At 37.8% G+C, this 72089-nt stretch overlaps 2 protein-coding genes and 1 non-coding gene across 3 annotated transcripts; 2 read left to right on the plus strand and 1 right to left on the minus strand.

Moving 5' to 3' along the window:
• Window positions 1-3579: 3579 nt before the first annotated feature.
• On the plus strand, window positions 3580-56687 carry LOC139717232 (uncharacterized). The gene is made up of 3 exons (XM_071628731.1): window positions 3580-3941; window positions 10748-10818; window positions 56254-56687. Exons 1-3 carry the CDS (start codon window positions 3580-3582, stop codon window positions 56685-56687), a joined length of 867 nt encoding a protein of 288 aa, XP_071484832.1.
• LOC139717255 (uncharacterized) lies at window positions 21127-22188 on the minus strand. Its single transcript, XM_071628753.1, has one exon. The coding sequence runs from the start codon at window positions 22186-22188 to the stop codon at window positions 21127-21129; it is 1062 nt and encodes a 353-aa protein (XP_071484854.1).
• Window positions 56688-66951: 10264 nt separating the features above from the next.
• On the plus strand, window positions 66952-67027 carry Trnat-agu (transfer RNA threonine (anticodon AGU)). Its single transcript has one exon. It is a non-coding gene; the product is annotated as a tRNA-Thr (tRNA).
• Window positions 67028-72089: the final 5062 nt, after the last annotated feature.

Below are 72089 nucleotides of genomic sequence, written 5' to 3' on the forward strand. Positions count from 1 at the left end.
CGGTGGCCATGTTTTGAAATGGCAGCCAAAGCATAGGACGTGATGGTTGTATGCACGAAAAGATGTATCCATTTAAATAATTGAACTTCAAAAACATATTTTTTTTTTTTGTACCAGAATCATGAAGATGCATCCATTGGTTTTATGAATAGAATGTTTCAAGTTTCAGGTTTATTTCATATTTCCACTTTGTCAGTGATGGGACTTCAAAATGATTGACAATAAAACAAAAGTACAAAATATATACAACCATATCTTATGTTTCAAAAAAAAAGACAAACAAACATTAAATACAAATATAAATGGTAATTATCACCTGAGGATATCACAAATCAATGTCAGAAATATGATTGGGCCTACAAAAAAGTAATGATGCTTGTAAAAACTGTAGGTTCCCGAATTAATAGGCGTGAAATTACACGGAGAACGGACATGTTTATCTTGACAAACTTAAATTGTACCAGTGCAAAAATCAGTATTGCAAACGAACTATCGAACCACATGAATACTTTAGTATCGCTTAAACGAGACTGTACATATTTCGCCGCGTTTACCAAAAACGTGCTTTAACGGTATCATTAAATAACTTGAAGCTGCGGACAAAGACAAAAGACTGGGGTGTTGAATAAAAGGTTGCTAAGAGCCGGGTAGTGTGTATCCGCTAAGTAATAGGCGTTTTAATTTGCGTTTGAAGGTGAATAAAGAGAAGGAAGAAGTAATATCTTGAGGGAGGTCATTCCAGTATCTGGGTCCAGTAAACATAATCGCTTTCTTTGCAAAAATAATGCGAGTACGGGGAAGGTGATAAGCGTCACTCTGACGAGTGGGGTAGCAATGAATGGAGCGATTTCTTTTGAACATGTGGATAAAAACAGATGGTAATTCATTAGTTATTAATTTACACATGAAAATTCCAAGATTATAATAAAATAGGTCTGGAATTTTCAGAATTCTGTTTTGATGAAAAAAAAAATGGTATGAGCAAAATATCCGGCGTGGTTTATAGTTCTTATTGTACGCTTTTGAATACGAAGAAGAGAATCTAATAATAAATTAATTGCATTTCCCCACGCAAAAATTCCATAGTTAAAGTGAAGAGATATTAAAGAAGAATATATACTCTGCAAAATATAAACAGGGAACACATGTTTAAGCTTATTTAAAATTCCAATATTTCTAGACAAAATGTTAGTTACAAAATTAATATGAGTTTTCCAGGAAAATTCTCGGTCAATCCAAAGCCCTAAAAACTTTGCGTTATTAACCTGCGTTAAACATAATTATATCATATATGTTCATCTCATGGGGAACAACATTCAAAGAATTACTGAATACCATATAATAAGCTTTTTTTTTTCTGTTTTCAGGGATAATTAAATTGTTCGCATAAATCCAGGATTGCCCAGACCTAAGCTCAGTATTCATCATATCAATTAATGTATTAGGCGAGAACAAAACAAACTTGTGTCATCAGCAAAACAAATAAATGATAAAACTGGCGATGATTTTTGAAGATCGTTTCTGTATAAGATAAATAAAAGTTGGCCCAAAAGGGAGCCCTGTGGGACTCCACATGAAATAAGTTTTAACTGCGAATCATAGCCGTTAATGTAACAAATTGCTTTCTATCGGCTGGTTTGCGGGGGTGTTGGGTGAGAGTATAGACCGGTCTTTGCTGGTAGCTCGAGTAAGGCGGGTCGCCATTTGAACTGATGATGCGCGTTCACAAATTTCAAACAAATTCCGAATTTAATGAATTTCACTGCTTAAGTTCCAACAAGTTCCTTATAGCAGGTTGAAAGCAGAGTTATTCTTGAGCTGGAGCTGAAAAGTTATGCAGGAAGAGTCAGAAAATAATCCACGAAGTGGTGGGGAGGGATTGGGGCGGTGGCTGCAGAACCAAGAGAGCTATGGCGACATGTCCGTCTCCATCGAGCGCTGGCTTATTCATTGAGCGGCAGCCATGTTTTTGTTTTTGTTGTTTTTTGTTTTGTTTTGTTTTTTTTTTCAAAATGGCCGCTAATAATTAGGTTGATATGGTTTTATCCTCTCAAAAATTATTTTATTGGAATCCTTGACCCTCAAAACCTATTTGGTACAAGAATCACGACAATTGGATTTATAGTTTCCAAAATACACAGCATTGCCATATCACAGGGCCGCCACAGGCAGAATCAGAGTGGCTTCCATATCAGAAATGACTTGTATTGCCATCATGTACATGTGTACCAAGTATGGTGCTTTTACCATAATGTGCATGATTCACCCTATATGTGTTCTATATCCGCTGGACTAAATAGGCCTACTCACTTTCCTCATTATGCGATCCAAATCTCGTATATCGGGGTGCGCCAGCTACGTCGGCTCGTGGGAAGTCCTTCCCACAACGCTCGATCTGTAGAAGCCTGCAGAGCCAGCAGGCGAAAGTCTTATCAAGTTGATTGTGATAGAACGAACGTTCATCTAGTTGATTTTCCAATCAGATGAATCTTTTCAGCGAGTTGAGGAATACGTTCCGTTCCGTATTTTTATTTCATATGAAATAAAAGAAACATATACAAATATGATTGAATAAACAGTGATTCACGCCATAATCATTTCTAGAATACCAATAGATTCAATCTACCAGGTTCCCGAACAAAACATGTTGAAAAAAAAATGAAATAATAAATGCAGTATGGACTATATATCAGAGCTTGATGGGTTAGAACTTGAAATTGAATGCCAACTTTAGGTCTTTATTGAAAGAGATTCTCTGAATGAACAAATTTCACTTAACCAAAAATAGTAGAATAAATTCTGAGACCAGAGTGTTGACGACAAGTGTTAGAATGTGAACGCATTCTGATTAAATCGAATGCATATCTATATAGTTCGTGTATATATGTTTGCAGAAATGAAGGTCCTGTGTAACATGGAACAAGATACTGGCCTTAGGCTGAGGGTTATAAGCTTGTGAAGATTAAGTGGTCATAGGTTTTTACTCTTACTCAAAATATCGTAACAAGGGGAGTGTTGCATTTTATTTAGAACATTTGTAATTTACACTGTTTGAAATAATGACATCACTGAGTATCCGCTAACTTTGGGTGATCGAAAATACGCATCTGGTATTTTTATGCACATCCCGAGAGTAACCTGGGAAGACTGCAAACAAGCCAACTAAAAACAACACCACCACCACCAACAACAACACCAACAACAGCAACTAAATCGATTGCCTCTGGGACTTTGGACATTACAAAGTACATGATTCACACAATTGCGTCAGTATCGATACCGAGTGATTACTAACGGTTCGAAATTTCCCTCTGATTTAGCTGTTACAGGTCTTTCAAGGAAGTCAAGTAAAAACTGCCGATGCCGCTACAAAAGTGTCCAACTTCACCATAAATACGATGGCAGCTCTGCTGTTCACGTCACAGATGTGAAGAAGCCGATGGGTGATCAGAAACCGAATAGGCATTAAGTTGTCACTGTAGAGGCTTACTTTCTTGAATCAACTGTTAGACACAGTAACATTGCCTGCTCTTCCGAAAACGATTTGTTTTTGTTAAGGGGCAATTAGCGGTAGATAATATGGCTGCGAGTGACATGGAAGCTGAGATTAAAGAACTCCGTAACGATGTGCAAAATTACCAACCCGGCAGCGGTGTCGTATGCCCAGACCCTATCGAGTTTCCTGGTAAGATCTTCATCGGGCTATTTGGACGGACTGGATGCGGGAAGACTTCCCTGATAAATTCCCTGAAAAGTGCCACGATAGGCAAACTTCGGCAAGGCAAGTGGCTGCAGGCTGCAGGCCAAGAAAAAACTGGTGGCCACACCATGTATCGTAAGATGGCGGACCTGACAAAATCAATCTTTGTCATAGACAACCGCGGGCTAGACAACCCGAGGACCAAACAAGCAATGAGTGAAATCGAAGAGCAACTTGGTAAGTAAAAAAAAAAAATGGCCTGTTGGCGAGGTTAAGTGACACCTTTCTCTCCTTATCTATCTGCCTTCTTTCATTCTGTTTTTCTTTCTCTCTTTCTTTCTCTCTTTCTCTCCCTCTCTCTCTCTCTCTCTTGGTCCTCTTTGGGGAAAATAAAAAATTGCTTTACAACGACATTGTTTGACAAACAATTATACTAGTACTACTAGGATGTGATGTTCACCGTATGATAGCCCCGAAGAGACATTCAAATTACTCTCTTTGTCACAAATTTTGAATCGAAATTCAACATTATTTCGAATATTGTTTATTGCTAAATATTTCTGAAATTCAGGAAAATACACAAATGATTAAAAGAAAGAATTGATATCTTATTCAAAGCTAATCTTGAATGCATTGACGTAGATAAGCAGACATTAACAAATCAATTTGTTTTCACAAATCCTTAACGTATACTTTACAGACGTTTGTAACCAAACTCATATTTTATAGGGAACTTCATGGTGAATTTCGTGGCGATTATTATTATTATTATAATTATCATTTTTGAGCAGAAACATCGGCGTATGGCAAGAATTCGTTCTTAGTTGTTATTCTACTTTCAGTTAGGGATGATGTTGTGTGCAGTATACTCTCTACACCCAGATGGGTGCCATGATGGATTTCCTCATTGTTGTTTAAGAGGAATCCCATTATTGTTGTACATCAAAAGATGTTATATTGTTTATTATTTCGAATATTTTTATGTTTGATTTTGCCAATACTGCAAGTTCATAGTCATTACTATCACTGCGATTTTACGACCATTATTCATTGATATTTTGGGATGACATACTTTAATACCAGATATTTTCACGAACATAAAACTTTCACGAATTCTGCAAGGAGACAAGATTCGCGAAAAGAAAATGGTAGTTGTTATAATTACAGTGTTCCCTGACTTGCTTGATGGAACATTTTAGCGACAAGAAGTACTGCTTCATCAGATGTAGTACGTCAGAGAGATTTCACATACGTTTGTACGTTTATCTACGAGAGATGGATTTTTTCTAAACTCAGCATGAAAAGATGAACAAGATTTTATAAATGAGAATTGGTAATAACTATCCATGACTTTGCAGAGGAGTTTGCTCTCGTCATGGAATCGTTGTTTGTTCTGATAAGAATGTGTTTCCAACTCAAGAGAGTTGCATTGCTCAATATCTTGTTTGTTCCGAACGTCCGTGAGCTATATGCGAACCTCAGTGATGAAAACTATGTTATGCTTGTTGGGTGATATGGACTGCCTAGATCGGATAAATCTAAAAAAAAAAAAATTTTTTTTTTTTTTTTTTTTTTTTTTTTTTTTTTTTTTTTTAGTAAGGATTAAAGTGTGGGTTATAGTGGAATAAGAGGTCGAAATATTGTGTTTTTTGAAAAATGCGCGTAAATTGGAGAAACTGTTAGGGAAAGAGTGGTATTTTACCAGAAAAAAAAACGAATTAAGTTAAATCATCAGTTGTCAACCACTACTTACAGGTTAAGAATACAAACTTAACATTCTGCCAACACATACATCCCAATATGATAGTGCGTTAAGATTCTGAACTGAATCAAATCGTTTCATATTATATTAAAATGTTTTCAAATCTGGGAGATCTGGGAGGATCCTGTTTTAATTTGGTTCATATTAAAGCTTTATTTTTATTCATTCAGGTAAGATAGATGATTTTGAGTAATTCAAACTTTGCAAATTTGGTGTTTTCTTTTTTTTTTTTGTTTTTTGTTTGCTCAATTGCACATTGTTCAAAATGCTGACCCATGTATGTGACACTGCACTACAAATCAAACAAATAGTCGCCAGACGTGAATTTCCAGTTAAGACCATATTCTAAATGAGCAGACTTTAAGCTTTGAAATGATGTATATCTCGAATCAATTAGACTCTCCTAATCGATCTAAACATTGGAAAGAAAGCAAAAACTCAGGAAAAGTGTGAACTGAGAAAAGAGGCTCTGAGGTACAGTGACTATTCAAGCGTTTATTTTTAACCAAGCCGTGCCGTCTTTGCGATGAATGGGACAAAGAACAGGAAGTAAACCACTAGAGTAACGACAATGAAGAGATTATAAGATTGAAATGATATTGAGCATGCCTTATTATCGCATTCTGTCCAGAATCAATGCCAACTTTCAAAGTAGTAGCATTATCCTTTCAAAAGTTCTTAGAGTTGGAAGTAAAGAGAGTGTACAAGGGTGTTTATTTTTTTTTCAAAAATGGAAAGGGGATTCTAAAAACACTCCTATTCACACTATTTTACCAAAAATAAGATAAACTGCTGAAAACACACTTTTCTGCCCGTTTCATGATCCCAAATTTTAGTGTGATATAAATTAAGACTTGCTCTTTCAGAAAATATGAAAAGTTAAGATTGGCTAGGTTGACCCATTTCACCTATTTTCAGTCCTCACGCAAAATAAGTGTGTCGACTTTTTGTTCGTTTTGTGGTGCACGGTCATATATATATATATATATATATATATATACATACAATAATACATGTATGGTTTCTTTTGCAGCTGGAAGAAGAGGATACCACGAAAAAGTGAAGTGGGACGTTAATGAGCCCGGTGAAAGATTTGGTCCTTCTGGAGGAGACACAACAAGTGAAGGCCACGTGATCAGCTGCATAATATTTGTATTTAGGTACATGATAAAAAAAAATAGAAACCAGAAACACACGTAAAGTGTAAATATGTATGAATGTATTTTGTGTGTATATGTGTGTATGGGTGTGTGCGTGCTTGTGTACGTGTGTGATCATGCTTAAAAAAACCCGACAAAAGTCGGTCGATGTTTTCTGTTTTGATTAGGTTACATTTTGTCCATGCATTTCTTCATCTCAAATACGTTTATTGTTTCATTGTAAACAAACTGCGTGCATTTCAATCTCCTTTGGTTATGCCCACTTAACATAGTACTTGACTTGTTTATAATTATGCCATTGTAATAAAGTGCCCTTTCGTCGGAAATGAAGCGAAATAAAATGAATTGATGTATAACTCATTACAAATGGACTTTCCTTACCAATGTAAATCATGGAGAGAAAGTACACACTTTGGAAAAATGTTTACTTAGAAAAAAAAAACATCAACAACAAATCACACTTTGAAGTTTAGGGTCTATGCAAGCACTTAATCCCACCAAGCTGTAGCTTTCTGATCTTACTTGCCATCAGCATTGAAGCTGCTTTTCAAAAAAGGCTTTGCATACGGATTTATTAACTTCAATTAACAAAACATGGAGTAACAGGTACAATTAAAATTAACTGATTGGATACAACGAAAATAAGATACAAATGAATAAAATTGAAATTGAACCAGATATCAATATAAACATGAAATCATTTTGAATGTCATAGAGTACATTCCGTAATTAAACAACGAACAGTCCAAGCAAGTACCCTGTGAGGGATAAACCTGAAATACCCTCTCAGGGCTATTCAGCGGGTCAACGAAGCGTTGCGATCGTAATCTCTATTCTCATTGCCGGTCGTTCCGATTTATGACTGGAAATTCTGCGGAGTTTCCTGGCTCGTCTAAGCACTGCACGCTCGCCGTGCTGGGTGGGCTTGTACACCCACATGTAGGCCGGACAAGTCGCAGCGTCACATACCAGCCGGGGAGATACTACACAGTCTTCACATCCACTAAGTATTGTAGTAACCCGCGCTAAGATGGTTTCAACAATTTGCACAAATCGAAAACTACACTTAGTGCACATAGTCGTTGCAGGATGATAACACGAACAATAAACAAAATACACAGTTCCCCACACTCACGTACGCACACAAGCACAATCACCCACAGCAAAAACAACAAGGGTGTCAACAACATCAGAACCAAAAAAAAAAACCGAAAACTGGCATTATTCAGAACGTGTTGAATTCCAGTATCAACATACAGTTGTGACTTGTATCTTGAGAAGAACGTATAACCATTTTTTCTCCTTTTCAAATCATGTTCTTGATGTAGCAATTATTAAATCTGTATTTAGGCCTATAAGTCACATCCAGTATCAAACCGTATCACTCTGTGACTGAGAAAACAGCCATCTGCAGTGTGTACATATTGATATATACGCATCTATAATATAAGAGTAAGAACATCTTCTATAGACGATCAAACGCAATTTCAAAACCCAGTTTTGGCAACTGAATGGATTTCCTTCTCCTTCCTGCCCGTGGCCGGTACACTTGCCGAACTGTAAAGACGATGGTATCACACATCTCCTCAACTGGAACTACAGCTGTATTTTTATTTATGATTCTATCACAGTCCCAAGTAGATATAACACTAAACGCCATCTTAGTCTTCAAAATATGCTATCGATGCAGTCATGGCAGCGTATATTCCATACCATCAGGGAGGGGGAAAGATGATTGAATAATTATGCCTAGTTAGTGCACAGGGATAAACTGTACCATGCTGTAATGGTCTCAGTGGCAGCTCAGCTGACTGGTATCGAGGAAACCCAACTAAGGAATTAAGATAAAAACACAAAAAACAATATCACTCCCCCACCCCCACCGAAAAACCCTGGATGGTATGTGTATGTGTTTCACAGTGATTTTCCACAGCAGACACTCTGCCGAGCGAGACTGCCTTTTCAATGTCACAGCACTTTCCCAAGATCGACGCAGGGACGTGATCAATGCATATTTGATTTTTCTGATAAACTGCGTTGATACCATCTTTTAATGTCCCCTGAAGATCATACTATAACGATGTAAGCATTGATTTCATCTTACATAATGTATTACCAAAATTTACAGTTGTGATTACATGTTCATTATATCAAATGTGAGATGAGTGAGGTTCCTTGGTACAACATCGAACGTTAGCCCACGAAAGCGGCAACCAAGTAAGCAAGGCGAGCAAGAGAGCAATACGATCACCATTCCATGTGGGCTAACTGCACGGAGGCACGCGGTGTGTGCGCGTTTATCTCTGTTTCAGTAGCGATAGCCTGACAAATTCAGGCCGGATTGAATGAGGCTAAGTGGACAAACATGTTGTGCTGTGACAGAGAGCGTGTGAATTTTGCTCACCGCGGATTATCCTGCAAACGAGTCTATGAAAGGAAAGACTAATAATCTTCACTCTGAGGGAAAACGAGCGCAAGCCGTGGTGAGCAAAATACACCGTGTGTGTTTAAACACACGCATGTCGATGCGGTTTTGTCAGTTCCCATAGACTTTACACGTGAAGGTGATTCGCTTGGCACTGAGCCAAGCTCGGCGAGCTCGCTCGGTCCTCCCGTCTTATCATCTATAGGGTATTTCGGCGTTATCCTTCACAGGGTATTTGCTTGGACTGACGAAGTGACATGATAACTTGTTACGAAATAAAGTGGAGATGGAAAATTAATGTTGCAACTGATTGACAAATTGCCCTACATCGACGTAAATAAGCACTGAATTGATCAGTGTTTTAGTAGTAGCCATGATAAAAAATCATGGGCGTACATACTCGAGCAGGATTCCAACCCACGACCTCCTGATCACCGGACAGGCGTCATCTCCACTAGACCACCGAGCTTTCGCCCGACAGCTAGTGGAGATGACGCCTGTCCGGTGATCAGGAGGTCGTGGGTTCGAATCCTGCTCGAGTATGTACGCCCATGATTTGTTATCATGGCTACTACTAAAACACTGATCAATTCAGTGCTTATTTACGTCGATGTAGGGCAATTTGTCAATCAGTTGCAATGAAAACATCTCGACGGAAGAACTTCATAAATTTGAATAACAAAAGCAGTACCCGCTGCATGCTATAAGGATTAGAACCAACACTTGCTGTCGGGCGAAAGCTCGGTGGTCTAGTGGAGATGACGCCTGTCCGGTGATCAGGAGGTCGTGGGTTCGAATCCTGCTCGAGTATGTACGCCCATGATTTGTTATCATGGCTACTACTAAAACACTGATCAATTCAGTGCTTATTTACGTCGATGTAGGGCAATTTGTCAATCAGTTGCAATGAAAACATCTCGACGGAAGAACTTCATAAATTTGAATAACAAAAGCAGTACCCGCTGCATGCTATAAGGATTAGAACCAACACTTGCTGTCGGGCGAAAGCTCGGTGGTCTAGTGGAGATGACGCCTGTCCGGTGATCAGGAGGTCGTGGGTTCGAATCCTGCTCGAGTATGTACGCCCATGATTTTTTATCATGGCTACTACTAAAACACTGATCAATTCAGTGCTTATTTACGTCGATGTAGGGCAATTTGTCAATCAGTTGCAATGAAAACATCTCGACGGAAGAACTTCATAAATTTGAATAAAATTAATGTTGTTTTTAGAAATTTACTTCCTGGCTTGGTTTTATAAATGAACTTACGTTCAGAAAAAAAGATCCTCAAGTCGCTGACGGCTGAGCTGAGTTTGAAGTCATAATGATCAAAATTGGTCATAATTTTGTAGTCTTACATTTTGTTTGTAATCTCCAAAAAATTCAAAAATAAATGATCGAAATAAAAGCAAGAAATCAGCGCTTTTCTGTGTTTTTTCTCATTCTGTCATCACTCTCTTGGGAAAATTATCCAATAGGTTAAACATTGTTAGAAGGGATTGTTGCCCAGGGTACCTATACTCGGTATATTTATGTTGCTGATTTTGTTGTTGTTGTTGAGATTAGGTCTATTTCCTTGACTTTTGTTTTGTTTTGGTTTGATTTGGGTTTGTATATTTGTTTGTTTGTTTGTTTGATTGTTTGTTTTCTTCCAACGTGACCCTCATGAAATTTCATTGTGTTCCTATTTATTTCTAGTGCGGCCCATGACATCCAAGTGAATGCGACAGCTCTGATGGGAATCGTGGACTTTCTCCACAACCTGCAAGGTAAAATGTCATTGTATCAGGACGGAGGGAGAAAGAGAATATATTTGCCCCATTATCTTTGCAATAGAATGTCCCTCTTCTTCAATGGGACGGAGCCATTTCTCTGACTTGTGGGAATGACTTGGCACAGTGTACTCCTATTGTAACGAATACGGTTTTAACGAAATTCTAGTTACAGAGAAGTAACCAGTAAAAATTCAGGATCCGAAACTATATTTCTATCTGGTACCGTTCAGTTATAGGAAAATTCTGATATAACGAAAAGAAAACACAAAAACGAAACAAATAAACAGACAAACTCTCTGGAACGAGAAGTTTCTTTCAGTTCATTTGTCTCGTTTGTGTCAAAACGGCATTGTTTTGGTTTGCTGGTGGTTTTTTTATGTGCCTGTTTTGCTTAAAAGTTTATATTCATTTACAAATAAAACAAACAATGATGAATGTTCTTTATTCAAAATTTGAAAATCACCAATAAATAAGAACCTTCTCTTTATTGGAATATTCGCATATATATATATATATAGTGATATAACTGGATTTCTCCAGTTTCTGTGTGGGATTTTTTATTTATTTATTTTTTTTTTGGAGGGGGGGGGGGTTTAGGGAATTCGCGGACACCTCACTCAGACTCACAACGATCACATCACATCGCATATACCACGCCAAGTCTACATCAAATATTCACCGAGATGACCGCATTCGCCAATCCATCTATCCTGTTACGGCACATTTTGGTAAACTGCATTCTTTTGGTAAATTATCAAAATGTGCTGGACAATGACGGTACATTTTGGTAAATTTTCTCATCCTCCACAATCACCACAAAAATAAATTGTAATTAGAGTTTGTTTCCGTTTCCACCGAACGACTTCTGTAGCCTGAGTGGACTATGAAACGACGTGATTGTGTGTGTGTGTGTGTGTTTGTGTGTGTGCATGTGCATGTGTACGTGTTGTCGAAAAAATACTGTCACTGTCAGCTCAAGTGACCGCTATCATGCTCAACGGACCAAACTGAATCGAGGTTCCTGCATCCATATGAGAAGTAAAAATGGCTGGTGGAAAACGAAAGAGTGTTTCGAATCCTCTACATGCCCATGGATGGACATAAGATGTCAGATGATAGCGATGGCGAGGGCATTATTCGTTCTGCCCGAGGTAATTTGAATACGTTGTTACCGATTTGTAAATAAGTGTATCAAGAAATATTATGTCTCTATAAAAAAAAAAAAAATTGTATGCATAGAATCATGCAAGTACTTTCATTGCATTGCCATTTGAATATAAATGTTCAATTCTGTGAAATGGATGAAAACTAATACTCGTTATTGTATTGATATTGCAGTTTCTAATAATTATAATGGAGATTGTTAGCTTTTCACGTCCTTTCTTCAAAAGTCTGATGGTGATTATTACTTATGATGTCAATGTCTCTTCTCAGTCCCAAACCAAAATCAATTACTGACAATTTGCTTTATGTGCATGTAATGCACTGTAGATTCTAGTGTTCATGATGGATGTTTGCTAATAGATCTAGTATAAATCTCGTTGATTCTACTCTCAGGATGCTTACGTGATCAATTGTATTGCTTAAAACTTCCCCAACAGTATCGTTACTTGCGACGTTGCAGTAGCAGAACCTCAACATCAAGTTTTAACAGCTGAATCCTCAGGAACATCAGCAGCACCACTTGAAGCAGCAGCAGCGGTAGCAGAGCCTATACAGCCCTTTCTAGCAGCAGAGCCTCTACGACTGTAGCAGCAGAGTCTCTATTTTCAACTGTAGCAGCTGAGTTTCTACTTTCAACTGTAGCGGCAGAGCCTCTACTTACAACTGTAGTAGCTGAGCCACTACACTGTATGTACCACTGTAGCAGCAGAGCCTGGCTACTTACAACTTTAGCAGATGCACTTCCAGGAACATCAGCAAGGCTGCTAGAAGCAGCAGCAGCAACAGAAGCACAGCCTCTACAAACAACTGTAGTGTCCACATTTTCAGAACCAAAGCAACATTGTTACCCTTGGCAACTGAAGGTGATTCAATTGGAGTTGCCAACTTCTGGGCTCTACATAACTGTTGTTTGTATTTCTTGCATTTTCGGTGTTTGTTAATGCAAATCTTAAAAAAGTAATTATGAGCCAAAACTTAATTGCCTATGACAAATGTAAAATAACTGAAGGTGTCATAAATTCTTTATCATATGTTTTTGTTTTCATTCTTTACTCTTGTACAAAAAAAAAAAAAAAAAATCTGTGGCAGGCAATTTGTAAAATCTAAATAAATTAGTTTGTCTTTTGCAAACAATAGTTTAAAAAGATTCCAATAAATGACAATTATTCTACGAGACATGGCAGCTTTATTGATTATGTATTTGCTCTGCTCGCATTATTTGTATGTGCTTTCAATATGAAAGCAGACTAAGTCCTCCATCTTTAATTTTCTTCTTTCAGATTACAAAGTATACCAAGCTCGCTGGATGATGGAGAACTGTCAGATCTCAAGACGCAATATCCTTGTCAGATATCGAAAAACCAATTTTGATGGCAACCGGACACAGGAAAGCAATGGAAAATATTCATGAACAGTAACAGAGGTACAGGATAGAGTGTATGCACATGCAATGTATATTCAATATTGCCTTCCTGTCTTGTGGGTATACATCTGGTTGTATTTACATTATTTCATCTATTGCAGTCACTGTTGACCAACTTCCCCCCCCCCAAAAAAAAAAAAAAAAAAAAATCACCATTTAGGCAAACTACATGTTTTTTTTTTGTTTTAAGAAAAGAAAAGGAATTATCATGTATGTTACAGTATATATTATTTGCTGATGATACAAATGTGTTTTACTCACATACTGACCTAAACCACCTAGTTGCTACTTTGAACAATGAATTACCGAAATTATCTTCATGGTTCAAAAGTAATATACTGGCACTTAATTTAAGCAAAACTAATTTCATTCATTTTAAATGTAAAAAAGCTGATCTACCACAATATGAAGTGTTTATTGATGGTATATCTCATGGAAGGAAAATATTTGATAAATTTCTCGGTGTGTATATAAATGAAAACCTAAAATGGGATGATCATGTAAAACACATTATTTTGCCTGTATCCCGAAACGTTGGCCTGTTATTCTAAGCTTCAGTATTTTCTACCAACTCGTGTATTGCTTAACCTGTATAATGCCTTAATCTTACCATATATATCGTATTGCAACATTATTTGGGCAACCCACAAATGTAACACAGACCGTGAAAAAGAAGCAATTCGAGTGTGCAGTCGAGCACGCTCACGAGATCACACCCACCCATTGTTTTTCCAGCTGAAATCCCTTAAGATAGATGACATAAACTTTCCCCCAAAAGATATATTTATGTTTTGTCTCAAGTCAAACCTCTTGCCTCCAATATTTAACAGAATATTTTGGTCAAATTCAGAGATTCACTCTTATCCAACCAGACAATCCAAACATTTACATTTATTCAACCCACAAACCGCACTCGCGCATCATTTTATCAGATACTCCGGCCCTGACACTTGGAATTCCCTTCCCACCTAAATTAAAAAAACATGACCACTATGTATTCATTTAAGAAGGCTGTAAAACTTCACCTCCTTAAGCAGTGTTCCCCAGGATAACATTCTGATTTCTTTATTATATTATAATCAAATGTATATGAATATGTACGTGATACATGAAGCATGTATGGGTACATACATTATATTGATTTATTTATCTATCCATATTATGAATATGAGTATGTATATGGGTCAGAATTTTGAACGATGTACAATTGAGGCAAACCACGCAAAATTTAAAAAGTAGGAAATTCTCATCTTACTTGAAGGAGTATAACTCAAGCTTTAACTCTTTATGTGCCATGGTGGAAACCCCCTGTGTGCTACGTTATTCTGAGACAAGAAGGTAGTCATGCTTTGAGAAAGAATTCTGTTTTCCAATTCGTATAACTTCTACAAATTTCTGTAAAGCTGGACATAGTAGTGAGCAAAGTTAAAGAGGAATGCCAAATTTTGCTTCCATGTAGAATATATGACAATTCTATTTTCAAGTTTTCTTTTGAATTACCAGTTGCTACATTTCTATAAAGGCATGACTTTTGCACATAAAATAGTGACAGAAACTTAGAATGTACACGCACATGATTAGTTGGGAACACTGCTTGATAGTTAATCACCACATAGAATGCAAGCCGTATGTGAGTGGAACAAAAGCGCGAGAAACGCTTTGATTGTACCAGGGGATTAGCGATTTATCGATCGGTTTTGGCGGATTTGTTTGTTGAGCAGAATATGCGAAGTTGACACGCCGTCGACTGAGTCGGACGTGCGAACGTGGCACATAAAGAGTTAATATGAACCCAATTATACTAGGATTTTCACAGAGGAACAAGTTTTTACTTACCGCGGAAGTTTACCATGTCCAGAGCAGCGAACGTTCGTGAGGAATAGTACTGCACATACATTTGAATACCATTTATCATAGTTTGCAACGATCTGATTCAGTACATAATCGTAACGAAATATCTTAAGGGACATGTGTATGTGTTGGCAGAATATTAAGCTTGTACCCTTAACCTGTACGCAATTGTAAACAACTGATTATTTAACCAAATTCGTCATTTCTGTTGAAATATTGCTCTTCCGCTAAACACTTTCTCCACTTTACGCCCATTTTATAGAAACTCAATATTTTGAAATCTTATTTCACTACCCCATACTTTAACCCTTACTCCCCAATAATAACATACCTTTTTAAGATGTATCTGACCTAGGCAGTCTCTATAAGCCAACAAACATAGCATATTTTTCATCACGGATGTTCGCATATAGCTCACAGACGTTCGGAACAAACAAGATATTGAACAATGCAACTCTCTTGAGTTGGAAACGCATTCTATTCACAACAAACAGCGATTTTATGTCGACAGCAGACTCCTCTGCAAAATCCTGAATTGATATAACCAATTCTCAATTATAAAAACTTCTTTATCTTCTCATGCTGAGGAATCAAAGACACATTTTTTCCATCTCTCGTAAATGAACGTACAAACGTACGTGTAATCTCAGTGACGTAGTTCATCCTTGAGAACGAATATATATATTATCAAAATTTCGTTATCACGAAGTAAAGATTCATGTCCTAAATTTGTCATCTAAAGTCTACAATGCAAAATGTGCTTGTAACGAACAAGGTCACAGGTAAATATGAGAAAGAATTGACATAGAAAAACAAAAGAAATGTCCTCCGTTATAGAACGAAATCCCTCTGCGTTTGCTCCTTGTGTTACACACTGTTACCGAGGAGAATTTGTGTTTATATGTTCGTCAGAAATGATATTAAGTTCGATACTACGAATTTTCGTCATAACAAGACAGAATAAGTCCATATAACTTGGATGGATGTTTGTGACCTCGATATTATACAATATGATTTGTTATAACAAACATTTTGTAGCGCGTCTTTTCGGAGGTTCGTTATTCATACAGTTTGTCAATCCGAAAATTGATAGAGTTCGTATAATCATGAAGTTTTTTTTTTTTATTCGGTACATGATAAGAATCTCCGAAGGCTTAAAATAATCGAAAGGTTTATCAATTGGAACATGAGAAATCAGGTTGTTTATTCAAATGTGGAGAAGCAAATTAACAACCAAATCCTCCAGATTTCAAAACCTCATGATAATCGTTTTCACCAAAACGAATATTACTCCTTGCTACGACACAATAAAAAGACATGGAAAACCAAATCTGCGGTTATGGTGGTTTAATCGTGGAAGCCATGATTTATATAATCCATACAATCGAATGACAACGAGCTTATCCATGGTAACGAGTTCGATCTTGCATATACATTTTGATATAGTGAGAACTTCTTACACCATTCCAAACACGTACAATAGTAATACACTTCACAGCATTATGCATCCCGAGATGAAGGGGGTTTATAGCCTCTGTGACAAGGGCCCTTAATTCATATAGTAAACCAATGTTACTCAACTGGTATATCAAGCGAAAGCAAAGCCACCCGTAAAAGTCCATCTGCCCCGCCGCACCGATAGCGAAATTGGCAGGAAATAAAACCCAAACACCTGTTCTGGTCGCATTAACAAGTGCTTCACGAGGGCACATATACCAACTCCGATCCCTTGCGTCCGCGCCTTGAAGCAGTCACCGACCAGCGCGACTGCCCCAAGACTCGCATATTTACGGAGGGCTTAGATAACAATCCATCCTCGTGGTACTAAGGTCAGCCTGCTTCGCTACTCGCCGGTAAATAGAATTGCATCCAAAAGTATGTTACCAGAACAAAGCCCCCTTTACCTCGAGAGGAATATAATTATGAACGATTCAAACTGTACTTTAAAGCAGATGTTATCCTATAGCGGCTTAATTTTATCAAAATACGGCCAAACGGACCCCCAGGGTCCGCCGCCATAGGATAACAGAGTCACCGAGAAGTACGGACATCATTATCTCCAATCACCCAAGGAGCTCAACGGAGCAGCTCCTTTATAATCCCCTAAATTCATACGCAACCAATCAAGACCCTACTAGAGCATGCCCGCTACCCCCAGACTAGCATATAACATATATACAACCTATAATAGTGAAACATGAATGTACACGGCCGAACAATAATCCAGATGGCACAACACTGACGGGCCGCTACTTTACGAGTTCGTATTATATTTCTAATTTATTTACTTACTAATGTATTCATTTATCTACGTGTTTAGTTGTAATCCATGCCAATAGAGTTAACATTATTATATGAGAACGGTTGGCCACAATATCAAACAGTGTCTTGAAGGGCCCAAACAAGGGAATGTATGATACAATGTAAAACAGTCAAGTATGTAAACCCGAATAACGCGGAAAAGAGGAAGCAGAACCTACAATCCTGCGGGGAACCGGCTTCTGTCGAAAGTCAATGCCATGGCCTGTTTGGGTCCATTTAAGAATACTGCTCCCTGCCGCTAAATACACCTGTGCTCCAGCCCATGGCAGACATTATAATGACGCGAGAATATTGCTTTATTTTTTAATTATTTTTTTTTGAGTTTTTTTATTTTTTTTTTTGGCTTGTCTGTTTGTTAGTTCGTATGTATCGTGCTTTAATCCATTCGGAACAATGTATAACACAAAGACCAGGCAGTTCGAGATCGGTAGTGGGATGATATCATGGTTGCCTGACAGCGACTACAAAGGAATGATAGGATAAAGTTGCCCCGGGTTGAAACGCACACTGTAAAAGTCGATGATTCTGACCTCCTGTGTAAACGGAGCCGACCAGGCAGCAACGCGAAGGTGGAGATGCTATTAATGACCTTATTACTATGCATGTCCGAAGAGCGAGTCCCAGCAGGATAGCCCGAGCCCGCTTCGTCGCTCCCCTGAATCCCCGTCTGCGATCACTCTTACGCCTGTATTGTGATAAGAGAGAAAGAGAGAAAAAGAGACGAGAAGCGCGGTATCCGAAATGGAAATGGGTGGGGGGGGGGGGAGGGTGCTAACTTTGGCATGAAAACAAACTTTGTTGCCCTATCTGTACTTTGACTAATGTAAGACAGCGTTCGGCAACTGTAATGCAACTGTAATGCACTGGCATATTGATAACTCTCAGTTTACAACTCTCAGTATACGATAATAAAGATTGGGTAGCCCTTACCACAACTTGAAACATATAATTAAAGCTAAGAGTGAAGAACATTTGGCTTTCAAAAGATTGATAAAAACTTATTTTCGCTTTCAAACCAAAACTTTACTTGGGTTGTAAACCCCGAAACGCTCAATAAGCGCCAAAATAATGTGCGCTATTATGAGAAAATCTTATCAATTCGGATGTAGCGTCTAAATGTATTAGACGACCACCGGCCCATGCCTTTAATCCTTGCATCCGGAATGCCTGCCGTGGCAGCTGACGTGGCCGCTCCAATACGGAACGAATGAGAAGAAAATAGTGCGACTGGGAGGCGTACGAACTCCACGCAGCGCTTTAAAATAGTATTGAAATCCTTCCTAACTAGGGGGGCCCCGTCATAACGCACGAAGAAAGCTTCGCTACCACGTGGACGCACAGCCACGTAGGCACTAGCGGCTGCTACTGGACATAAGCTCTTGGATTCGTTGCTAGGCAAGATTATATAACAACCGGCACCCTCCTGGTCAGTCTTGGAAGAACGGAGGTGTAGCTCCAAAGCTGCCTTGCCGCTGTGCAGGCGAACGTCAATCAATCTGAGAGTGGGGGTGTGGTTTCGGGCGCGGACGGTAAATTCCCCAACCCGGAGAAACGCAAAGAAAGCTACTAGGAAAGCAGTTCGAAACAGCAACGCGTCGAATGACGAAGCGCACACGTGTGGGAGAGCCACAAGCATGCGGCTTAATATGGGTAAGGTGATCGGGCAGCGCACGTCCCTGGAGATGCGACCACGTTTGCTGCCGTCCAGCATGCGCCTAACGATAAAGCACTGTGTGACGTCACGTAGCCCGCGTGACTGCAAATGAAAGGAGAGCCCCGCGATATAGGTGGCCAACGTGGCAGCTGCGTAACCGTTAAGGGACAGGTAGGCTATAAATTGCACAATCTGCTCGAGCGTGGGGTTAGCGCTGAGGCTGAAATGATAAGCCGATCGAAAAGATTGAAAAGATTCCCATGCCTGTGTATACGTGCTGTGCGTGCTAGCAGCCCGGGATTGGGATAGGAGTCTCTCTCGTTCTAGCACAAGCTCTCCCACAGCTGGCGTGGCAGGGGGGTCTCGTGGGGATCTGCTTGTGGTGCCAACAAACGGAATCTCTCCATCTGAAAACGAGACAAAGAATCAGCTATGTCATTACGGCAACCGGGGACGTAACGTGCTCTGAACCAAATGTTGCGCTCGAGGCAGCACACTACGAAAATTCTGACCAGGGCCATAATGCGTGGGCATTTAGAGCTCTGCTTGTTTATGACATGCACTACCGTCTGATTATCTGAGCAAAACAGCACCTTTTGATTAGCAATGCGCTTTCCCCAAACTTGCACTCCGATGACAATGGGAAGAAACTCCAAATATGCGATGGAATGTTTTTCCCGCAGCACCCCGGCGGGCCATTTGCCCTGCGCCCACTCCCCATCGAAGTAGATGCCAAACCCAATGCTACGCGAAGCGTCTGTATAAAAAACTGAACGCGCTATTCGAAGTCCATTCGCTTGCCGATCTAATCACGGTGCCATTGAACTGCATTAAGAAGGTGAGCCACGCACGCAAATCCTCTCGGGCGCCGCGGGTCAGTCTAACCTTATGAAATGGTTGCTTTATCCCAATTGTAAGGTCAATTAGTCTCCGCAAGAACGCTCGCCCACGTGCGACCGCGCGACAGACGAAATTAAGCTTGCCTATTAGCGACTGCAAACGCCGGAGTGTAAGCTTTTGGCAACAGGTGGCTTCCTCTAGATCAGCGCGCAAAGCCACCACCTTCTCTGCTGGGACCTGTACAGTAAGCGAAACAGAGTCGATTGTGAGCCCCAAATACTCGATAACGGTGACAGGACCCGTAGTCTTGTCATTAGCCACTGGCACCCCAAACCGCTCACACATTGCAAGGAAAGAACGCATTAGACTGGCGCATTCACGTCGAGAGCTAGCTGCGAAGAAAAAATCGTCCAAATAATGCAATACGCCATCCGACTCAGCGATATTTCTACAACAATACTCAAGAAAGGTACTGAAACGCTCGAAAATCGCGCACGACGCCGAGCAGCTCATCGGAAGACAACGATCGTAATAATATAGACCATCTATGCGCATGCCCAGTAGCTCAAAATCATCAGGATGCACGGGGATAAGACGAAAGGCAGACTGTATGTCCGCTTTTCCCGTGACTGCCCCCTGTCCCAAACGCGTTACGAGGTCAACGGCGTCATCGAAAGTAGAATACCTGACCTGACAATCGCGCGGGTCAATGCAATCATTTACGGATGCACCGCGAGGGGCTGACAGGTGTTGGATCATGCGAAATTCCCCAGGCACCTTCTTTGGCACCACCCCAACTGGGGAGCAGCGAAATCTTGGAAAAGGAGGTGAGACATATGGACCGACTATTCTCCCCAGGCTAACCTCTTTGAACAATTTACGATGTAGAACTTGCGCGTGTGCTGTCGCTGAGACCAGGTTTCGTGACTCGTGAGCGACCCGCTCCCCCGTATAACCCAAACGGAAACCAAAACGAAAGCCCTCAATAATGTTAACTGCAGCTGTCTTATCCGGATAATTGCGCAGAAAGGGGATCACGCGCTTAATGTTAATTGGGGATGGGCCGAGAGTCTTTCTGGGTGCCATTGACAGCGCCCCGCGTGCAGGCTTGAGCTGTGTGGGTAGAGGAGCCGCAATTTGCGCAGACATGTGCGAATCTGCAGATCGCCCGCTTGCAAGAGCCCGCGTTGAATGCGAAGCAGTGATTGGCTCGTCCGCGTGCAAAATCTGCCCCCGCTCTCCTATCTCTCGCGGGTGAGGAAGGCCCCCCGCGACGACCTCGCTGGTATGACGTGGCGGCTCCTGACCCAGCTCCCGCCCGAAAGGGCTGCAACGGAGTATACGAACGAAACGCTGCTCTGGGCTGGGCTGTGGCTACGGTTAGCCACAGCTCCGTGTCAATAGTCGCCCACGAACGGAGCGGCTGTCGCGCTTGCCGCAGCCTGAATTGCACATCATAGGTGCGCCAATTATAGCCTCCGAAGCGCACGATTGATCGAACTGTGTCCATATATTTGAACAACTCGCGCGCTCGATTTCCATGCTTTTCTACATACACCGAAGCGTATGTCAGAAAGGACGACGTCCATATATCGATATTTGCAATTTGCGGGGTGCGACTCGCGCTCCTGACTTGCAGAGATCCTCCAGCCTGCACGAGGCTGAATGACGCCTCCTCACTCAGGGAACCTACGTCGGATTTGAGGAGGACGCCCAAATGAAGAAACTCCCCCTTCCAAATTTTCTCTTTAACCGACATGGGGACGACGCTCCCCAGCTCATCCCCTACGCACGACAAGGCTTGGGGAAGGGCATCAAAAGTGTCAGGTGGGTCAATCAACTGACCAACCGGACTAAGATCTACCGATTTGCTTGCCACGTGGTGCTCACGCACCACCGCGTCGACCACGGTGGGCCAAGAGGCGTCACCATGCCCACACGCAGACACACTATACTCACCGGATGCTGCAGGCGATCCGCTTTGACCAGCTGCCGGGTCCTCCTCCCCACTCTTGGTTGTCTTTCGACCACGACGACGCGTCGGCGAGGGCGGCGCTGGCGGCTCCTTCCCCATCACCTTCTTCATGATCTTACTCTGCGACTTCGGCATAGTGAAAGTCCAGAACCGGCGTTGTGATATGCAGAACTAAGATGATATTAACTTAGGTCCAAACGTCCCGATGCGAAAATGCAAAGACAGTGCCCCAAAATCGACGATGTAAGTTCACGTATGATATCCAATATTTCAAAGGCAAGAAGGTATACCCCAAAAAGTTCCAAGGGAGGGAAAGTAGCACGAAGATGATAGAAAACTACAAAGTTTCGAGGTTTAATGTGTAAGACAATGCACGAAATCCAATATTAGGAGCCGCCTCAATTACTTCCTGCTTCCACGACAAACCACCAACGAATGACGCTACCTAAGCAATTTCTTCACCGCGTGCGCTTACCCCCGCAAACGAGAGTGGCAGCAAGAGCAGGGGTCACCTGTTGTGTAATCCCCCCTGCCCTATATCTGCCCGGCAACATCGCTACTGTGTCCTTCAAGAGTAAATTGTTTTAACTTCCTTGCAGTCCGTTAAAACCCATCAGGCCATTCCACTTTTACAAGAACGGACCAAAAAATGGTGAACCTTAATATTTAATTTTCGGTTTAACAAACTTTCAGAATAAGAACATTTTTGATAAGAAACCTACTGAATATTTGTTGTTTTTTTTTCATTTTCGGAATAACAAACCTATGGACATTTGGAGTAACGAATCTTTGGGAGAGCGAACGTATCAAAGTGCAACCTTAAACATTATTCTAAATAATTACTTTATCTAACATGTGTTTTCAAATTTAACACAAAAACACAAACAGCTTGACAATCTATCTGTCTCTTAAACGTACAATGAAAAAAAAAACTATCTGGGACAGAATTACAAATCAACATTGCTTCTCATTGATGAGTATACAAAACACCATGTCATGATAAGCGGAGGATTTGCGTGTTTTCATCAGACAATCATTGTATACTGCATTATCTTTGTTCACTTGTAACGACATTTCGATGAATTAAAAAGAAATTAAGAAACAAAAAAAAACATCTCCAAGGGAATTCGGTATAACGGGAGTGCACTGGCAATTCTTTTCTCTGTGTGTTGGAGCTCGATCCTTTCTCTGTTTCTTCTCATTTTCATTCAACTGCTTCCACGTCCTTTTGAAACTTTTCCGTTTCTTCTTCAACACATGCCCATTACAGACTTCTTCCGTCATTTCATCCCTCTTGTTTCAATGTATCCTGAATGTGACTGCGTAGCACTTTTCGGATTTCTTTTGTTTTGTTTTGTTTTTTGTGTTTGGTCGCAGCATGTTCAGTCTAATTTAGGAATGAGAGGAAAATCGTCGTGAAGAGAAAAATAAGAATGTATTAAGGCATTAAATATCATGACAATTACAGCGAACGTCCGTGATGGAGACCAAAGCTGGATGTGTTCTATTTGAGATGGCAGCTACCATACTCAAAAGATAAACACTTGGAGCATCTGTCACTAAAAAGTGCCACTGTTCCTCTTTCTCCTACTATGTAATCTCTGGACTTATTCTACCAACGAAGATCCGTGACCAACACATTTACGTTTTGTTATTACAGGTAAATTGAGTGCTGAACGTTATTCACTTTTGGGTATGAACCACTCAGTGATTTGGTAATATTTTCAAGTAACATTCACTTAATATACAGTGATACATTTGTAATTATCAAAAATGTCCTTTCTCGGACCGAACGTCCTTGAGCGAAACTTTCAGAACCTGTAATAGTGCAAATTGTCTCCAAAACCTCATAGAACAAAATTTAAATGCACATAAATTAGAGATTACGCAAAATTCAATTTTTCTATAACTTGGTTTTCAGTGTTAAGCTGTTTTTGTATAATTGTGACCGTGCACCTCAAAACGAACATAAAGTCGCACACACTGATTTTGCGTGAGGACTTAAAATAAATGAAATGGGTCAACCTAGCCGAACTTGACTTTTTCATATTTTCTGAAAGAGCGGGTCTTCTTTCACATTATACAAAAATTTGGTATCATAAAACGGGAAGGAAAGTGTGTTTTTTAGCAGTTTATCTCGAACATTTTTGGTAGAATAGTGTGATTAGGTGTGTCTTTAGAATCCTTTTTTCATTTCTGAAAAACCTTGTCCACACTCTTCACTTTCAACTCTAATAACTTTTGAAAGGATAGTGCTACTGCTTTGAAAGTTGGCATTAATTATGGACAGAATGTGTTAATGAGGCATGCTTAATTTCAGTTTAATCTGATAATCTCTTCATTGCTGTTACTCTGGTGGTTTACTTCCTGTTTTTTGTCCCATTCATCGCACAGCTAGCACGGTTTGGTAAAGATTAAGCGCTTGAATAGACACTGTGCTTCAGAGTCTCTTTTCTCAGTTCACACTTTTCCTGGGTTTGTGCTTTCTTTCCCATATTTAGATAGGTTAGGAGAGTCCATTTGATTTGAGTTATACATCATTTCAAAGCATAAAGTCTGCTCTTTCAGAATGTGGTCTTAACTAAAAATTCATGTCTGGCGACTTTTTGTTTGGTTTGAGGTGCAGGGTCACAATTAGAGTGAAAACAAGCGTAAAATTTTGAATGAATTTTCAACTGTTTGTTCATCATGATCACATACCGCCTTAAAAAAATCTGAAACTACTGCTCTAAACTCATTGTTTACTATGTAAAACTTTATTTGTCGCTATTGGAGCCAAAAGTTTTAAAGAATACAGGACACTTTCGGGACAAGTTATCCCTATCGGTGGGAATGCATACGTCACTGACGTTCGCTGGGATTGTCACGGACGTTCGTTCTACTACTAGGGTCATGTTCCAAGACGGGTAACTAATCGGCAGAGAGTACCTAGCCTTCCTGACTCTTTCAAAAATTTGAAAAGGTATTGCCAATGCAAATTATAAGAATTTTGACATCCTTACAACATATATATTGTTCAGAGGGGGATAAGGAGGTGAATTTTCAGAGAAACTATCAATTATTTGCTTGGTTTTCGGTGAATTGCATGGTCAAAAAACTGCGGATGAGCCTCAATCCGCTCCAAACATGACATGCAGCTCCTCGGCTAAAAGGCAAAGGTAAAATGTACCTTCGCCATCAAAGCAAGATGGTGTCCAACTCGATAACGTTTTAATCATCACGGACGTTCTTTTTTTCTCGGAGGTTCGTCTAAAAATGTAATTTCCGTTCTCATTTGACAAGAGATGGACAAAAAATCAAAACAAACATATCGCAGGTGTTTTCACGAACCGGCACAGCCGGCCCCGGAGCCGTGAAAGTAACTTTCGAGATAATCGCGTTTGAAGTTTTTGCCTTTGCAAAATCCATGATTGCGGCTATATTTCACGTTCAGTTACCTAAATATCACACTGCACGACAGATTAGGAGTTGTTTGTGTGTTTCATGTTCTTGGTTCATCACGAAAAACAAAGTTTCGTTGAAATATCGGGCAAAGTCCGTCGTGCCGGTTCGTGAAAACACAAAAAGACGTAAACAACGCTTCCAATATTTTCACGAACCGGCACCGTCCGCCTTCTTCGCGCATGGTGCGGATTTCATTTTTCACGAAGTGACACCATCGGCGCGCACGCGCTGCGCGTTAGGTTATCTTCATCATTTCTCGTAGCCGCGCGCGCACATAATCGAGCGCGCGCATTAGCGATGATCCTTTGTATACTAGTGATATGAATTGGGTATCAACATTTTGTTTGATACTTTTTTTTTCTTTCCCCTTCTAAATCTCTCATCCATTCGCAGAAAAGCATTATTATTGAGTTGTTCTTCATATATTACACATTGATCATTGCTCTCAGCTCATTGCATCGGTCTTTATGCACATTATTTCGGATCATAATTTTCAAGATTCACTCTCTTCCTCGGAGCATTACTGTATCTCGTGCTATAACCACGAAGCATGTTGTTTTCGAATATGAAATGTAATCAATTTGCTCTATTGCTTTGTGAATGTGTCGTTCTTGTAAAGAAAATAATTCTGCGCTGGAGATATCACTCACTTTTCCACCCTTTCTTTCGTTTTCTTTCTCTCTCTCTCTCCCTCTCACACACACGCAAACACACACATACACACAAACACACAATTTCGCTCTCTATTTATTTCCTGCACGTGACACCCTACAAAACTTTTTAAATTACATAAAAACTAACTGAGCTTTATTTTGGTATCTTTTCTCATTCACAGATTTATTACTACGCGTGTACACGAGTTTTAATTATGGCTTTTCAATAAACTACACGTGGATCATACCACTCATATAATACAAATTCCAACGTGAATGAAGTTAAGGTACAGTACATTACCTTTCATATATTTTTTTCAGATGTAACGAAGGTTTCTGTTATGTTCTGACATTTATACCAAGCTCTGTATGTATCACCCACCTTGATGATATCTATATTTCATGGCATTCAGGGTAATACAATATGTGACCCGCTACAACAAAATGATCCTAAAGTCGGGCGAGGTCAATTATTTGAAAATTGCATGATATAATCCCCTAATCTTTCTGCTTTAAATTGATATATAACACATTTTATAAAAATAATCGGCTGCGGAGATATCGATGTTTAAAAGAGAGCATGTCGAGACGTCTGGAAAATCACTGTTTCGAGAAAAGCGCCCTAAAAGTCTTCCTTTCGACGCAATCGCAATCAAGGGACACGCAAGTCAGTTTTCACCTCTGGACAATAGAAGGTAAGCCCTAGCAACCCCCGAAAAGTTCATTCAAGCACATCAGCGTCGGCGGTCTCCTCACCAACCAATCAGTGACCAGGATGTGAGAAGCGGCTGATCATAGCGCACCCTGCCCGCACGCACCAGTCGACTGGGCAGTGTGCAAGTTTCACGCTTCGGTTAGCAGCAAGCAGCAAACTGACCAATGATATCACTCTGGTCGTTGTTAGGGGCGGAACCTATCTGTGGCGCTCAATCCAAATTTTCGAACCAGTTTCTGCTTCGTTGAAACGCCAAAAAAACATGGCTCAGAAAAATGCTATTTTTTGGTCTTTCCTTTGATCATTTTACTTCAAAATTTCGACAGATGATAGAAGATATGTTAGACTCCAATAGTATATCGACATCAGAAAATCGTAAGTTTTGACAAATTTTAATGCTCTGACTCCAAACACGATTTTCACGGCTTCGACCGTGCGCGACTTTAGGACCTTTTTGTTGTAGCGGGTCACATATTTCCTTTTTTTTTTTTTGCAGATTCAAAAATGTTAGATGTATGAGACTAGACTGAATTTTGCCTTTAAAGCTCAAAAATCTTACAAAATAGTAATCAAAATGTTCCACCTCCTTCCATATCCAATCACCTAACTTCAACCTGGTCAAATGCTGTTTACCAAACATTAACTTTATAATCAATCTAGAATTTGATGATATGAATACAAACTACAAGTACATAATTACAAAGACACTAGCTAATTGTGTATGGATAACCTTCTTCATATTAAAGGCAATACAATCTTGTAGACAGTGACTGAACTAATTGCTGTTAAAATTGCTGTGACAGTTCACAAAGTGTATTATAAATCTTCTGCAAACAGTCTTGATCTTCCCTAATTTTGTAAAAAGTTTGTAAGCACTCATATTATGCACAGTATGTGCCTGAAATTCAATTTATTACCATTCCATGTTATTTTGCAAGATATAAAAATCCTCATGTTTCCCTTTCTTTTCTCTCACTGCTAGAGTATACCATATACAAAGTTTCTTATCTAAGCTCAGTAAGAAGTGGCTATCAGATCTGCATTTACTCATTATTGTTTCAAAAATAAAATCCACAACAATATACAATATAAAAAGACATAGATAATGATGTCTAGGCCATAATGTCTGATTTGGACACAGACTGCAATAATATGGCTGTGTACTGCAGTACATATATCATCCAAGAAAACATTGTCTGTCAAAGTTTATTAGTCATTTTTGAGTTGCAGAGAGAGAGAGAGAGCAAGCAGAGGAAATGTAAGAATCCAATTGCTTATATCCCTCTTGCAGTCTACTAATACCTTTCTAACTTGCACAACTGGACTTGACTTGGTCCTGACTTTAGTTTACGTCTGCTGTGGGTGTCACAGGTGCTGGGGCAGGCATAATTCAAAAATACTGAAAATTGTTCATGGGTTTGGCCTAATGGTGGCTGGGCTAAAGGAGACAAAATGAATAGTTTGATGGGAGAGCTGGTTCATAAACAAAGTAAAAGAAGAGACATCTATATGGTATTTAACATTGGTATGGTTTTGTTGTGAAAAGCACTGTTTAAAGTCAGAGAGGGAAAGCATAATACAGTGGAAATTGAGGATGGCATCATTGTGACAAAGCTTTATGGAGAGACCCATGGATTGATGGTTATCAAGAGTAATGTCAGTAAATAAGGTGACAGTGAGAGATACAGTATGTAGGATTAATCTCCCTTAATGTCTCCTTGATTTTTTCACATAGAATATTTGGAAAATTTGAGACTTTACTGATAAATGCACAGCAGTACATTCAGTTCATGGTTTCTTAATGTGACATGTTGATCTTGTCATTAATTACTTTGTGGATTGTCAGTCAAAAAGATACAGAGATTACAAGCTATTCCAAACTCTGCTGCAAGAGTAGTGTCCAAACTAAAAAAAAAAAAAAAAAAAAAAAACATGAACAAAAATTTCACCGGTTCTAAGAAGCTTGCACTACCTTCCAGTCAAAATTCATATACAGACCAAAATGTTGATATTAACTTATGAATCCACACTATTTGAAGGAACTACTTTAAATAGGAAACACACCAGAGAGAAACCTTCGTTCCAAAGGAAGTAACTTATTTGTTATTCTGAATAAAAAAGCAATGGCACACATTCGCTTGTAATGTCTCTACCATATGTGACCGTGCACCTCAAAACGAAGATAAAGTCGCATACACTGATTTTGCGTGAGGACTGAAATTAAGTGAAATGGGTCAACCTAGCAGAACTTGACTTTTTCATATTTTCTGAAAGAGCGGGTCTTCTTTTACATTATGCTAAAATTTGGTATCATAAAACGGGCAGGAAGGTGTGTTTTTTTAGCAGTTTGTCTCGAACATTTTTGGTAGAATAGTGTGATTACGTGTGTCTTTAGAATCCCCTTTTCATTTCTGAAAAACCTTGTCCACACTCTTCACTTTCAACTCTAATAACTTTGGAAAGAATAGTGCTACTGCTTTGAAAGTTGGCGTTAATTATGGACAGAATGTGTTAATGAGGCATGCTAAATTTCAGTTTAATCTGATAATCCCTTCATTGTTGTTACTCTGGTGGTTTACTTCCTTTTTTTTGTCCCTCTCATCGCACAGCCAGCACGGTTTGGTAAAGATTAAGCGCTTGAATAGACACTGTACTTCAGAGCCTCCTTTCTCAGTTCACACTTTTCCTGAGTTTGGGCTTTCTTTCAAATATTTAGATAGGTTAGGAGAGTCCATTTGTTTTGAGTTATACATCATTTTAAAGCTTTAAGTCTGCTTTTTCAGAATATGGTCTTAACTAAAAATTCATGTCTGGCGACTTTTTGTTTGTTTTGAGGTGCAGTGTCACATATATGGAATACTCTTACCCAGAAATTGAAATTAATTGCAAATGTTGACAAATCTAAGTCTGCCTTGCGAACACCTGTCATTACAGTCTAAACGTGAAACAAGGTATCATTGTAATTGAAATTGTATGTTTTTGTTCGATCATTTCTATCCTTGAGCACAAAAGGCATAATACAGAACGTTCCCATATGCTATATAAGCACTGTTGATTATTATAATTATTACCATTTTTATTGTTATGATGATGATGATTATTATCATTATTATTGTTATCATTATCATTATTAAAAATGATGTCCTACTTCATGACACCACTATCCCCCCCCCATTTCTGCACACATACATACCCAAAGTCATTAGATAGAAAATCAAAAAGAACATCGAAATAATCTTCTGCCAGAACCTGCCTGTCCATTCATAAAGCACACACTCTTGTGAAAAGTTTGCTGCTGCTGCTGCTGTGTGGAGCAACTCTGTGATTGTGGTGAAATATTGCTCTGATTCTCCTTCCATAATGATCCCATGGCTTGGATTTTAGTGCAGATGTTCAGCTCAGCCACCCTAGTCATTTGTAGCTGTTTCGGGTTTCTCTTGGCTTTCTCCAGTAGACAGTTGTTATCTGCTTCTCTCCCTATGCAAAGAGGAACAATTGTTTTTCACAGACAATGTTACTTCTCCATTGCAGAGGGGAATGATGACATTTGATACAACAGTCATAACATACTTCTTAATTAATTTTCCACATTTTTAAAACTACACCGATTTCCCTAAGAAAATAATTATATGATAATGTTCCTTTCATATCAACACTGTTTTAATGTTTTACTCAAAAGTGCTAATGCATTTTTTTTTTAATCATAAAGTTTAAATCAATGGGATAATGTGCAAAACAAGACTGTACTAGGATTACACATAATTGTCCATTGACACTGGATTTTCTTAGTACACTTAATTGTCTATGACAAAATAAAATATATATATTACATTAAAAGGTGTTGCATGGATTGCTGTTTATATCTTGCTCACCTTTAGCATGGTGCACAATGTAACCTTTGAGTGCAGTAAGAAGAGGATACTAAGCCAGACGAAATGGTGAAAGAACACATTGATGATTACAATCAGGAGCAGAACTAAAGTAAAGAATAAAGAAAGCAGGACATCACAAGTGAAAATCAGTGATATACAGGTGTGTAGTCAATTCCATGTAAGTAATGTCTCAGACATTTGACTTCTGAGTGTACAAAGAAAAGGACACATTGATATGAGTAAAACTATAAATGTATATTGAGACGGTTCATTTTCATCGTCTCTGCCAAGAATTTGTCATACAGTATGTGCCATTACAGTATGTGCCATTGACTTTTGCAAAGTTGATGGTATCTCATATCAGTACAGAGTGTAGAACTGTTCTTCCTCATCTCCCTTGCCCCCCCTTGAAAAAAATAGAAACACAACAATAATCAAACTAACAATCACAAAACTACAGTTACAACAGTCCTGAAAGATACATGACACTGAAGAAATGCATACTGCTACCATATCAAAATCAGACTGAGGGAGAGCATTGCCTTTATACCAAAATGCAACATGACTACAGGTAATTAGATGTCAAAATGTTGGATTCCATGTTATGTCAGTGCTTCACATTCATAAAACTACAAATACAGTTGTAATTAAAGAAAAAGTAAGACAAAACAATTATTTCAGTATATGGCAAATCATATTAGTAATATTATTATTACTAGTAGTGTGCCTGCACTGTCTATTACACACTGGTTTGTCTAAATCCTTGACAGATAGCAATGTAGCTTACAGTTCTTGTTCAAGCTTGAGATGATAGGAGAAATCTACAGGAATGTGGTATGGAGTACAATACTGTAAAGTAGCCCATCATCGAAGGACAGCACTCATTTCATTCCAGTCTGCAAGTTGTTGGGTTGTCCACACAAATGCCTCAATATCTGTTTGTAATGGAAGATGAATGAAAGATGTAAGTCACATGAAACTCCAACACTACCAATTCTGTAAGATCATAAAATTGATGCACAGATTTGCAAAACATCACACTGCCCCTCCCCCCTCCCTTTCAGGTCTATATTCTACGGCTTACCAGAATCTGAAGTTTATGAACATCATTCTGATTTAATTTTACAATTTGCCCAGCTCCGAATCCCCAGCCTCCATCCCCCCCAAAAAACCCTCTGTGTTTCAAAGAACCATAGATGGTAGAAAATCAAAACAAACAAAACGAACAATCGCAAACTAAGGCAAAGGTACTTGCCACGTATAGGCCAATTACGTCTACATTGAGGCTTTTAGGCTCATAATATAGCATGATAGAACAATTTATGAATTCAGGTGCTGAGCATAAACGTTGCACATCTTTGATGAAGGCTACCTGGTCCGAATGAATGATATCAGGTAAAACCTTCTTTAACCTCATCACTAACACCTTCGAACATATCTTGTAATCAACGTTTAATAAAGTAATCGGACGGTAATTCTCAATAAATAATTTATCTTTACCTTTCTTAGCTATCAACGTTATCATTCCTTGTCGTTGCGACGAACATAATTTACCAGACATAAAACTGGAATTCATAATTCCTACGAAAAAAGCCCCAAGTTTATCCCAAAATTTGATATAAAATTCTACCGTCAGACCATCATTTCCGGGGGATTTATTTTTAGCCATCATTTTCAGAGCCGCAGTAAATTCTCTCAAAGTCAGATCTGCATCACATATATCTCGTTCTGCTGATGACAGTGATGGACTATCATCAGACTTTAAAAAGGGACAGTCTGTGAAAGTATTCCTTTCGGGCTCCTTATACAACTCAGAATAATAATATCTAATATATTTACTGATAGCATCACTATCATCCAAAAAATCTTCTCCTTTCTTCAACACGTTAATACATGTATACATCTTATTCACCTTTTCCAAATTGAGAAAATAAATACTAGTTTTTTTTTTTCCATATTCAACCCAATTTGCTCTAGACCTCACTATAATACCATGTGTAATGTGATCCAAATGCGCCTCGTAATCACATTTAACTTTTTCATATTCTTGAAGAAATTGATAGATATTGATAGATATTGAAGAAATTGATAGATATTGAAGAAATTGATAGATAGCTATATAGGTGAAGCGGTTCGCACCGTTTCAGAGACACTCTTTTATTCTAGAATGAAAAAATATTCGTGGTTTTATTGTTAGCCTTGATTTTAAAAAAGCTTTTGATTCCCTCAATCATCAATATTTATTTGAAGTGTTAAAATTCTTTAAATTTGGAGAACGATTTTGTAGATTTGTGTTTTATAATGATATAGAAAGTTGTGTTTTGAATAATAATAGGTCAACTGGGTATTTTAGGATTGGGTGGGGCGTCCGCCAAGGTGATCCTTTGTCACCTTATATGTTCATTTTAGCCATAGAGACACTTGCACTTCATATTAGGTCTAGCCCAGAAATTATGGGAATAAAGCTAAGTGTACCGGAGAAAATAAAACTTTCTATGTATGCTGATGATATCACAGTTTTTTAACAAATGATCAATGTTTTCCTAATCTTGCAAAGATTTTAGATGATTTTGTTATCTGTTCGTCTTTATCAATTAATTATGATAAGACAAAAGTGATGCGAATCGCTCCATCGGTGTTTACTACTGCACCTAAGACGGACGTGCAACAATTTAGGAATGTTGAATTTGTATCTGTTCTCACTGTTTTAGGAATAGATATTTCGTATTCTTTTCACGACCGGAAGGCACAATTACAAAGAATTTTGATGAATATTAAATCACAACTGCATAGGTGGAGATTTACAGATTTATCCCGCTACGGGAAAATTCAGATTGTTAAGACTTATGCTTTATCTCAGTTGCTATATATCGCAAGTATAGTTTCAGTGCCAAATTCTTTTATACATGACGTGAATAAAGTTATTTATGAATTTAATTGGAGAGGCCCAGATAGAATAAGGCACGATATTTTAGTAAAAGATTATGAGGAGGGAGGTTTGAAAATGTGCTGTTTAAAGTCAATGATGCAAGCTCAAACAATAAAATGGGTGCAGAGGTTATTTGGGTCATGTTCAAAAGAATGAAAATCCATTTGTTTGAATTTGTTAGCATCTGTAGGAGGAGAATTTTTGTTCTTCTGCAACGTTGATGTTTCAAAGTTAAAGATTAATGTTTCACTGTGGTTTTTAGAGGTATTAGAAACGTGGTCCCTCCTTAAGAACAGAGAATCAAGCATACCCAATCAAATAATCTGGAATAATAAATACATTTTGTTTTATGTTTATGTTTATGTTTAATAAACATATAGTAGAGAAAGGCTTTTTGAAGGTAACTGATATGTTAGATGAGTACGGCCGACCTCTGCGTTGGAAGGATTGTAAGGGTAAAGGTTTACAGTTTACTCAGTATTTCACTCTTCTTGATTGTTTCAAGAAGATGCCAAGTGAATGGAAGCTTTTTTTTCTTCGTCAAAACTATCACCCCTTTATTAAACCCCTGAGTATTATTCCTTTAATCTGGGTTCAGGGTAGATGGTTGGAATTACATAACGTAACAACAAAGCATTTATATAATATATATTTGCATTTGAATAACCCTGGAAAATCTAGTGTGTTTGATCGTTTTGACGTTATGTATGACATTGGATTTGAAGATGTTCAATCTCTTTTCAAATTACCTGCCAGTTTGACAATTGATACAAAATTAAGAATAACGCAATATAAGATACTGAATAATTTGATCCCCGTTAATTCGTGGCTTGTTCGAATAGGGAAAAAAGATGACTCAAGATGTTCCTTTTGTAAAAGTGAACCGGAGACAAAAGAACATTTGTTTTTTTGATTGTCGGAAGGTGTCAGTATTCTGGGAATCAATGTTTAAAGAGGAAAAAAGTAAAATTGATTCCTTGCAATTGTTTTCATGTCAAAAGGTGTTATATGGTGTTATACATCCGAGGAACGATTTTATTTTTTCATACAATTTCATATATTATTAGGTAAACAATTTATTTTAAGTTGTAAGTATCAAAGTTTATGTCCTCAAAGGCAACATTTTGTGCAATATGTAAAAAAATATAGTTTGATTGAAGAGGAAATAGCTAAAAGCCTAAAATTTTTTAAAAAGCAAAAATAAATTTGATTTGCATGGGGCAAAGTGGAGGAAAATAGAACAAATTATATCTTTATAGAAAGTCAAATGCCCTTCCCACTTTCTTCTTCCTTTCCCTTGCTCTGATGGTCTTTTCTTCCTCACCGCGGTTTATACTCCTTTTTCTAATTCCTTCCCTCCCTCCCCCCCCCTCTCTCTCTCTCTCTTGGCATGGCATTCACTGTAGTTTATGTTTATGAAACAATTATTCTGTCCTGCATCATCACCTCAAAGATTGCAGCGTCGAATCCCCCCCCCCCCCCCCCCCCGCCGGGAGAAGGGACAGGGGACTTCGCATCTTCAGCCCAGGGCTGGGTGTATAATTATGTTATCGGAGAAAGGAAGTTACGGAGAGTGCATAAATGAGCCAGGTGAATAGTACCTTTGATTTGGTTTTTCTTGTTTTTTGTTTTCGTTTTTTTTTAAGATTGTAGTGTGTGTTCTTGCGCCTTTGGTTTGTTTTGTCTGGTCTTTGGTAATATTTAGTGTTTCCATTGAAGGCTATTTTTTTTTCTTTTTCTTTTTTTCCCCTCGTTGTCTGTGTATACGATTCTAGAATTATTGGTGTTAACGTGTGTTAGAGACTATAGTCCAAAAAAGGATCAGACGCCTGGTAGTTTTACTATCATTGTATGCTGTCAAACTTTTGTTTTGTGATGTCAAAAATGTTTTTGTCACATGACCTGTGAAAAAGCACGATGTTTTTCGATCTGATCAATAAAATCCAGAAATACAAACAAAATAAACGTTGCACAACAGTTTTTTGGTTTATTTTGCTTGTTGTCTATCCAAATAAAATTTGCTGGTACGGTATTCACGACAACATTATCAAACTCTTCATTGTTGTTGATAACGCCTCAATTTAGACAGGGAGGTATTCAAGAACACTATTAACACTGTAACACAGTTAATTATCTTAATAAGATCTAGAAGTTGTAGGCCTAGATATAGACTCCCTAACAGTTATTGATCTAAATCTTGGAAGATTCAGACATAATCACGTAAGACTGAGAGTTAAATTACCTGCCACGTGGGAAGAAATAGGTCGCAGCATTACATATTTGAGCTCGTAATACAGGTAACAATAAAACTTCACAATATATCACCAGTTAGTGCGTTTAAGATTCGATGCAAATGTGAGACGTGTTCATTTGACTTTAGTTCGAATCACTTTCCCTGCCTATTCTCCACTTACACCGAATAATAGATGTGAGACTACAAACGTAGATCACGAAGCTAGGACAGCGCCAAACGAAGTCAATGTGATCTGCAACAGTACATATTTACGCTGTTTTGATGTTCTAATTCCTCATTCATAAATCTACATTTAAGAATGTGAAAAATTCAAACAATTAAAGTGTCAATACAGAGCGAAATGTAACTTTACCGATTTCATCTGTCTATCCGTTGCTCTGGGCGCAGCCATTTTAAACGCGCGCGTACGAGGACGTTTGGCAGATAAATGATTTATGATGACGTCCGGCGTATACGCACCATCAACCCGCGATCGTGCCACTTCGTGAACATCGTAGACCGACCAGTCGAAGTTTTCACGAAGTGACACGGTCGTTATTATTACGTAATTATTTGAGATTCAGGTTCAAAAATTTGTCAGGTTGTAGATCTCGGTATTTACTATCATAATATGCGAAAATCGTAAAATCAAAAATTTACTCGATTTTGGCCGGTCGTGCCACTTCGTGAAAACACCGACGATATTATAGTGTGGCTAGAACTCAGTTGGTTTGGACTCAAAGCAATACCGCCAATAACGTTTATAGGCCTGCAGACGAAAAAAAAAGGCTCAACTGGCAACTGTCGTATAAAATAACAAGCAAATTGTAACTTTTGTTAAAAGTATACTTCCTGACAATATTCCAAATGAAATTTACCAAAAAAAAAAAAAAATCTAATCGGAGCATGCTCAAATGACGTCATCTAAATGACTTCTTACGAACTGTAATTTTGCTAGAGTGATTTGTCACTTCGACATTTCTAATAATAAAAATTAAATATTTCGGAAAGGAAGTGGTTCTAGCTACATTAATGCTATTTCTCATGTACCTCAGGTCATCAGCCATCAATTATGATCAATTTCAGTTGAGCTGGTGAGTTGTACGCATACCAATAGCGTTTCTATAGCAACCTTACACTGACGTAATAGAAATAAACAAAATGTTCGTAATAATTTTCTAATTTTCATTTAGTTTGTTGAAATATAATAACAATGTCTAAATATATGTTTTTTGATGTGTCTTGTTGGTTTCAGCGAAGTGCCAAACCAATTTCCGTCTTAATCATGTGTTAACATGGGGAAAATATAGTCATTGCCATGGTAACGCTTTCATGAAAAAACCCTAAATGATAAAATGTAATTCTTTCTACGCAAATAGTTATAAATCAAGCTTAATAACTTTCAAATAAGTAGGTGCCCAGTAAAAGTATCCAGTCACTTGATGACTCAACTCATTGTAAAGCTAACCATGGTCACCACAATTGTTTCCATGGCAACGAGAAAGAGCTTCGGAAACTGGTTCAGGCAATGGAATGAGAGTGCAATTTCAACGTATCTGTCAAGTGTCATTTTGCTTGTGTATTTTATTTATTAGAATATATCAATATGGATGTCACACTTTAGGTAAAGAACTATGTGACAATCTGTATTGATTACATTGCTTTTCTTGGAAACAAACGTGCCCTTGCACAGCACGACAGCATGTGCGTTTGAAACATATATATTCGCGTTATAAGATAGTATTTGTTTTCTATATTGCCAAGAGGATAAAGGGCATTTTGGGGGCACACGGCACTGGGTCGCCCTTCAGTAAGCACCCTCTTTATCATGTAGATCTTGTAAGGTAAATCTTCTTCTATCATTTCGATGACTTTTTATTGATGTAAGAGTGTATTTGCTGCATTGGCGGTCCTAATTTTAAAACCATTCACGTTAGAACAACTGCATTTGCGTTGCTAATATCCATATTTTTTTAATAAAGGCCGTGAGCGTGGGTGTAAATTTAGACACCTTCCGAAAGATTAACTGTGAATGTTCACCTTTTTGACAATGTAGTTATTGTAGAGCAATGCTTCCTTTAGTAATTAGTTGCATTTTTGGATACAAAAGTGTCTTTGCTATACGGCACGATGGAATTTCGAAAACATGTACGTTTGGAACATATATATTTGCGTTATATGATATTATAATGTTTCTATATTGCGATGAGGGTGGAGTATTTTTGGCACATCCCACAGGGTTGCCGTTTAATGCGCACCCACTTCACCTTATAGATCTTGTTAAGTTAAGTCTCTTCTATCATTTCCATTTCTTCCCATCGATGAAAATTGTATTTGCTGTATTGCCGGGACTACTTTTACAATCACTCACGCTAGAACAACGGTATTTGCGTTGCTAATATATGTGTTCTGTAACAAGAGGGCGTAAGCTTAGGTGAAAATTTGGACACTGTTCCCAAGGGATTAATTTTGAATGTTCACCCTTTTGACAATATAGTTTTTTGTAGAGAAATGTCTCCTCTATTAATACGTTGTATTTCCTGGCTTTAAAATGATGTATAACTCAAATCAAATGGACTCTCCTAACCTATCTAAATATTGGAAAGAAAACACAAACTCAGGAAAAGTGTGAACTGAGAAAAGAGGCTCTGAAGTACAGTGTCTATTCAAGCGCTTAATCTTTACCAAACCGTGCTGACTGTGCGATGAATGGGACAAAAAACAGGAAGTAAACCACCAGAGTAACAACAATAAAGGGATTATTAGATTAAACTGAAATTAGGCATGCCTCATTAACACATTTTGTCCATAATTAATGCCAACTTTCAAAGCAGTAGCGCTATCCTTTCCAAAGTTATTAGAGTTGAAAGTGAAGAGTGTGGACAAGGTTTTTCAGAAATGAAAAAGGGATTCTAAAGACACACCTAATCACACTATTCTACCAAAAATGTTTGAGATAAACTGCTAAAAATCACACCAAAGGGGGCGTGATCGTAGGTGTACCTTTGGACAATTCCCATGGGGTTGTCTTTTAATGTTCACCCTCTTGACGATATGGATATTGTAGAGCAATGTCTCCTCTATTAACTACAACGTATTTTTGAAAACAAAAGTGCCCTTGATTTAGGGCACGATCGAAGTTTGAAAACATGTACGTTTGGAACATAATAGTGTATTCGCGTTAACAATATTCAATGTATTCTATATTGCCATGAGGGTTGTAAACTTTTGGGGTACATCCCACAGGATTGGCATTTAATATGCATCCTCCCACTAAATAGATATTTTGAAGCAATGCTTCTCCTATCATTTCCACGACATTCATTGATCAGCAGAGAAATATATCGTCTGTTGACTCCATTGAATTTCATTAAATAAAAGTTTCTTTGCTAGAGGACCAGAACGACTGTTTAAAGGCATGTACCCATAGAACATAATTATGTAATTGCGTTGGTACATGATTATTGCATGTGTTAGACTGCCTTTGGGTGGGGTAATTTTGGGCACCCTCCAAGTGGTTGTCTTCGTATGTGAACCATTTTTATCCTATATATATTGTAGAACTTCCACTGAATTTTAACGGAAATGAAAAGAAAAGGACGTTATGCACAGAGTTTTTTTCGCTTCAAAGAGCTGTATTCACGTGTGTATAATTATGTTTTGTACCGGGCCATGAGGGCATAGGGATGAATTCGGGTACCTCCCTACGAGTCACTTTGACTGTGCACGACTTTTAAAAGATACTTATACACATTGTAGGAAAATGTCTCTGTCAATGTCAATTCTATTTCATGGAAATAAAAGAGTCTTTGCCTGACGGCCAAACGACTTAAAAATAAAATCTCGTGCGCTCAAAATAACGGAAATCGCGCTGGTTGATGCATGTTGTGTAAATGGTCGTGGGGATATGATCGATTGGGGTGACTTTAGGCACTACCTACAGGGTTTCCTCTGACTGTGCCATCTTCAATATCTCAAAACCCTCAAGGATGCAAGAGATGAATTATCAAGATTCGAGCAAACCACTTTCCAAATAGAGTTCATTCATTACGTAATTAGACAAATTATAGATATTGACATTTGTTTAATTTCGTACTTTGATTTTATGTAATTTTGAAATGGATAAGCTATCAGTATCTGTCTGATAAGAAACTCTAATTTTATAATATTAATTATGCATGCTAGTTGACTAAGGCTGTAAAGTTTGTTTTTGATGAGGAGAAAATTAAATATCATATTTGAACACTCTTGATATGCTCATTTCGGGCACTTTGATGCATTAGAATATTCCGTTGGCTCGGAACCCTTTGGATATTATGCAAGAGGCCCAGATTATATACGTGGAAATGTTTGCATCGCACTAACTCATATTGCAAACATAGGTTTCAACATTTTCGGTGTTCCAATCTGAAACCTAGAAGCATTGTTTTCATGGAAACACTGTATTTTTATCATTAAGAGAGCTAATTTGCATACTATGCAAATGAGTCCCAGATTATGTACATGGAAATGTTTGCATCGCACTTACTGACATCGTAAACATAGATTTCAGAACTTTCGGTGTTCCAGTCTCAATCCTAGAAGCATTGTTTTCATGGAAACACTGTATTTCCATCATTAGGCCTATGGGAGTTAATTTGGATATTATGCAAATGAGGCCCAGACTATGTACATGGTGAATGTTTGCATCGCATTAACTGACATTGTAAACATAGGTTTCAACACTTTCGGTGTTCCAATCTAAAATCTAGTAGTATAGTTTTCATGGAAACACTGGATTTTTATCATGATGGGAGCTAATTTACATATTATGGAAATTTGGCCACTTTGCCCCACTGGATTTCTTGGGACTTTGAGTGAGGTGTTTAGGAGCCCATAACAAGTAGCACTGCAGTGGAATTTCCTACTGCAATTAGTAATGGGTGAAACCCTACTTTGACTGGACTAATGTGATCTATGACAAAATGTGTATCCAGTTTCTGTTAACCGTGCTTCATTTCTTTCAGAAGTACAGTATTTGTTGTAGTAGTCCATCGAGTATAATGAGCTTGCTTTGGTATTGTACAGAAGTCCATGCAAGACCCGTTTCACCAACATTGATTTCATTGAGATCAGTGTCAATTAGTGTTTTCACTTTCACTTAGCAAATCCTCGTGACTGAAACATACCAATCAGAAAAGTGAGATAGCGAGACTGAAACCAGTGAAGTGAAACTGAAACCAATGAGAAGTTTGTTGAAACACCCTACAGGACTGCAAGAAAGGAACAGCCATGGACTAACCATTTTTATTGGGAGTGGGGGCTGAGGTGGAGGAGGGTCTCATCTTATGAGAAATTGACTTAATCTATGTTCTATGCCTTATTGGCCTGAACGAAATGTCAGCTTGTCTTATGATTGTGCCAAATGCAAAACGAAAAACAACAAAAAATGCAGCTACTGAGATGGAATATACATAATACACCACTAATAATGAAAATTGTGATATCTGGACAGCTGTGTTATATACAGGCAAGTTTAAGTGTAACCATGGTAGCTATGGTCTCTCATAGGTTAGGTCTCAACTCCAGTCAATTAAATTTACATACTTATATAAATTAAAAATGTTGTTTATCGTTGAGAGGGTGTTGCATTTTTTTGTTTAAAAAAAAAAAATTCAGCATAAAGTTGCCATAAAAATGACCTAATTTGTGACCCTGCACCTCAAAACAAACAAAAAGTCGCCAGACATGAATTTTTAGTTAAGACCATATTCTGAAAGAGCAGACTTTAAGCTTTAAATTGATGTATAACTCAAATCAAATGGACTCTCCTAACCTATCTAAATATTGGACAGTCAGGGAGACAGCCGATTTTGAGGGAATGGAGATATTCGCGAATAATCGGGAAAGTTGGACTTAATGAATTATTCATGACCTTTCCGCAGTCTCTGGCCGAAGCTCGACGCGTACAAAGTCAATGGCTATCACTGCATCGTTTTGACATGCATGTCTTTACAAATTCACCTTAAAAAATCCTCATTTAATGTTGATAATGAAATTTCACCCAATGAAAGATGAATAAATAAAGTTTATCTCGTCCAAAAATCAATATTCACATATAGTGAGGAAAATTTGTAATTGAAGGATGAAAACGCGAATCCAAAGTGTATTTTTTTGAATCTCCGTGTCATAGTTTCTTTCAAGGCGTTCTTATTTTGCAGCGATTATTCAACGAAACACAGGGACGGACTGTGTGTGTGTCTGCAATGCGCTATGCATGAATCGCGTTAACACAGTGCACGCACGTACCGTGCGTACGTGAGCGCTGTTACCGCTGAGCTTCAACGTCTATGGGAATTGTGGTAGCCTGTCATGCTTTTGCCGATACATGTATTTCTATCAACAATTCAGTTATTTTTTTGTCAAATCATCAAGAATTAGTGAGAACTGGTATCGTACTTAGATAGTCCGGTCCCCTAATCTCCTGGTTTGCCCGTATTTCTGTGGAATGTCCAAATGAAAAGAGCAAGAGACTGAAGGCACCGCCACCGTAGGTGTTCCAATAGGTTGCATGACGCTGTCCGAGCTCTCGCACAGCCGTCGGACGTCAACTGCGGACCGCCGGAGCTCCGGGGTTCTTTCTTTTGCTACATGACCATCAGTGTCCTCACACTTTCTTGCTCTCTTGCGATCATGCTCACTGGGTTAAAAGTTACAAGCCTCCTGCAACCAGAAGGTTACCTCATCTAGATCATCGCAACATCACACGTACACTATCACGGTAATGAACCAGGGAACTATATTGCGACATCCATCCTCACTTTGTCTCTAGAAATGTTTGATCAACACGTCACAATCACATATGCTTTTAACTAAAATAGTTGAAATTGAGATATAGTTAATAGATGATAATTACCTCTCACTATTAGTCTTGTCTTGTGAAGGTTTTTGTTGTTCTTCAAACTTGCATGTCTCTTCCTCGTGCTCTAACTTCGATCAAAACATAGGTTAAGGTCTGTACGACCATGCTCCGCCTTCCAACAACACAATGTCGATGTGCATGGTCAATTCACTTGCTGTTTTGTTTTTTCTGCCATGGGGGTCGCGAAAGGTAAGTGATTAGGGATTTTGCCTATCAGCATCATCACTGATCATGGGTACGCTGCAACAGAACGATGGAGGAGAGAGGGGGAGAGAGAGGAGCGCTAAAAATAGCTACACACAACGATCCGTCCTCCAACTCGATGCGGAAGACCCTCCGTGTGTGTACGCTCGCGTGTGTGTACATGTGTTTCTCTCTCTCCCTCTCGGTGAATTATTCTCATAGCGACTGGAAAAAGAACATCTGTAACGGTTCGCTCTGACCATATCGCGTCGCTCCGTTACGTAACATCTGCTCGCGGTTCAATGTTCCCTCTTTGGGGGGATTTCAATCTTCCCTCAAAATAGGTAGTCTCCCTGACTGTTGGAAAGAAAGCACAAACTCAGGAAAAGTGTGAACTGAGAAAAGAGGCTCTAAAGTACAGTGTCTATTCAAGCGCTTAATCTTTACCAAACCGTGCTGGCTGTGCAATGAATGGGACAAAAAACAGGAAGTAAACCACCAGAGTAACAACAATGAAGGGCTTATCAGATTAAATTGAAATTAAACATGCCTCATTAACACATTCTGTCCATAATCAATGCCAACTTTCAAAGCAGTAGCACTATCCTTTCAAAAGTTATTAGAGTTGAAAGTGAAGAGTGTGGAAAAGGTTTTTCAGAAATTAAAAAGAGATTCTAAAGACACACCTAATCACACTATTCTACCAAAAATGTTCGAGATAAACTGCTAAAAAACACATTTTCTTGCCAGTTTTATGATACCAAATTTTAGCATAATGTAAGAGAAGACCCGCTCTTTCAGAAAATAAGAAAAAGTCAAGTTCGGCTAAGTTGACCCATTTCACTTATTTTCAGTCCTCACGCGAAATCAGTGTGTGCGACTTTATGTTCGTTTTGAGGTGCACGGTCACATTTGGGCTCAGATTTTTTGAAAAAGAGGTCACAATGTGCCCAATTTTGCTTGAGGAAAGGCAGGAAATATAAAATACATACACTGGCCACTTATCTCATGATTAATGTCAGTTGTATAATGAACACTTGAGATATCCTAAAATTCCGATTCATTTTTCTGGTTTGGGGGTGGTCATATTGATGACGTTATTTGGGCGTGTTCCGACGCAGAAATTTTGGGTAAATTTTACTGGTATGTTTGTTAACACATATACTTTCAAAAAAAAAACAAAATGTGTTTGTTATACGATAGTTGCCAGTTGACCCCCAAATTCAGTCTCAATCCGCTGGCCTATTAATGGGCTACGATCTTTATTAGTAAATAGCCGAAGCACGTCCGTGACGAAAACTGAGTATAATTTTGCATAAAAGAATGTTACGTCCCATGTACAGCCAGCAGACGTACAATCTTTGCAGGATATGTTCAATAAGTGGAACACCAAAATTGTGTATACATTACAGTTAGGACAACAGAGCAGAAATTGCAGCAGCGATAGAAATAAAAGCATCACGGACGTTCGTCTGTTAAGAGCTTTGATATTTCAATTGTTCTCTGTGATTTTATACGTGCTCATAAAGTTCTTATAATTTTGTGGTAAATACCCATGATATGTCAGATCCAGAACATGGTCAGATATTAGATGTCACGTACCATAAAAAGGCACATCATTAGTTTGAAAAACAGAAATCATTGTGAAAATAGTGTTTTACCGTATTTTTACGCTTTAAGTCCTTGTCAAATGATAAATATCAGAAAAGTCAATCAAACCATACATTTCCTGAAAGGAAATTTACCAGGCTTTGAGATGACATGAAAGAATCTGGTTTCTGAGATCATCCTGGCGTGTTCTAAAAGAAAGAATGTCATAAGGTGCGAAAATTGGCAATTGTAAATCGTTCAAAATTCTCACCCATATGCATGTATAGGATAGGTACATCATGTATATTGTATGAGCATGTATATGTATGTATACGATGGGCCTTACCATTACTGCGCACAAAAAATAAGCACGATATATTTTAATCCATGTCAGATAACCATATGTATAGGATACTTTGTATTCACACATTATCATTTTCACAGTGCATATTCGGACATTACTCCGGCATAGGCAACTGAAAGTGTTAACTTTAATATCATTATCATATCGTATTCATTACCATTACTTTTATTGTAACGTAGTTGGAGTGGTACACTTACACTCTGCAACTTTCCCTTTTCCCCCTACCCTTCCCTATTTCTCTCTTTCTCTAATCCCTGTTCTATCCAGAGTAGATAAGCATAATATAGTCTCCATACCATCAAGCCTCGGCTTATTTTGGAGACCCTTGAATAAATGACATGTACATAATCATATCTGATATAACGGAATTAAGCAGAAATAGATCAAATCAAATCAAATCAAATTATTTGTGAATTTCTTGCCCATAATAATGTGTATCATACAAATGCAGCCGTAATGCATGTTCAGGTTTGTCATGCCGTCAATTCCTCGTTTGAGGCGAGTCCCCATCCTGGGTTTACCCAAAGTGGGGTGCGTATATTTGTCGTTTGGGAGTTGGGAGTCGAAGTACTTGTCCATTGCAAATAAACTTTCTGCTCAGGCGTGACAAACCTGGAGGCCAAGCCAGGGTTTGATGACTCCAGCAGCTGTCGTATTACGTAAGAGCATGATAAGGATATCTGCCTGTGGCAGACCATTCAAAAGGAACTCAATTTTCTCTATCCTTTTTAAAGTTTTCAATTTTATATTCTATTGAAAAATTCTATGGTCATCCATTTTACATTTCGAACGAAAAAAATCGACCCGTAAATAACGAAAATACAGGAATAAGAAGGAGAGCATTGCCAGTTAAGCCGGTGCTATTTGGCAGTGAGTTACAACGGGGAGGTGAGACTGCTCCCTGGTTACAATCAGCCTGCTGACTGGATCGTTGAGAAAGCAGCTGTCGTATTACGTAAGAGCATGATAAGGATATCTGCCTGTGGCAGACCATTCAAAGTGAACTCAATTTTCTCTACCCTTTCTAAAGTTTTCAATTTTATATTCTATTGAGAAATTCTATGGTCATCCATTTTACATTTCGAACGAAAAAAATCGACCCGTAAATAACGAAAATACAGGAATAAGAAGGAGAGCATTGCCAGTTTGCCGGTGCTGACAATGTGCTATTTGGCAGTGAGTTACAACGGGGAGGTGAGACTACCTCCCTGGTTACAATCAGCCTGCTGACTGGATCATTGAGAAAGAGAGAGAGAGGGAGAGAGAGAGAGAACGAGAGAGAGAGAAAGCGAGGGGAAGAGAGGGAGGGAGAGGGGGGAGAGATGGGGGAGGGAGAAGGGGAGAGCAAAATGGAATGACAATAGTTCCGGTCACTACAGTACAGGCAATGCTCTGTCTGCATACGCTGAATGTCTACACTCACACACACACACGTACACACACACACGCACCATGGAGCTACATGGCCCATGCCAAAACCAAAACAATCTCCTCCTCTCGCGGTGCCCCCCCCCCCCCCTCCTGTGGCGCTGTGGCGATGACTGATGCTTAGATTAGGCCAGGGTCAAGAAACAGGTGTTTTATATCTTTGACTTTAAGTCATTGATTGCCAAGATATGCACTGGCATTATTTACGGGGGTGTAGCCTCTTCAAACGAGAGATTTGCGTCATGTAATATTTTTGTGGTAATTACCTCATCATCAGTGTTAGATATTTTTTTACAAGCTTGTAATGATTTCAACCTAGTTTCACATAAATTGACTATCAGGTATTCACTAGCATTGACTAATTTTGATCATCTCGGGAGGACCTTATTTAAATACACAAGAAACGATAGAAATACTATCTACTACTCCAGTATGTTTTCCATTTATTGTCTTTTCATTGCAAGTTTTGAAACTAGGGTCCATGGAGGCTGTTGAGGGAGTGGAAGATAAATTTCAGTGCAAAGCCAGAAGATTTTAATGTAGGTACTGATATCAATTCTCTTCCTGATAGATCTTCTCCAGTTATGAAAAAAAAAATCATGAAATCTAAAAAAAAAAAAAAGAATTGTCAAAGAAAAGCAAAACAGTGGGAAAGCCTATAGTACTGAAAAGTCAGGAAAATTGGTAGAGGGTAAATAATATGCCAACCACAAAAATGTAATTCAACATGTCATGTAACTGTGTAACTGTTTCGGCTGTGACTGCCTCGGTGAAAATGACAGGATGTCTATCAGACAAGATTATTATGCCTGGAAAATTCTGACCTAAAAAGACAATGGCTGGTCAAAAATGTTATTTGCCATGTTGTCCCCCATCCAATTTACGGGTGAGATTACTTTGTAAAGTGTGAATAGATGGTACACTTGATCATGTTATTGCACTATTTGTGACTAAACATGCATACTAACACATTTGTGACGGTGAGGAAACGCAGAACTTGTCGCTAATTTACAGTTCAGATTACCTCCTGAAGTGTTGGGAGATTCTGTATTTTGTACATGTTATTGCACCACTTTTATAGGGGTCAACACACAGTTCTGAAGTGCAACAATTATTGCATAACTTCTCACTGGTTTATAAGTCACTACATTGTGAAGTATGGGAAGAATGTCACATTTATTTTGTACATGTTACTTTACCATTTGTGAATTAAACTTGCATACTACAATTAATTGTGAGGTATTAAAACTGTAGAATTTCTCACCAATATGCAGGTCATATTACCTTTGGAACTTTGAGGAGAATGTTTGTACTTACTGTACAAATGTGACCGTGCACCTCAAAACGAACATAAAGTCGCACACACTGATTTTGCATGAGGACTAAAAATAAGTGAAATGGGTCAACCTAGCCGAACTTGATTTTTTCATATTTTCTGAAAGAGCGGGTCTTCGTTTACATTATGCAAAAATTTGGTATCATAAAACAGGCAGGAAAGTGGTTTTTTTAGCAGTTTATCTCGAACATTTTTGGTAGAATAGTGTGATTAGGTGTGTCTTTAGAATCCCTTTTTCATTTCTGAAAAACCTTGTCCACACTCTTCACTTTCAACTCTAATAACTTTTGAAAGGATGATGCTACTGCTTTGAAATTTGGTATTAATTATGGACAGAATGTGTTATTGAGCAATTCCTAATTTCAATTCAATCTGCTAATCCCTTTTTTGTTTTTACTCTGGTGGTTTACTTCCTGTTTTTTGTCCCATTCATCGCACAGCCATCACGGTTTGGTAAAGATTAAGCGCTTGAATAGACACTGTACTTCAGAGCCTCTTTTCTCAGTTCACACTTTTCCTGAATTTGTGCTGTCTTTCCAATATTTTGATAGGTTAGGAGAGTCCATTTGATTTGAGTTATACATCATTTTAAAGCTTAAAGTCTGCTCTTTCAGAATAAGGTATTAACTAAAAATTCATGTCTGGCGACTTTTTGTTTGTTTTGAGGTGCAGAGTCACAAATTATGAATAAACAAACGCACTGGTACATTTTGAAGTATAAAAACACAGAATTTCTCACAAATTTAACCCGTTGAGGACGGACTGATTTTGCAACAACACGCATTTCCCATAGACACCTGCCCGAGTATACTCGGGACTCGTCCTCAACGGGTTAAGGGACTGGTGAATAAAAAAAAAGAGGACGAGAGAATTGAAGAAGATCGAGGAGAGAGAAAATACAAAAAAGAGGGAGAGAGACACACACAAACACACAATTGGGAGAACGAGCTGATTATGACTGCTTGTAAGAGGGTACGTGTGTGTGTTAGTGTGTGTGTACTGGTATGTGTCTGTATAGTGTATGCTTGTATGTGTTTGTGTTTGCATGGGTGCTTTAGGACCAATATTCCCTCAATACTGATAATAAATTTAACACTTTATGTATAAACAGTGACTACTTCAAGCACACATGTAGTACTCATCAAGAAATCAATAGAAACCCATTGCATGGTTTGATAACATAACCCGTATCACCAATGGATGTGTGAAGAATTGAAGTAGGTTGTTAAAAGGGCATTGTACCGTTTTGTTTATTTTTTATATGTTGTTCTTTTAATTCTAAAAGACCCAGCGGTGCAAACAGAATCAAAATTTCATAACGACTTAGTCCGTAATTTCATGTTGAAAATTGAACTTTTTTGGCAAGAATCGTGCTAATGAGCTGACGAGCCCGGATGTCGTGATGTCACAGGTGCGAAATATATCACTGATTACAAGCCCTCGCATACGCGTGCGTTAAATCGTGCCGAGTAGCAGACGACGCTTAGGCCCAATTTAGCTAGCAGGCTGCACTTGTGTACTGTCCTATCCATGCAGCTGTCTCAAATTTCGCTGAACCAAATCGCGCCAAAATTACAGGATATACTTCTAAGGATATTTCCAAATGAAGAGTTTGTTTGCAAAAACCGATAAGTCCATATTTGCCAAATGGAGATATTTGAGATTAAAGGTCAAGAAAAATAAAGAGAATAATAAGAAAATGTTTGCTTCTTGTGACCATAACTTAAAAAATATACCTTTTTATGTAGTGATCAATATATCATTTAAAAGGTATTATTGTGTGCTTTATGACAGAGATCATATTTCAAAATCTTCAAAAATGGACTTATCGGTTTTTGCAAACAAACCCTTCAAATACTCTATTATATTTGAACGAAATCGGTAATCGAGAAGTATCAATATTGACGCCGACTTTGAAGTTGTCACTCAAAAAAAAACAAACAAAAAAACTCACTCTTCGCGAGAGATCTTGGTAAACGCGACATGCACAATCTACAACTGAAGTTAGCCGACTAGTACTGTGCGAACGGGGAATTTACGCGGGAACTTAAGTAAAAAAATGTAATGATTTTGGCGATTTGTGTGATTTACGAACTTTATTTTTCATTCAACTTCGCTCAAATAATTTATAAATTGATTTTTTGCTCCCGATTACTCGAAAGATTTGTCTCATGATATTAGATGGCTAACTTCAGTCTGTGCGTGCGCAGGCAGGTAGGGCTACTACGCCGCGATCACTCTTGTTTAGTCGTACAGGGCCCTGTTTTATCAAGATTAACCCGTTCATTCCGCAATTCTCTGAGTGCCTTTAATGCCCCCAAACGAGATTCTTTTCGCCCGTCGACAGAGAGGCACACAGGTTGGTAATCCAGCTGTGTGAAGGCAGTCAAGCGGTTCGTTGTGTCCCCCTTTCTACGGTCAACTACATGTGCCCGTGAGCAATGGAAATATCGATCGGGTGCGAGGTATGAATAGAGCGTGCGCTGATGAGCTCTCAGAATCTTTTGTTCTACACAAAACCAGGTATACCTGAATGAGGTGACTGGGGTCAGCGAACCCGCATTTCTAACTGATCTCAGCCTTGATCATTATGTACATGTTCGTACGAGTTTACAGCAGAACAAGCAAAAAACTAAATCAGGAAAAGGTACATAATACTGTATAAAATCCCCTTTTTTTAAACAGCAGGAGAACAAATCGTGATAGAATAAACTCTGATCTTTTTATCAAACCCACTTTTCTGAGCGTTTTAACACAAAGAAACATGAATTTAGGCCACTGAAGCAGGCACCCTTGTCTTCATTTTGGGAACCTGGTAAACCAGGTTCCCGTATATCAGTTGCTCCCACGGGAACCTGGTAAACCAGGTTCCCGTAAGGAACGGGTTAAGTTAGCGTTGATTGTGAAATCAACGCTAACTTTATCCAACTTTAAGTCCGCTATAACTTTAAATCAACAGCAAGTTTCCGTTTTACGAAGAGACTTAACAGTTGATTATAGTCATAGGTGATCACCATGACTTAATTATTGATTTAGTCAAAACAAAAAACTCGGGACGAGGCTGGCTTCCGGTACTGTCTGCTTAAAAACAATACAATACATTCAGCTTAACAAACAACAAAAACATGATTGTTTGCCATGGCCACGGAAGCGTAGTCTGCTAGTGCGACGCAGTATTATTAGCGCTACAGCCGCTGAATTAGAAGTATTTAGGTTTGCAACAGAACCGCAAAATTAAATATATTAAATAATATTATTAAATAAATGCTTTCGATAATCACTCTCATATGATTGGTATCTTCTTGGACTTCTCCAAGGCCTTCGACACTATAAATCATGATATTTTACTATACAAGTTGTCTCATTATGGTATACGTGGGAAGACCTTGGAGAGGTTCAGGAGTTATTTAACTGATCGCAAACAATATGTTCTGTTGAATAATCGTAACTCGGATATGAGAGAATTTAAGTGTGGCGTCCCACAAGGTAGTTTGTTGGGCCCGCTGTTGTTTATTGTTTACATTAATGATTTTTGTGTTTCTTCCGATGTGTTATCTTTCATACTTTTTGCCGACGATTCAAATGTATTTTATTCGCATGAAGTCCCAAACACCCTTGTGCAGACAGTTAATTCTGAGTTTAAAAAAATATTTGAGTGGATACGAGCAAATAAGTTGTCTTTAAATATCCAAAAAACAAAATATATACTTTTCAGTAATACTTTAGATAATTTGAATATGGATATTTGTTTTGGTGATACTGTTTTAGAAATTGTTTCCCATAATTATTAAGTTTCTCGGAATTACAGTCGATGATAAACTATTGATAATGTGTGTAAGAAAATTTCAAGTAACATAAGTGTTATTAATAGACTAAAATTGTCTATTCCTCAACATTCGTTGTTTACATTGCATTCATATTTGATATTACCCTATTTGAATTATGGAATTTTAGTATTGGGAAACACTCATCAAATATTATTGGATAGGGTTTTACTGCTACAAAAGAAGGCTTTTCGCATTATTTGTTACACCGATCCATATTCTCATACAGATCCTTTGTTTTTTTGATAATAATATTCTGAAAATTAAAGATTTGTTTTTGTTTCAAGTCGAGCAATTTACATATACTTATAATAATATCTGCCTTCCGTTTATCTTTAAAAACTCTTAACGTGCCATGGTCGCCGAACGGCGACCTTAGTCCTGACGTTGCATGGTCGCCGATCGGCGACTAAGAAGAGCGAGAAAAGCATTGATCATTTAAGTTATTGTGGTACCGTAATGTGTTACACCAAGAAACTGCCAATGATATGTACTGGTAGCTGATTAGTATAACCATCGTTACTACTGAAAATATGACCATGTTTACATTGGAAATTTTTGAGTAAATACATGATTTTTTAGCTAGATGTATTTTTTTCGCGTCGGGAAAATCCGCAGTGAGCGTACCCTCTGCAAGATGTGTATGGACCAAAAGTCTCATAGGTAAACCACGCGTGTGTATGCTATTGACTCTGCGTGTATTGTCTATGCGGTTCCACTCGCATTGTTCCGCTTGGATGCTGTCCCTCAAAGAGGGTCAGCTTTCGTTCGTCGGTCAAGTCTTTCATTCTTTTGTTTTGGTAAACGTCACTAATCGTCCCCCACGCTAGCATAGGAATTGCGCGCGGACAAAGGCCAGCCGATTTCAATAAAGTACGCCCGCCCCCGGTCCGCTTAGACAAAAGGAGGATTAGTAGGCAGTGGCGTATCTAGGGGGGGGGGGGGGCAAGGGGGGCACGTGCCCCGGGCGCCACTCCTTGGGGGTGCAAAAAAAAGAAGTAGAAAAAAAAGAAAGGAAGAAAAAAGGACAAAAAAAAAAAGAAAAAAGAAGAAGAAGAAGAAGAAGAAGAAGAAACAACTCACTGGAAAGGGGGGGGGGGAGGAAGAATGGTGAGGGGGGGGGGCAGAAAACCAAATCAAAAAAGATAAAAACAAAACATAATGATGACTCGGACAAAATGACAATGTTTATTGTGTTCACACAAGAATTCCATGTTATGTAAGCTGAAATACAATTTTCAGCTCGCTCGCTGCGCTCGCTCTCTAAATTTTACATTGAAGAAGAAGGTGAGAACAAAATGTGATTATGGCGCGGACAAAATGACAATGTCTATTGTGTTCACACATGTCATTTTATGCTTAGCAGGCAAAATGTTTCACGGAGCAGCGGCTGCAATTTCTTTCGTTCTGAAGCGATTGCCAATTGGATCAAAAGAAGGCTCCAATGGTTTCGAAAATACGGGGGGGGGGGGCGCCAAAAAAATCAAACAAGATAAGAACAAAACGTGATGATGACGCGGAAATATACAAATTTCGGCTCACTCGCTCGTACTAATTTAGAGTATTTTTTCAAGTCTTCAGTTTGTTGGTAAAAATCGTTATCTATAAGGCCGTCACTATATCTTGATTAGAATTGTAAGATTTGATAAGCAAAAACTGACAAGAGTTCCATGTTTTGTAGGCTGAAATACAAAAATTTTCGGCTCGCTCGCTCGCCAAAATTTATCAAAATTCTTACATTTAAATAACCCTCAAAAGACCCCTTTTAAGGGCTTGAAAAGCATATCATGTGGATTTTGCTTAAAGTCCCTACCGGGATCGGGTTGGGGTTGAACACTAGTCTTTTTCAGAAATTAGGGGCGCAATTTTTGCGCTTGCCCCGGGCGCCGTTTTCCCTAGATACGCCACTGTTAGTAGGTTCTTCCTTTTCAAGTGGACAAAAGACACTCTTCCAGGGCCAGGGACATTACTTCAGTTGCAAATACAGGATCTGGGACTAAAGAACTCACATTTGGGAATGAATTACTGAGGCAAAAAGAGAAATTGCTAATACAAAATAAACCGCTAGTATTTTGTTTTTTGTTTTTGATGTATCAATTATTTTTGCAATATTCTAGGTTCAGATAGAAATTATGGCAAACTAACTACATGACATGAAAGAACAAACATTTCTTGATATATGTTATGTAGAACTCAATTCAAAACAGTCAATAGTTTCAGAGATATGGCGGTTTTAAATTAATTTCATTGTCAGTCAAATATCGAAACGTTCTGGCTTTAGGTAAAAACCTCTGGCACATTAGGGGTTTTGGGCCTGGCACATTAAGAGTTAACTCCATTTTCATGCGGAACCGGAAATATCATGGATATCAAACCAGACAGTCAAATGTATTTCATTTAACTTTATTAAGAACCGTGCTTGCTCAACAGACTTTCATTTATGTAGGTCCAAGATTCTGGAACTCCCTTCCCATAGACATAAAAAATGCACCGTCATTGAATTCTTTTAAAAAGAGATTGAAGAGTTTCCTTTTGAAGTCTTATAATGCAACCGTATAAATATAATTCTGTAATGTCTCTTCTTCCACTATAGGAAGCGTTCTTTTAAGGCATCGACCATTTTCTACCGCGTTTAGTATTTTTGTATTCCTCACGTGTCCTCAAGGGTACAGTCTGTTCCGCTGGAAAGCAGCTCAATACTGTTTCACTCTCGAGAACGCGTGGCTATTTGTCTCTTTGGGCTTCGCCCCTTGGTGTATAATGCATGAAAATAATTTAGGTTTTCTCTCTCTCTTTCTCTCTCTCTCTTCCTCTTTTCCCCATTTTATGTTCCCTATTTTCCCACTTTTGCTGTCTTTTTCTTCTTTCTTTCTTTCTTTTTTTTTCTATTCCCGACTTTCCCAGTTTCCCGCACTATTTGCAGTTGTAAGTTTTTTACCCCCTTTACTTTCCCTCTTTCCCCCTTTTCCTTCAGAGGTGCCCACATGTTACAAGCATAGTCTTTTGAGTGGGTACCTCCACTTTTTTTCACAGAGTGTATAAATGTGACAGTGCACCTCAAAACAAACAAAAAGTCGCCAGACATGAATTTTTATTTAAGACCATATTCTGAAAGAGCAGACTTTAAGCTTTAAAATGATGTATAACTCAAATCAAATGGACTCTCCTAACCTATCTAAATATTGGAAAGAAAGCACAAACTCAGGGAAAGTAGATTAAACTGAAATTAAGCATGTCTCATTAACACATTCTGTCCATAATTAATGCCAACTTTCAAAGCAGTAGCACTATCCATTCAAAAGTTATTAGAGTTGAAAGTGAAGAGTATGGACAAGGTTTTTCAGAAATGAAAAAGGGATTCTAAAACACAGCTAATCACACTATTCTACCAAAAATGTTCGAGATAAACTGCTAAAAATACACACTTTCCTGCCCGTTTTATGATACCAAATTTTAGCATAATGTAAAAGAAGACCCGCTCTTTCAGAAAATATGAAAAAGTCAAGTTCGGCTAGGTTGACCCATTTCACTTATTTTCAGTCCTCACGCAAAATCAGTGTGTGCGACTTTAGGTTCGTTTTGAGGTGAACGGTCACAAATAGAGTGTATGTTTCTTTTTGTACTAAACATAAAGACATGAACATGTTGTTATCCCTGTCTGACTATGTGTATTATCAACAACTCGCATGCCAAATGTATCATATTGTGTGGTGTGTTTTTTTGTACATTCTGTTGGAAAAAAGTGAAAATAAAGTTTGAATTTGAATATGAATTTGAATTTGAAAAAGAATTATGTGTGACCAGCATATATCTTCAAATTTTGTTTCTCTCTCCTTCTCCCTATTTTATCAATGAGTTTTATTCCTTTGTGTTAAACTTATATATATTAAACATGACACCATCGTGTCCAAAATAACGATTAACAACATCTTATAGTTTGAAGTCTAACCTCATCTGTATGAAAATTAGCAAAGACGATCATTTCTGTATGTATGTCAATATTTCGGAGGTTGTATGAAACCATAGTAGCATGAATTCTTACCGTGAGATTATTTTTCTTGCTTGTATGTTCACTTGGCCCTGACGAAAATTTTCTATGATCGAAAAGTCAAGTCCTTTTGCTGCATTGGCACGCCTATATTGGATAGGCAATCTTCAGCAGCTTTTGTTGTTTATACATCCAAACAAAGTTTGTTGGAATTATGGAACTTGGCAATCCCCACAGCGTACTGAATTTATGGAGAGGATCAAAGTGGGGAAAAAATAATTCGTGGGAGAAATTCTCCTCTCACAAGAAGATTTTTTTAAAACTTAATTTACAGATGTGGTGCACACTTCTCGCGAAATATTCGAATATCTGTCAATCTAAACGTGTAATAAGTCTACGGGAAAGGATCAACAGGGAGCGGGTGTGGGAGTGGGTATCCCCGGCCCACGCGAGGAATATTTGGCATTTCCAGAATTGTCATAACAAAAAGAACCAAAAGAAAGAAAGATAGATAGATAGATAAATACAAAAAAGAAAGAAAGAACGAACGAACGAACGAACGAAAGAAAGAGAGTTTCAACGTCTCTGGAATTTTCTTGAGGAGGAGTAGGCAATTACCCTTCTACACCACCACCCTCATCAATATTCTGCACATACGCCCACCTACACACAAAAAAAAAAACAAAGAAGTGGGACGTGTTTATTTGTCATGATTTTTGTCGGATTTTTGCTAATTACAGGTTGCTATCCGCTGGCAGTAATTACCCATGTCGACGTCGCAGAAAAGGTTCAAGTGGACAATTTGAAAATAATTCTTCGACTATCCGGAGTAAGCGACGTCTTTGAGGTCGCCAATGTCACCAAGGAAAAAGAAGTCCTAGAAAAGGTATATCAACTGAATCTTCTGAGATTGCTTGACAGATGCATGACCGACGCTAATGACACTCTGATCTTTAAGCACTACCGGAAGAAAGAGGAGGAAAAACAGGCAAAGATTCGGGCGGATCGTGCAGCAAAGGAGATGGAAAAAAAGAAAGAAGCAGAAAGGCAAGAGAAGCTGAGAGAAGAACGTTTCATAAAAGCTGTACAGAAGCTTGAACGAGAAAAGCAGGAAGAGATTCGTCGAATCATTGATGCGAACAAGCAAGAGGAACGTAATTGCGTGATCTTATAGATGTCAGTAAAACCGCGTCTACAATCACCGTTAATCGGCATAGAAATAAAATAAAGGCCCAATAGTGGTCGTAGCAATCTACAGACATTACTGATTCGACATCTTTATGTGACCCTGCACCTCAAAACAAACAAAAAGTCGCCAGACATGAATTTCAGTTAAGACCATATTCTGAAAGAGCAGACTTTAAGCTTTAAAATGATGTATAACTCAAATCAAATTGACTCTCCTAACCTATCTAAATATTGGAAAGAAAGCAGAACCTCAGGAAAAGTGTGAACTGAGAAAAGAGGCTCTGAAGTACTGTGACAGTGTCTATTCAAACGCATAATCTTTACCAAACCGTGCTGGCTGTGCGATGAATTGGACAAAAAACAGGAAGTAAACCACCCGAGTAACAACAATAAAGGGATTATCAGATTAAACTGAAATTAAACATGCCTCATTAACACATTCTGTCCATAATTAATGCCAAGTTTCAAAGCAGTAGCGCTATCCCTTCAAAAGTTGAAAGTGAAGAGTGTGGACAAGGCTTTTCAGAAATGAAAAAGGGATTCTAAAGACACACCTAATCACACTATTCTACCAAAAATGTTCGATATAAACTGCTAAAAAACACACTTTCCTGCCCGTTTTATGATACCAAATTTTAGTATAATGTAAAAGAAGATCCGCGTTTTCAGAAAATATGAAAAAGTCAAGTTCGGCTAGGTTGACCCATTTCACCTATTTTCAGTTCTCACGCAAAATCAGTGTGTGCGACTTTATGTTCGTTTTTTAGGTGCACAGTCACATATAATAACTTACACAATTATTGTCCCATATTGGTTGTTAATGACATATCACGCAAGGTGGTATCCGTTTATAGTTAAGGAAAATGATGCAAAGAGTTAGCTATAAAAAATCTTAAAGATTTACCGTGCAGACAATTACTTTAAAATACAGAAAAAGATATTCCGTGAGTAAATGCGTCTAGTATATGAACACCTTAAGCATACGATTTGAAAGCAAAGTAGTATTCAGTGTGATTTTTCAATCGCATCTTTTTTATGATTGCCCAAATTAAGGTTGAAATATCCAAATTTTCAGGGTTTCTACGCCACCAAATTTCAATTCCATACTAACTCAAATGAAACTATAAAGGTAAAAAGAAATTTTATCTGGAATGAATAGCAAACAAAGGACTGATTCCTTAAAAACTAGTAAACCTCTATCTTAACACACGTAATTTAGTCAATTTCTCATTCTGTGCCACATATAACTATTCATGATATCTTTACTATTTTTTTTTGTTAGCCTGACTGTTTAGAATACGTTGACTTTTTTTTTACAATGTCCACATTCATTCGCTTAAGCAAAAAAAAAAAAAAAAAAATATATATATATATATATATATATATATATATATATTAGTGTGTGTGTAAGCGCAGCTATCTCTGATCTCAGCATTTTGCTCACATACTAGTAGTCTCTTTGCACTTATTCTCATTATATGAATAAACATTTTTGTTATCATTAATATTATTCAATATTTTCCCACTTACCGAGTCTGGTATTGCCGTTTCAGACATCTCTCATCATTAAGTTAAGTCATCAAAAAATGCACACGTTATAACATTACGTCACATAGTCTAACTCAATCAGTTTAAAATAATTTAAAAGATACTGATATGTTTTTTCATTTCATATAACAGTACCGGTATTAATTTGTGACCGGCGACAATGGTTTCAGGCAAAAGTCGGGAATTTTGAAAATTCATTTTTTCATTGAAACACTTTGCCCATTTCCTAAGCTTTACATTGATATAAAACACTTGTATTCTCCGGTACTGTAAGTGGTCATATAAAGCGAAATATAACACACTTTTTGATTTGTTAGCCTGACAAAATTGCGAAAAAACGGGCTTGAATATTCCCCTCATGCTCAAAGACAATGCCTAGCGGCGATGCGAGGTGAGAATCACCTATCCGTACAACGGTGCCAATCGAGATTAAGCTCCGCCTCTAGCAACCGCAGCGGCTTCTGATTGGCTCACTGGGAGAGTCAAATTTCCCGGGCACCTTCCTCGGAACTCAGTGTATGGAGCCGAATGCCCAATGCGTTTTGCTCGGGTTTGTTTGTAATACCAGTACGTCTTTCAAGATGGCGGATACGGTAATTACAAGCTGCTGGTTGCATGTGTATGGTGCACGTACTGCTCAATGGCATCCACACGCTATGCCTGTGTGTATACGTCACGGGAGCGGGTGGCACTTTCCACATCTTTACAAATCACGTTTTCATAGCGGTTGATATGTCTTGTAAATTTCGTCATAGGGACCCTTTCGAAGGCAGAAACATAAAAAGGGTCACGCTTCCTGTTGTTTTTTTTTTTAAGCCGTGAATGTGTTGCATTGTTTTTTGTTCGTTTTGTGGTGCACTGTCACATATTTTCTACATTACTCTTCAGTTTGGTATCTTAACATGAATGGGAAAGTGTGTTTTTAGCAGTTTTTGTACAACCGTGTTTTTTTTTTTTTTTTGGGGGGGGGGGGGAAGAGTAGAATGATCAGGTGTGATTTAAAGAGGCCGCTTGTCGTGTCTTAATTTCCTTCGCACACCTTTCACTTTCACGTCTAATAACTTTTGAAAGGATGACACTGTTGCTTTGAAAGGTAGCATTTATCATGGGCAGAATGTGCTAATAGAACATGCTTAATTTCAGCTGGTTTTTTTGTTATCTTATTTTGTTTCAATTATCGAATGCTCTAATGACACATAGAGTAACTTAGGATTAATATGTTTTATTGGTATATTCCCGTTACATTACGTTATTTTTTTTTAGTGATCCATGTCTAACAAGCGTTATTTTTCGGTGAAACACTATTTTCCATCCCCGTATCTACTTTTTGTAACAATACTAACGTTTGCAATGTTGTGTGTGTGTGTGTGTGTGTGTTTTTTTTTTGCTGCAGAATATTTCTTTTACATAAATGTTGTATTATATTCAATTATTATTCTTTTTCAAAATGTTAAACAGTTAAATTCTGAAATAGATCACATTTTCTTGTATATTTGACTTGACTGATGATAAAAAATTATAATGTGTTACAATCATAAGATATACCTTCTTATGTAATTGTCCTTGCGTTCTTCTTTTATTTCGTTTTGCATAATTTCATTATTATTTTAGCTGCCATATATTGTCATTAGTGTTAATTTTGTGGCCAAACTCTATTTCAAGACGTGTTCGAGTTTACAAGTTTTGCTTTTGCTTTTTTTGTTTCATATTTCACGTCGTTTATCATAAGTAGACTATATTTCGAATGTAGACATAATGTCATGTAGACGCCCTTTATAGTTATATCAATCTATTTCGTTCTTCATATTCGTTTTTGGCTTTTTATGCTTTTTTTCTTTTGACATATACACGTATATCATCTAAATGTGAAATGTGAAATGCCAAAAAAAAAAAAAAAAATGTAGATAAAAAAACAGCTGGAACTCTCCAGCGAGTCTGAAACTTAATATACGTTTTCCCGGCCAATTTCACGGTTTTGTCAGTCCAGTTAGTTATCGCTGAATTCAATTTAGCAAAACTTAGCGTAAAATGACATGGTCGGTATTTTGGTTGTATGATCCCTTCAGTCAAAATCATTTTGGAGCATTCAAATTACATTTACCCTTATTTCAATTAAGACTCTTAGTATGAAATTCGTGAAACAAGCATATTGTCTTTATTGGTTCATTCAATTGAGAATGATATAGTCAGGTGATCACGTAAATGCTGCGCTCGTTCATTCGAATTTCTTTTTGGGGTTACAATCTAACTTTACATTTCGATTGGAAAAGTGTGATCTGATTACCATCCATCAAACAGAATTGAGAAGACCACCATATTTCTCTCCCCATCTCCATCTCTCTCCCTCTCTTTCAAGTTATTTATCGTTTATGTGTAGATTGAATATTATCTCTGATGGTGTTGATCACTTCTTGAAGATACTTTGCCTGTAGAAATATCTATCTATCTCTCTCTCTCTCTCTCTCTCTCTCTCTCTATATATATATATGGGTCAGAATTTTGAACGATGTACAATTGAGCCAAAACAATGCAAAATTTAAAAAGTAGCAAATTCTCCATATTAATTATCTTACCTGAAAAAGTATAATTCAAGCTTTAATATGAACTCAATTATACTATGATTTTCTCAGAGGAACAAGTTTTTAATCACCGCGGAAGTTTACCATGTCCAGAGCAGCGAACGTCAGTGAGGAATAATACTGCACATACATTTGAATACCATTTAACATAGTTTGCAACGATCTGATTCAGTTCAAAATCGTAACGAAATATCTTAAGGGACACGTGTATGTGTTGGTAAAATATTAAGCTTGTCCTCTTAACCTGTACGTAATTGTAGACAACTGATGACTTAACCAAATTCGTCATTTCTGTTGAAATATTGCTCTTCCACTAAATACTTTCTCCATTTTACGCCCATTTTGCAGAAACCCAATATTTTGACCTCTTATATGACTATCCCATACTTTAATCCTTACTTCTTACGAAATCCTCTGCAAAATCCTGAATAGATATTACCAAATTCTCAATTATAAAAGCGTGTTTATCTTCTCATGCTAAGGATTCAAAGAAAACAATTTGCCATCTCTCGTAAATGAACGTACGAACGTACGTGTAATCTCATTGACGTAGTCCATCCTTGAGAACGAATATATTTATCAAAAAAAAATCGTTATCACGAAGTAAAGTAGGTCCCAAATTTGTTATCTAAAGTCTACAATGCAAAATTTGTTTATATAACAAACAAGGTCACAGCTAAATATGACAAAGAATTGACATAGGAAAACAAAAGAAATGTGCTCAGTTATAGAAATACGAAGCTTAGCTGGGGAGGGCAAACGAATACGTTAGGAAAAAATCCCTTTGCGTTTGCTCCTTGTGTAAAACGCTGTTACCGAGGAGAATTAGTGTTATTATATTAGTCAGAAATGATATTAGGTTCGATACTGCGAAATTTCGCCATAACAAGACAAAATAAGTCTATATACCTTGGATGGATGTTTTTGACTTCGATGTTATACAATACGGTATATTACAACATACATTTTGTAGCGCGTCATTTCGGAGGCTCGTTATTCATATAGTTTGTCAATCCGAAAAATTGATAGAGCTCGAATAATCATGAAGTTTTTTTTATTCGGTAAATGATATTAATCTCCGAAGGCTAATTGGAAGGTTTGTTAATTGGAATATAAAAAATCAGGTTCGTTTATCCAAATGTGGAAAAACATAATAAACGTTTTAGAAGAACGGATCCAAAATAGTGAACTTTAATATTTAATTTTCGGATTAACAAACTTTTGAAATAAGAACATTTTCAATAAGAAACCTCCTGAATTAACTAGGAACATTTTTTTTTCCATTTTCGGAATAACAAACCTTTGGACATTCGGAGTAACAAACATTTGGACATTCAGAATAACGAATCTCTGAAAGAGCGGACGTATCATTTTGCAACCTTAAACATTATCTAAATCATTACTTTTTTCAACATGTGTTTTCAAAGTAAGCACAAGAGCCCAAACAGCTTGACGATCTCTCTGTCTCTTAACTGTAGAATGAAAATAAAAAAACATCTGGGACAGAATTACAAATTAACATTGCTTTTAATTGATGAATATAAAAAAGAAAACCACCATGTCGTGATAAGTGGAGGAATTGCGTATTTTTATCGACAATAATTGCATACTGCATTATCTTTGTTCACTTGTGACAACATTTCGATGAATAAAAGAATAAACCAAAAAAAAACATTCTCCAGAGGAATTCAGTATAACGGAAGAGCACTGGTAATTCTTTTCTCTTTGTGTTGGAGCTCGATCCCTTCTCAGTTTTTCTTATTTTCAATCAACTGCTTCCACGTCCTTTTGAAACTTTTTCGTTTCTTCTTCAACACATGCCCATTACAGACTTCTTCCGTCATTTCATCCATTTTGTTTCAATGTATTGTGAATGTGACTGCGTAGCACTTTTCGGATTTGTTTGTGTGTGTGTGTGTGTTTTTTTTTTTTTGTTGTTGTTCTTCTGTTTGGTCACAGCATGTTCAGGCTGCTTAGGGAATGAAAGAAAAATCATCGTGAAGAGAAAAATAAGAATGTATTAAGGCATTGAATATCATGACAATTACAGCGAACGTCCGTAATGGAGATCAAAACTGGATGTGTTCTGTTTGACATGGCAGCTACCATCCTCAAAAGATAAACACTTGGAGCATCTGTCACTAATATGTGGCACTGTTCCTCTTTCTCCTACATGTACTATGTAATCCATGGACTTATTCTCCCAATGAACATCCGTGACCAATATGGTTTCCTTTTGTTTTCACGGGTAAATTGAGTGCTGAACGTTATTCATTTTTGGGTATGAGCGATTCAGTGATTTGGTAATATTGTCAAGTAACATTAACTTTATATACAGTGATACATTTGTAATTATCAGAAATGTCCTTTCTCGGACCGAACATCAGTGAGCGAAACTTTCAGAACCTGCAACAGCGCAAATTGTCTCGAAAACCTCATTGAAAAGAAATGTAAATGCACAGAAATTACACATTACACTAACTTCCATTTTCCTATATCTTGGTTTTCAGTGTCATGCTGTTTTTGTATAATTACAGGGAAAACAAGCGTGACATTGTGAGTAAATTTTAAACTGTTTGTTCATCATGCTCACATACCGCCTTAAAAATTCTGAAACTACTGCTCTAAATTCATTGTTTTACTTTGTAAACGTTTATTTCGTCGGGGATTTCACGAACCGACGCTATTTCGTTTTTGAGCGAAAATGCAATTCTGAGAAAGTCGCGTTTAAAGATCTCACAAGTTTTAGACAACGTTTTCAATGACTTTTCTTGTCTTGTGTGTGAAAATTTTGACAGGGTGATGAGAGTGGAAGTTGTTTTTCCTATCCATAGTGTAATTTTAGTGTGAATTCAAAAAATCTACGATATTTCTGTCTTCAAACTCACTGCGACGGTTCGTAAACCCATCGTTTCTTGCGCGCACTATAGGTTATGTACTTAAGCGCGGGTCTCACGAACCGACGTAAGTTGTATATATTAAGCCGGTTCGTGAGACCCGCGATGTACAATAGGTAACGTGCAATACGCGTGTATTCACGAACCGTCGCTATTTCATTTTCGTATGTGTTTACATACAAATACTATTAGGGCTATACCTGCTTATCAACAATTACCTAATTAATTGCAATTAATCGTCATGTAATGATTGTTGTGATGATTAAAATACATTTAGTGATAATTAAGATGATAATACAAGCCAGTTTCTCTTAATTGTTCTAAAAAGCGTGTTGGCATTGTTTTCATCTTCATTTAATATTGTTATTAGAGCTGTCGTTGATCGTTCCAAAGATTTCTTTGCCTCCCCTTTTTTTTTATATATTATTTAACACTTTTGCATGTGGACATCTATCATTTGGTAATACATGTACTCGGTATACTGTGTTTTACATTTTTTACTTTTTACTCTCTTGTTTTACTTTTTGAACTTACTTTTTTATTTTTTCACATTATTTCAAATTCAAATTCAGTTCACTTCTTTCATAATATTTATGAATGTTTGTTCTAAGATGAAGGATACCGCTAAATATTGGGAAAAAGACGTGCCAGTCAGTAATAATTACTCGCATTTACTCATCTTTCATACTCATGCACTCTGTTATTTCCTTCTCTGAAATAATCTATCAATTTCTTTATTACTTATTATTCCACATATTTGTGACTTATACTCTGTCACAATTTATATCGTTGTCATTATTGTAATTTTGCTCACATGCGAATTCACTCATAATTTCTCATTTTCCATCTTTCTCTTTCTTGCTCAACAGATTCTATGATAGCTACACTTGATCATATAAAAACATAAAACTCATCTTGCATGCACTCTTCGAAACTGATAAACTCCTAAAAATACATAAATATCAACACTATCAGAATTTCAAGCTTCATTTTAAATATATAATAATGGTCATGTTTTATTATGCCTTTTGCAGCAATATACTGAAGAGGTACATTATGTAATCAAAGAAACACAGGTATTAAATAAAATATCAAATTTGAATCATTCAATAATGAGTAATGACAATGGGAAGGATAAGAATTTTGGAAGAGCTCCATAAATCAATAAATATCTAATGGCAAATGGAGATGGAATCAAGATTCAAGAATATGTATAATTCAAGTTAACTATTATATCAGTTCTTGTGTTCACAAAAAGAGGAACACAGTTCGAACATGCACACCAAATCTTACAATGTACATTTACATCTAGAGTGCGGACGGAACATATACAAGAGAAAGAATAACATTCTCAAATCAATACAGTACTCTCCGCGTAAACGGGTATGGCTTAAACGGGTAGTATTGTCAGAGTCAGTTCCAATGCACATTAAAATTACCTGATAATCGGGTTGCCTCTCCGCATAAACGGGTAAAATTTTCTTCTAATCTAATTTCTACCCACATTTTATCGCAGATATAACACTTTAAGAAATCATGCATGTCAAATTTTTCACGGCTAATCACATTTTCTGCTTAATTTGTAAAGAAGACCGATCATTTTGGGAGTGATTAAGCATGCAAACACTTGTACACATACCGATTTGCCACACGAAAACGAACATTACAAATGTAGCTGGCACTCACAACTGCATAGGCAGACAGGAGTTGAACACATTTGCGCTCCTGCTCTGCTCCGCAACAACATTCACAATACGAGAAGCTTGCAACGAAAATCAGGCCATGCACCATCTGGCCAGCTCCATTTAATTTTGCTGTTCCCCAGTCACTTTTCGAAAAGTAACCCGACGTTCAACGTGACTTGTGCACGCAAAGAGACGTGCTCATTTCGGAAAACGTCTATAGTCAAACGACAAAGTGTTCTGAAGACATATTTGTCCATAAAAAAGAGTGTAAATTATATTGCTCGTGACTGAGCAAGTGTAAGGTATTTATAATGTGCCGTGCAAGCACGGGTGTTAAGCATATAGTGTAGGTGTTTGGTGCAGTATACAATGCATGCAAATACACATTCTGTGTGTCAATTGTAAATGAAAAGGGTTCTTCTGTTAATCGGGTACTCCGCTTAATCGGGTAAGAAACGCTCTGCCCGAGCCTACCCGATTATGCGGAGAGTACTGTATATCAAGCATAACTATGTAAATGAACACACAGAGATGTTGCTGCATATGCATGAAGCTTGAGAGTGCTGCAACACCCATATGCTCAGATGGAGACTTGATGTATATCATACAAAAGAGAAGAGGTACTGCATGTACATGTAGTTACACTATTCACAGGACAGTAGAGAAAAAGCAAGAGAGAGAGAGAGAGAGAGAGAAGGAAACGGGTGTCTAAAATAGGTCGATGTAAGGAGTGTCAAGCCAATTAAGTCTCTAATAGAAGTCATACATATATGAAAAGGAAACAAATTAATCACAACATAAATGATCGTGTTCATGTTCACCAATAATTAGCATCTAAAAATGTGTGTAGAAAGCTCATATCAGCCTTTTGCCCCGTAGGCTTGTTACATATGAGAAAAGAGAAATTTTGGCCGAACCCCCCCCCCCCCTCGTGAAACCTTGATCCACCAGTAGTACTATAAAACACATTCTGAGAATGTGTTTCAGTACATGTACTAGCAAATTCACAAGAGGGGTGGGGAAATTCGGCCAAAATTGTGTGGAGCTAAAATAATTAAAAAGAAAGGTCATCAGCAAAACTACGGGGTGGATGCAGACGAATTTTCATGTGATGACTAAAAAAATGCAGCCATACGAAAAAAAAAAAAAGAAGGGGGGGGGGGAGGCGCCAAGGCTAATTTGACCCCCCCCCCAAAAAAAAAAACACAAAACAAAACAAAACAAAACAAAACAAAAAACGCCACTGTTTTACAGCACCTTCAAAGGACTCTTAATTTATTTGTTTTTTTTTACAAACGTCTCGAAGTAAAGAATTCCATATTGTAGGCGAAATGTAGACCGATACAGTGTATAAAGTGTACATCCCAAGCTATTAAAGAAAAACAAACATATTATGAATATTATTTCAAGTAAGAATGTCAGTGTGTTTAATCATCTTTAGTTGAGTTGCAAATAACATATACATATTTGATAAGAGCAGTAAACTTCGAAGTGCCCCCAAGCCCTTCTATATTCAATTATTCATGTGTAAAGCTAGTGCTAGCGACTCCGGTGGTCTAGTGGTATGACGCTGGTCTAGTAATCCAGAGGTCGTGGGTTCGAATCCCACTCGGGCTGCCTGTGATTTTTTTTTTTTTTTTTTTTTCACAGCAGCCCACAAACTGCACACTGCAGCTGCGTGTGTTACTACGGATGGAGACAAATGAATAATCTATTATTTCAATATACAATGTTTGACATTCTTTTTGTAATCACTTTCTTTAATTGTACATTTAGAGACATAATGAATCATAAAAAAAGAATCATAATTTTGTATTTTGTTGTGAGGTTTCATGGGAACATACACGTATCATAATTTACAATTCTAGTTAAATAAAGAACATCTTATCACAGAACTGTGTAGTGATGGTTGAATAATTATAATGTCAATTTGTTATAAGTCCTATCAGTTACATGGAGTGCATGTTCCCATGCTTATAAGAATCATACGTGACACATTCAAAGTGGGTTGAAGACAACAAAATAATATATAAAAAAATAAAGGAGAATAGAATGAATTATAGTTTGAGGTGAGTTTGGCATGTCATTAACTGGATTTATAATATCATTTAGCAGAGATGCTTTTATTATTATTTGTTGCATTAATTTCACAAAAAAATATATACATGTATAACAAGTCTCTATCAACATTCTGAATGTTTGCAAAATGTAGATGAACATGTATCATGAACATGGTTAAAGATGAAGCTGGAACTTTTTGTTGGGTCTAAGCTACCATTTGTGACTGTCATAAATTTGTTTTCTGTGAAAATTCGTACAGTCAGCGAAAAGTTTCTGATATATACATTTTGACAGTGTGCAACATTTGGTTGTGCCCCCGACAATTTAGATTGACTCTCACAATTATCACTGTTTACGAAAAATAAATCAATGAGGGGTATGTTAATCCTCAGTCGATAACTATTACAACTATGCAATGATTAGTCAACCGTCTAACTTGATCTGATTACAGCATCATCTAAATATTGCCAATGTGCACTTAGAAATCTACCAAGATGTATCACAAGGTTATGATTACCACACTAAACCTTCAAGATTTATTATGAAATACATACCAATGAACACTTAAAAAACAACAACTAACATTCCATATCCACATGAAGCTTGCCTTGATATAAATGTCTCTCTGTAGTGTTATTAAAGTGTAGCAAAATTGTAATTACGACATCACAGAATGGAATGCATTGTTTTCACCTTCAATCTTAGAATCTCCTTTCATGTTTCCACTTTACAATCACATTTTACTGTAGATATACCGTCCTTATGTTGGCACCCTTCATCCTAATTTCTCCCTTCTATCCTATATGTACATTGTCTTCTTTCCTAAGCCATTGTATTCACATTCCCTGATGATAAGCACGATGCTGTACTTTTCTTTTCTTCTCTGAAACAGTCCAGCTCTTCGCTACTGCATGGCATCAGTCATCTGAAAGAAAAGACAGAAATTAAGAACTTTCGATTAAAATCAAACATCATGATACAAGATACAACTTTCATTTTGAGAAAAAAAAAATCAGCCGACTAAACTGTACTTGAAATTATTTTGCTCTATTTATATTAAACATAAAACAAAATGGTATACAGGATCAAAGAATGTCAAAAAAAACTGCTGTTCGTCTTTGATGCATACTCAAATTGTCTCGTCTTTTACACATTTTAATGATGCAAGATCTTATGTCTAGCACTTAGTGTAAGTCTTATGTACAAATTAAATAATCATTCACATGAATAAATCTACATGCCCTTGTAAACAAGGCATTGCTTTGAAAAAAAGCTGAATATTACCGACTTCATTTGGGAAACAGTCTGAGACAATCAAACTTGTTTATTATTAAAGACTCTAACATCTTAATTAGACCTAGACTGTACATTACCATTGTATTCACATCCGTTGATGATGTACATGACCCTGCACTTTTTTTTTTCTTTTCTGAGTCAGTCCAGTTCTTTGCTACTACATGGCACCAGTCATCTGAAAGAAAAGAAAGAAATTAAGAACTTTTGATTAAAATCAAACATTGTGGTAGAAGATACAACCTTCATTTTTAGAATAAAAAAAAATCAGCCAACAAAGCTGTAGTTGAAATTAGTTTGCTCTATTTACATTAAACATGAAACAAAATGGTAGGCATATGCAGGATCAAAGAATGTCAAAAAATACCGCCGTTCGTCTTTGATGCATATTCAAATTGTCTCGTCTTTTACACATATTCATGATGGAAGATATTATGTTTAGCACTTAGTAAGTCTCATGTTGAAATTGAATTAACATTCACATGAATAAATCTACATGTACTTGTAAACAAGGCATTGCATTGAAATAGCTGAATATTACTACCTGCATTTGGGAAACAGTCTACGACAATCAAACCTGTTTCTTATCAGAGACTGTAACATCTTAATTAGACCTAGATTCTACATTATCATTCAGCTTTTAAATGTATTAACCATCCACCTATAAAACAGTGGCAGTGTCATGTGCATCATATTTCTTTGATACTGCACATATTTTCATGAAGTCTATGCAAGAATGCAAATGAAACACGTCTGCTGTTTGGTATTTATGAAGTCATTGGCCTTAGGAATAACACGTGGCGAGTTAGCAGGAATTGACGTTAAAATAGAATAAGAATAGATTAGTCAGGCAGCCATGGGGGCAAGATTGCATTTGAATGTTATATATATATATTTTTAATTTGATATTGACTGTTAACACCTTCTATTTCAACAATCCATATGCTGGAGCTCTGTCAGCAGTGAGCAATTTGAGATATACGCGGAAATCCAAGATGGACGCCGGCGGCCATCTTGAAAATGCTATTTACTTACTTTTAACCCCCCTAGCACATCAAAAATGGGCATTTAAAGGTTTTTTTTGGGATGGAGAATTCAAATCTGATGTTAGTTTCAGGATATTACAATGTTTTAATGTCTTAAAATGAGATGGCGGCCATTTTTCAAGATGACCACCGTATAAACATGCTGTAGTGTGGACTATGTAGAATCGCGCAAAGACCTGACTTATCATTTAAGTTTTCCCCTTTTTTTGGACAAGGGAGGTGCATAATGTAAAAAAAAAAAAAAAAAATGAAGATTAAGGCCTAAAGCTTTAGATTCATTGATAAAAATAATACAGATTATAACGAAGTCGCTTATAACGAATGACCGCTTACAACGAAGCAATGCTGGCTGAAGGCCCGATTCCCTGTTAATATAAACCTATAGCACAGCGATTCGCATACAATGAAATTCGCTTATAACGAAGTATTTTATGTGATCCCAAGCATTTCGTAATAACAGGATTCGATTGTAGTATTACAGGGGCCGCGGAACCGGGGAGGGGGCTGGGGGCTGCAGTAAAAAAAAAAGAGGAAAAAATCGGGGAAAAATATCAAAACACCCATGAATATGAATATCCCAAGATTCCGCCCTTACATAAAGTTCCCGTTTAAGCACCAGCATAGCAAAAGCGGGTGTGGGGGGGGGGGGGAGGGCAGGGGAAGGGGGGATGGGGCAGTTGCCCCCTTAAAGGGTGTGTACAGTTCTGGTCGAGGTGAAAATTAAGCTTTTAACGTTTTGCGAGATATTTACAAACCACTCTATGTGATGTCAACGAGAATGCAATTCTAAGGGGTATCAAAGGTTTATTTGATGAAAATCGGTTTTGAAGTGGCCGAGATATTCAAAAACAAGGTGAAACAAAAAAGATCGTAATGAAGTTGTGGTCTGTAGTCTTTTATTAATATTACTTTTTTGGATATGTCAGCCATTTGAAAATCAATTTTCATCAAATAAACGTTGAATCCTTCTTAAAATTACATGCTCTTTCATATTTCATAAGAGGTTTCTCATTATGTTACTTAGGAATGTAAAAAACATGAATCCCCACCTCAGCCAGTACTGTACAGCCTCTTAAAGATGCTGAATAATTCTGAATGCACAGGACTTATAACTTACATTCCGAAAAAAAAGAAAGTTTCGTCATGTACAAGGGGAATATCCCTTTTTATTCAACCCTTTCCTCTCTCGGTTCCCCCTATCATTTTTTTTTTAATACTTTCCCAAATATTCCATCAAACATGCGTATGCGAAACATAGATCTCAATTTCAATTTTAAAAAGGCAAAAGCTCCCTCGTACGGGAAGGATGAGGATAGGACTCTCCCACGCTTTCTCCCTATTTGCCCCCCTCCCCCCCCCCCCCCCCGTGCAAACCAGTAGACTATGGCTTCACTTCGAGTTTTCCAAATATATGCCACAAAATATGTGCACAAAAACGTTTAACTGCAGTCAGAAAATACAGAACCTCCCTCATGTAGGAGGGAGAATAGGGCTTATCCTCTCCCACATCATCCTGCTGAGTGCTCTATCTCCTTCTACAGACTTGCACTTCTCTGTTTGACAAATTTTCAGCTATATTCCAACAGAAGTGTGCGCCAGATTGTTGAATTTCAGTTCTAAAAATGAAAGAAAAAACCCTCCCTCGAATATGGGAGAGGTATCTTGCCACCCTCCCGTTGATTGGTCCCCTCTATAGACTAAGTACACTTTGGGGAATGACAATATCCCAATATCCCACAAAAAAGTGTACTTCAGATCGCTTTATTTCAATTTTAAAAACTCAATAGCTCGGTCGAGTGGGGGGGGGGGGCATCCTCCTCCCACACCCTCCCCCTCTACCTCATTAGACTCTGTACATATACACACACAGGTGATGCACACGGGGAATAATATCTAAATCCCGTGATTTTGCTATTAACACTTCCCTGAAAAAAACCTAATTATTTCCATTTTTTTGGGGGGGGGGAGGGGGAGCTAGAAAAAAACCTCCAAGTATAGCAACAAAAGTTTGCACCAGATCGCTGAATTTCAGGTCTGAAAATGTAAAATCATCAGAGGGTGGAAGGAGAAATATCCCTTATGTACACCCTCGACGTGTGCGTGCCTTTTCTGTTTGATTGCTTCACAAAAGACAACGTTCATGAAATTTATTGTAATAATCAATACAAGAAGTTTATTCAAATGCAACCACTTATGTCTTTATAGGCAAGTTGTTCAATAATAATCCACATCAAAATATTATGCTACCTTAATTAAACAAGTGTTGCCATTTCAAGTCC

Source organism: Diadema antillarum, unplaced genomic scaffold (assembly GCF_040938485.1).
Source record: "Diadema antillarum isolate AM-2024a unplaced genomic scaffold, OU_Dant_1.0 scf00000073, whole genome shotgun sequence".
In the NCBI taxonomy this organism is placed as follows: Eukaryota; Metazoa; Echinodermata; class Echinoidea; order Diadematoida; family Diadematidae; genus Diadema; species Diadema antillarum.

Coding starts and splice junctions, on each gene's coding strand:
- LOC139717255 (XM_071628753.1), bottom strand. CDS start 22,188: ATGCCGAAGTCGCAGAGTAAGATCATGAAGAAGGTGATGGGGAAGGAG.
- LOC139717232 (XM_071628731.1), top strand. CDS start 3,580: ATGGCTGCGAGTGACATGGAAGCTGAGATTAAAGAACTCCGTAACGAT. Junction 3,942..10,747: donor ATCGAAGAGCAACTTGGTAA/GTAAAAAAAAAA, acceptor ATTTATTTCTAG/TGCGGCCCATGACATCCAAG. Junction 10,819..56,253: donor CTTTCTCCACAACCTGCAAG/GTAAAATGTCAT, acceptor TGCTAATTACAG/GTTGCTATCCGCTGGCAGTA.